This window comes from Schistocerca piceifrons, chromosome 5 (genome assembly GCF_021461385.2).
Source record: "Schistocerca piceifrons isolate TAMUIC-IGC-003096 chromosome 5, iqSchPice1.1, whole genome shotgun sequence".
Classification (NCBI taxonomy): Eukaryota; Metazoa; Arthropoda; class Insecta; order Orthoptera; family Acrididae; genus Schistocerca; species Schistocerca piceifrons.
Genome location: NC_060142.1, coordinates 58,283,389 through 58,355,477, shown reverse-complemented (window position 1 = coordinate 58,355,477; position 72,089 = coordinate 58,283,389). Strand labels below are relative to the sequence as shown.

General features: G+C 41.5%; 1 protein-coding gene across 4 annotated transcripts; it reads right to left on the bottom strand.

Annotated features, from left to right (window-relative positions):
• Positions 1-17,217: 17,217 nt before the first annotated feature.
• Positions 17,218-56,653, bottom strand: LOC124798437 (leptin receptor gene-related protein). Of its 4 annotated transcripts, XM_047261854.1 has the most exons (5): positions 56,483-56,653; positions 43,786-43,860; positions 19,141-19,339; positions 18,951-19,060; positions 17,218-18,540 (listed from the first exon to the last, which is right to left on the bottom strand). In XM_047261854.1, coding segments are annotated over exons 2-5 (351 nt in total). In that variant the 5' UTR covers positions 43,827-43,860; positions 56,483-56,653; the 3' UTR covers positions 17,218-18,539. The 4 variants fall into 4 exon arrangements, with proteins under 4 accessions (XP_047117810.1, XP_047117807.1, XP_047117809.1 ...); XM_047261851.1 differs by lacking the exon at positions 17,218-18,540 and having other exon boundaries at positions 18,599-19,060; positions 56,483-56,650; XM_047261853.1 differs by lacking the exons at positions 17,218-18,540; positions 56,483-56,653 and adding an exon at positions 56,028-56,066 and having other exon boundaries at positions 18,599-19,060.
• Positions 56,654-72,089: the final 15,436 nt, after the last annotated feature.

Sequence of the window (72,089 nt, the reverse complement as noted above, 5' to 3'; positions counted from 1 at the left end):
ATTCCCAAAATTTGCCCAGTCCAATCTCGCCACTTCCATGAATGATGATGAAATGATGAGAACAACAAAAACACCCAGTCACCTCGACACAGGTGAAAATCCCTGACCCCGCCGTGAATTGAACCCGGGACCCCAGGCTCGGAAGCGAGAATGCAACTGCGAGACCACGAGCTGCGGACTTTATTGGTGGAGCTCAGGTTAAAATTCGGCAGGTGTCCCTCCTAGTCTCTTCTGCAACTTCACTGTGAAGTTTCAAAATTGCCTGTTCTACTCCAACTATCACATCTCGGATTGTTGCTGTCCCAGGTGTTGGGGCACAGATCAAAACTCTCTCGAACTGAAACCGCAGCATCATCCAGGATCCTATCCGTGAAATTAAACACAGCACCTCAACGTGCACATTCCCCTCTTGCAACAAGGCCTCAAGACAAGTATACTCGCATATTTGGTGAGCTTAAGCTTGTTGTTTTGAGTAGTCCCAGGTGGCGATCTCAATCCAGTTGCAGGATACAGCTGAGATGCTCAAAGAGATCTTTAGATGCAGTGATGACACCATGTGCAGTTCTCACCATGTATAATACGACATTTAAATGTAGCAAACATTAGAATAGTTTGCTTGTGAAGGCATCTCAATAAAAAGGCAACAGTGCACAGCAGTCTACCTCTCTTATTACATAACATGTCAAACTCACGTTTGTTGTTGCCAGTCTCTTACCTATAGAGGTACTAGATGTGACTTTTCAGCCTTTCCCGACACATCTGTTGCAAATACACTTCTTGGGTTTGCTGCCGGATCATATTGTGCAAATACCACAAAAGTTAAAGACTTTGTTCTTATCAATGTTCTTGCAATATACCAAATAATGTAACAACTTTGTAAAGCACAGTTATCGTAAACAAAAGTACTAAATATGAGACATTGTCAATGATAAGCCTCCCATTTATTTCAAGAGTTGGATTTGTACTCTTAACTTCCAGCAGTAACTGTAGCACTTCAAGAGAAGATATTCGATCAGAAGAAGTTGGCTTATGTGCTGTAATAGTAAGATGAGCAAGCTTGAATAACAAGAAGTCTCAGCTCTCAGTCAATAAGCCTTTACTTTGCCACTTGATAGCATGGTAAAGACCAACAACAACAACTTTCAGAAATATATTTCCTAAAATGGAATTTGCTATGTTGGCATACAGTCTTTCCTTTATCATCTAAGTACAGCTGTGGAGTTACAATGAACTGACTGAAACACAGCAGAATGGAATAGTTCATGGCAAAGATTTGAATAATGAGATCAAGTGAACTTTTGATATATGATACTGCAGTGCAGCTACAGCAAAAATTATGTAGCACGTCCAAGTGTTGCCCTTGTCAAGAATAATGTTCCACTATGCTGCATTTATTCATACTCCACATTTGTAATTTGATGACAAATAAAGGAAGGACATACAGAGGCATGCAAATTAATTGCAGAAACATCATATTTTACAATGAATTAAAGATGGTTAACTGTAACCCATTTTATCCACCAAATCATTGGACTCTTGGTGGATCATTGTTGACCTGACTATGAACAACAACCATAGGTCCCTCTCAATTTCAGCTGAATGCTTGTATGTGTAGCAACAGCCTATGTTATTTCTGTGTTCTCGACATGAGAACTTTGCATTGAAATGTTCATTTCACATAAGAAATGGGCAAAAATACTTCCTACTCATGAACATACATCTATGGTTATAAGAGACATTGCCTCTAAGGAAAATCTAGGGCAGGGGTCAGCAAGTAATTTCAGATGAGGTCAGGATACTTTTGGAAATTTTTATTGATGTCCAGAAGAAAAAATTTATATTCCTTACTAAGGTTTTACTTTAATTTTCATTCACGAAATAAAATGAAATACAACAGATAGGCACATATGTATTCAAAAGTCCAGAAGAAAACCTCATATTCGTTACTAATTTTTCACTCTCAAACAAATATTAAATAAAACAGATAAGCAATTTGAATTTTAAAAAATCCAGAAAAAAATGTGTGGTCAATGCCATTTTTCCATTTTAATTTTCACTCAAAAAATACAATAGACACAATATCATGGGAGAAATTACATTTGCGATCTTGAATCAGTTTCTTAAGTTAGCTTTACACAGAAAAGCTTATGCAAATAGTGTCTTCCAGGTGGGTGGCCGTTACTCTTTGAGTGATACCTCTTCTTCAAAAAATTCATTTTTGGAAATGAAATTTCACAAACATACGTGGAGGCAAACATAGTAGCCAGATATATGGCTAATTTTTTTGAAATTTTCATATTTTTCTGAGACACATTTACTCCAAAATTCTTCAGCAGATCCAGTTTTATTCGTTTACAGGGAGATATCTTCCTGCATGTCTATTATCTCCCCCTGGAGTAAAGGCTTTGAAAGGCAGAACAACTTTGTAGCCAGACCTGCCCATTCTGCCACTGGAGAAACTTCAAAAGGCAATTTTAAGAACCACATCAGCTTCTCTCTCTCTGAAAGGGCTTGAAATTTTGCTTCAAATTGCTTCTTAAGATCTGACATAAAATTTGAAAACACTGAAATGTTTATTTCAGAATTACTTTTATATTCCACAATTGTCAGAAAGTGAAAAAATTCTTGACTTGCAATGTCTTTTTCAAAGATATCCAGCTTGTGACAGGAAGAAGACACACTTTGCATCAGATCACATATTGACATCTCGTTTAAATGTTTCAGAATGTCTTTCAAGGAAGCCACGGCTAGCGTACTGTGCTAGTTACCTACAAACTCCAAATGGTTTTTTGCTTCTTGTGAATCCAAGTTTTCTAAGAAGGATGTTATTACTTCTTTTATTTGTCAAAAGTGTGCAATCACTTTACCTTTACTTAGCCAATGAATATTGCTGTATTGCAGCAAGTCAGAATGCGCTGAATCACACTTAGAAAGAAACTCTTGAACTGTCTGTGCTTAAGAGCAGAACGAGACCTCATAAAATTAATCAACTTGTCCATTTCCTGTTTGAGAGTCACACTAAGTTTTCCACAAAGGGCTGCTAGGTGATTTATGCACTGGTAAGACAGTAGCCCAGCATTCTTATCTTTATTCTCTTTACAAGTCCTCCTCCTTTGCCGATCATCGCACCGGCCTCATCAGTTGAGAGAGATACTATTTTCTTGTAACTAATGTTTTGATTTAGTTACTAACTCATCAAAAGCCTTGAATAAATCTTCTCCAAGAGTCTTGCCTTTAAACGGCAATATTGTTAGTAATTATTCCCTTAATTATTTACTTTCAGTATCCAAAAGTCGTATGGAAATGGACATTTGTTCATCAACAACGTCGCATAATTAATCTAATGCTACAGCACAGCAAAGTGCCTTCTGCAGAAGATTGGGCAAACTACTTTTATTGTCAGCAGCCAAAATTGACAGTTCTTCTTGTATTACTTCTTCCCAACAATGAAATACCTTACACACACACACACACACACACACACACACGCACGCACGCACGCACGCACGTTGCTTCTTCTGTAGATTTTTCTTACTCGTTCATAGAGCGAAATTGGAAGGCCATGATTTTTTTGTAAGAAGCTGGAGTTTTTCTTGATGAACTTCACCACCGAGAAGAAAATATTTATGAAACTGCTGATGAGTTGTCTCATAGTGTCACTTTAAATTGCCACTTTTAACAAGAGCAACAGTTCTGTTGCACATGGGGAACACTGGAACAGCTCCACACCTATCAGGCAATGTAAAACAATATTGTTCAGTCCACTCAAACAAAAACTTCCTATTTTCACTGTCAACTTTACACTTTTCAGGCTCCATACTGATGCAAAAGAAACATTATAAACCTCGATAATAACAAAACGCTACTTACAAGATCGCAACAACTACTGATGAAGTGGCAATAAAATCTGTGTGCTTTATTCAATTCGTTTTTTACAAAAATACTGGCACCAGAACAAAGTACGTGCCCTCCCACCACAAAGGAGCTACTTCCATATCCAAGTGTATGCTGCCGCATACCATAGGACCCACACTGCGAAAGAGCCGCACTGCAAAGGAGGCTCTTCATTGTCAAAGATAATTGCCACCAAGTGAACTCATCCGAAGTTTCATAAAGTAGCTCTAAGCTATTGTTAGAGTTACGAGCACAAAAAATGGTGTTTAAATGAATATGCCTTCTCCGACTTAAAAGAGGTTTCAGAGGCTGCCATAGTCTGAGATCAATTTAGAAAATTTCCTTGTTCATTAAATAAAATTCTTGTGTAGCATTCATGTGTACAGAGCTTTTACGTGACTTTTATGTGAATACACACAACACACTGCCTCTCTTCAGCACACTCTCCTGCCCTGCACATCATAGGCACTGTGTATTTAACCTAACTATAACTAATTGCTAAGAACACCATTATTCATCATTTAATTGTACGCTACTAGAATATATATATATATATATATATATATATATATATATATAATGGAAGGAAACATTCCACGTGGGAAAAATTATATATAAAAACAAAGATGAGGTGACTTACCGAACAAAAACGCTGGCAGGTCGATAGACACACAAACAAACACAAACATACACACAAAATTCAAGCTTTCGCAACAAATTGTTGCCTCATCAGGAAAGAGGGAAGGAGAGGGGAAGACGAAAGGAAGTGGGTTTTAAAGGAGAGGGTAAGGAGTCATTCCAATCCCGGGAGCGGAAAGACTTACCTTAGGGGGAAAAAAGGACAGGTATACACTCGCACACACGCACATATCCATCCACACATACAGACACAAGCAGACATATTTAAAGACCAATATGTCTGCTTGTGTCTGTATGTGTGGATGGATATGTGCGTGTGTGCGAGTGTATACCTGTCCTTTTTTCCCCCTAAGGTAAGTCTTTCCGCTCCCGGGATTGGAATGACTCCTTACCCTCTCCTTTAAAACCCACTTCCTTTCGTCTTCCCCTCTCCTTCCCTCTTTCCTGATGAGGCAACAATTTGTTGCGAAAGCTTGAATTTTGTGTGTATGTTTGTGTTTGTTTGTGTGTCTATCGACCTGCCAGCGTTTTTGTTCGGTAAGTCACCTCATCTTTGTTTTTATATATATATATATATATATATATATATATATATATAAAAAATAGAGGGAAACATTCCACGTGGGAAAAATATATCTAAAAAGAAAGATGATGAAACTTACCAAACAAAAGCGCTGGCAGGTCGATAGACACACAAACAAACACAAACATACACACAAAATTCTAGCTTTCGCAACCAATGGTTGCCTCGTCAGGAAAGAGGGAAGGAGAAGGAAAGACAAAAGGATATGGGTTTTAAGGGAGAGGGTAAGGAGTCATTCCAATCCCGGGAGCGGAAAGACTTACCTTAGGGGGAAAAAAGGACAGGTATACACTCGCACACACACACATATCCATCCACACATACACAGACACAAGCAGACATTTGTAAAGGCAAAGAGTTTGGGCAGAGATGTCAGTCGGGGCGGATGTACAGAGGCAAAGATGAAGTTGAAAGACAGGTGAGGTATGAGCGGCGGCAAATTGAAATTAGAAATTAGCGGAGATTGAGGCCTGGCGGATAGCGAGAAGAAAGGATATGCTGAAGGGCAAGTTCCCATCTCCGGAGTTCTGACAGGTTGGTGTTAGTGGGAAGTATCCAGATAACCCGGACGGTGTAACACTGTGCCAAGATGTGCTGGCCGTGCACCAAGGCATGTTTAGCCACAGGGTGGTCCTCATTACCAACAAACACTGTCTGCCTGTGTCCATTCATGCGAATGGACAGTTTGTTGCTGGTCATTCCCACATAGAACGCTTCACAGTGTAGGCAGGTCAGTTGGTAAATCACGTGGGTGCTTTCACACGTGGCTCTGCCTTTGATCGTGTACACCTTCCGGGTTACAGGACTGGAATAGGTGGTGGTGGGAGGGTGCATGGGACAGGTTTTACACCGGGGGCGGTTACAGGGGTAGGAGCCAGAGGGTAGGGAAGGTGGTTTGGGGATTTCATAGGGATGAACTAAGAGGTTGCGAAGGTTAGGTGGACGGCGGAAAGACACTCTTGGTGGAGTGGGGAGGATTTCATGAAGGATGGATCTCATTTCAGGGCAGGATTTGAGGAAGTCGTATCCCTGCTGGAGAGCCACATTCAGAATCTGATCCAGTCCCGGAAAGTATCCTGTCACAAGTGGGGCACTTTTGGGGTTCTTCTGTGGAAGGTTCCGGGTTTGAGGAGATGAGGATGTGGCTCTGGTTATTTGCTTCTGTACCAGGTCGGGAGGGTAGTTACGGGATGCAAAAGCTGTTTTTAGGTTGTTGGTGTAATGGTTCAAGGATTCCGGACTGGAGCAGATTCGTTTGCCACGAAGACCTAGGCTGTAGGGAAGGGATCGTTTGATGTGGAATGGGTGGCAGCTGTCATAATGGAGGTACTGTTGCTTGTTGGTGGGTTTAATGTGGACGGACGTGTGAAGCTGGCCATTGGACAGGTGGAGGTCAACGTCAAGGAAAGTGGCATGGGATTTGGAGTAGGACCAGGTGAATCTGATGAAACCAAAGGAGTTGAGGTTGGAGAGGAAATTCTGGAGTTCTTCTTCACTGTGAGTCCAGATCACGAAAATGTCATCAATAAATCTGTACCAAACTATCCAAATTGAACCATGCCTGGAACAGTTCCGTCCTCCGTCACAGCGGGACCCACCTCCTCTTCCTCAAAATCACCCTCTCCTAACCTTCCAGGAATTTCTGACTTCCAGCCTTGCCTCTCAATCCTTCTTAAAAAACCTTAATCCTACTCCCAACATCACCACTGCTGAAGCCCAGGCTATCCGTGATCTGAAGGCTGACCGATCCATCGTCATTCTTCCGGCGGACAAGGGTTCCACAACTGTGGTACTTGATCGTCGGGAGTATGTGACTGAGGGACTGCGTCAGCTTTCAGACAACACTACTTACAAAGTTTGCCAAGGCAATCCCATTCCCGATGTCCAGGCTGAGCTTCAAGGAATCCTCAGAACCTTAGGCCCCCTACAAAACCTTTCACCCGACTCCATCAACCTCCTGACCCCACCAACACCCCGCACCCCTACCTTCTTCCCAAAATTCACAAACCCAATCATCCCGGCCGTCCCATTGTAGCTGGTTACCAAGCCCCCACCGAACGCATCTCTGCCTACGTAGATCAACACCTTCAACCCATTACATGCAGTCTCCCATCCTTCATCAAAGACACCAACCACTTTCTCAAACGCCTGGAATCCCTACCCAGTCTGTTACCCCCGGAAACCATCCTTGTAACCATTGATGCCACTTCCTTATACACAAATATTCCGCATGTCCAGGGCCTCGCTGCGATGGAGCACTTCCTTTCACGCCGATCACCTGCCGCCCTACCTAAAACCTCTTTCCTCATTACCTTAGCCAGCTTCATCCTGACCCACAACTTCTTCACTTTTGAAGGCCAGACATACCAACAATTAAAGGGAACAGCCATGGGTACCAGGATGGCCCCCTCGTATGCCAACCTATTCATGGGTCGCTTAGAGGAAGCCTTCCTGGTTACCCAGGCCTGCCAACCCGAAGTTTGGTACAGATTTATTGATGACATTTTCGTGATCTGGACTCACAGTGAAGAAGAACTCCAGAATTTCCTCTCCAACCTCAACTCCTTTGGTTTCATCAGATTCACCTGGTCCTACTCCAAATCCCATGCCACTTTCCTTGACGTTGACCTCCACCTGTCCAATGGCCAGCTTCACACGTCCGTCCACATTAAACCCACCAACAAGCAACAGTACCTCCATTATGACAGCTGCCACCCATTCCACATCAAACGATCCCTTCCCTACAGCCTATGTCTTCGTGGCAAACGAATCTGCTCCAGTCCGGAATCCTTGAACCATTACACCAACAACCTAAAAACAGCTTTTGCATCCCGTAACTACCCTCCCGACCTGGTACAGAAGCAAATAACCAGAGCCACATCCTCATCTCCTCAAACCCGGAACCTTCCACAGAAGAACCCCAAAAGTGCCCCACTTGTGACAGGATACTTTCCGGGACTGGATCAGATTCTGAATGTGGCTCTCCAGCAGGGATACGACTTCCTCAAATCCTGCCCTGAAATGAGATCCATCCTTCATGAAATCCTCCCCACTCCACCAAGAGTGTCTTTCCGCCGTCCACCTAACCTTCGCAACCTCTTAGTTCATCCCTATGAAATCCCCAAACCACCTTCCCTACCCTCTGGCTCCTACCCCTGTAACCGCCCCCGGTGTAAAACCTGTCCCATGCACCCTCCCACCACCACCTATTCCAGTCCTGTAACCCGGAAGGTGTACACGATCAAAGGCAGAGCCACGTGTGAAAGCACCCACGTGATTTACCAACTGACCTGCCTACACTGTGAAGCATTCTATGTGGGAATGACCAGCAACAAACTGTCCATTCGCATGAATGGACACAGGCAGACAGTGTTTGTTGGTAATGAGGACCACCCTGTGGCTAAACATGCCTTGGTGCACGGCCAGCACATCTTGGCACAGTGTTACACCGTCCGGGTTATCTGGATACTTCCCACTAACACCAACCTGTCAGAACTCCGGAGATGGGAACTTGCCCTTCAGCATATCCTTTCTTCTCGCTATCCGCCAGGCCTCAATCTCCGCTAATTTCTAATTTCAATTTGCCGCCGCTCATACCTCACCTGTCTTTCAACTTCATCTTTGCCTCTGTACATCCGCCCCGACTGACATCTCTGCCCAAACTCTTTGCCTTTACAAATGTCTGCTTGTGTCTGTGTATGTGTGGATGGATATGTGTGTGTGTGCGAGTGTATACCTGTCCTTTTTTCCCCCTAAGGTAAGTCTTTCCGCTCCCGGGTTTGGAATGACTCCTTACCCTCTCCCTTAAAACCCATATCCTTTTGTCTTTCCTTCTCCTTCCCTCTTTCCTGACGAGGCAACCATTGGTTGCGAAAGCTAGAATTTTGTGTGTATGTTTGTGTTTGTTTGTGTGTCTATCGACCTGCCAGCGCTTTTGTTTGGTAAGTTTCATCATCTTTCTTTTTTTATATATATATATATATATATATATATATATATATATATATATATATAGAAGGAAACATTCCACGTGGGAAAAATTATATATAAAAACAAAGATGAGGTGACTTACCGAACGAAAGCGCTGGCAGGTCGATAGACACACAAACAAACACAAACATACACACAAAATTCAAGCTTTTGCAACAAACTGTTGCCTCATCAGGAAAGAGGGAAGGAGAGGGGAAGACGAAAGGAAGTGGGTTTTAAGGGAGAGGGTAAGGAGTCATTCCAATCCCGGGAGTGGAAAGACTTACCTTGGGGGAAAAAAGGACAGGTATACACTCGCACACACGCACATATCCATCCACACATACAGACACAAGCAGACATATTTAAAGACCTCATCTAGATGATGCGACTTACCAAATGAAAGTGCTGGCAGGTCGACAGACACACAAACAAACACAAACATACACACAAGATTCAAGCTTTCGCAACAAACTGTTGCCTCATCAGGAAAGAGGGAAGGAGAGGGAAAGATGGAAGGAAGTAGATTTTAAAGGTGAGGGTAAGGAGTCATTCCAATCCCGGGAGCGGAAAGACTTACCTTAGGGGGAAAAAAGGACAGGTATACACTCGCGCATACACACATATCCATCCACACATACAGACACAAGCAGACATATTTTCTGCTTGTGTCTGTATGTGTGGATGGATATGTGTGTGTGTGTGTGTGTGCGCGCGCGCGAGTGTATACCTGTCCTTTTTTCCCCCTAAGGTAAGTCTTTCCGCTCCCGGGATTGGAATGACTCCTTACCCTCACCCTTAAAACCCACTTCCTTCCGTCTTTCCCTCTCCTTCCCTCTTTCCTGATGAGGCAACAGTTTGTTGCGAAAGCTTGAATTTTGTGTGTATGTTTGCGTTTGTTTGTGTTTCTATCGACCTGCCAGCGCTTTCGTTCGGTAAGTCACCTCATCTTTGTTTTATATATATATATATATTGTTCTATTGGTGGTTTTTCATTTTCATCCTTATCAGCCTCTTCTCTTTGAAGACTATGAGGCAGTATCCCTTTTTGCACTTGAAACTCTAGATCAGCATTCAGTAAGTGACGGACTGTGGTCCAAGTCTGGACTGCAGAAGATCAAAAACTGGCCTGCCAAAAAATTTTCGAGGTATAAATTATGCAGTCAGATTATTTAAAAAATATTTTTCTGTAGCTGACAATTTGTTTTTTTTTTTTTTTTTGTCAGCTACAGAAAAATATTTTTTAAATAATCTGACTGCATAATTTATACTTCGAAAATTTTTTGGCAGGCCAGTTTTTGATCTTCTGCAGTCCAGACTTGGACCACAGTCCGTCACTTACTGAATGCTGATCTAGAGTTTCAAGTGCAAAAAGGGATACTGCCTCATAGTCTTCAAAGAGAAGAGGCTGATAAGGATGAAAATGAAAAACCACCAATAGAACAATACAAGTAAGGACCTTCAGAGAGATTTATTGGCTAATGGGGTTGAAAGTGGCTCTCCAGCAGTATGCCATGGTCTTCTTGATTGTGGGCAGAGAGCATGAAAGCAAAAAAAGAAGCAGTTGCTGACATCTGCCATGAAGGAAAAACGGTTGGCATGGGACAAAATACTGGACCTTCAGTGACTGGAAATGTGTAATTTTTAGTGATAAGTCACATTTTATTGTTCAAGATCGAGAACAAAGGCTGTCAGGTGAAACACCCGTAAGGCAGTGAGAGCTGAACATCTTGAACAGACTGTAATATACGCACACACAAAAAATGTTTAGATGTCTCTTTACTGCAAGTGGCCCTGGTGCATTAGTTCCACTTTGATGGCAGGCTGAATTCAACCAAGCACATGGAAATCCTTAGGTGCAGGATTGTGCCATTCCTATAGACCTTTGCAGATGGTGGAGGAACGTTTCAACATGATGTGGCCCCATGTTACATTTCTAGAGCAGTCAAGATGTTCATGGAAGAAAACAACATTAACTGCTTCAGCTGCCTGGCAATTCACAAGACACAAATCCCACTATGTGTTGTGAAAGGTGTCTTAGTACAATGGACGGTTCAGCAAAAGAATGCATGTTAGTAAAAAGTGTGGTTCGCCACAATGAACTATGAAACATTTGCTCCAAGCCAGTAGAATCTACGCTACAACATGTTCAGAACCTCATTAAAGCAAAAGGAGGACATGTTAGTTACTAATATTCAGTAAGCTACCAACTGTATTATATACACAATAATAAATGTGAACAGTTAAAGTTTAATCATCTTGCCCCAATTAATTTGCACACTACTATACAGCAACACAGCAGCTTCTATTGAGGGAAATATGACTTTTTTGCTAAGCTACAATAAATTTATGACACTTGTGACTCTTGTGTTTCTTTAGTGTCTTATGCTTCTGTAGTCTTCAAATTCGTTAACATTCAGACACCAGTTGTACATAAATCTAGTTTTTACAGATAAATGACGCTGATGAGTTGCAGAGCTGACATATCCATATTTCAGAATAACTTGCATTTTCTTTTAGCCATATTAGTTGGGTTACTTGCCTTCTATAAATACGATTTAGTGGGAGACAGGTAGATGACATAGACAACATGTAGAAGCAACATACATGTGTACATTTACAGACAGTAAAGCAATGAGATGGTCTAGATGAGCCCTTTATCCAGACCTCCAATGATTAATGATGAAACTGGATGTGAAAAGCATTTTTCCACAAAATGTGCAATTTATTTGTTTGTTCATGCAACAAGAGTACAACATTTAAGTTAAAAAAAAAAAAATTAAACACTTGTAATTTCTATTATTTCCACAAGGTATTTGGTTGTGTCTGTCAAGGTATTCTTCTAGAGAAATACAAATATTGTGCAGTTATGATTTAACAGAGCAAAATTTTACCTTAGAAACTTAAAAAAGTCTGCGTAGTGAATCAATTAATTCAGAATCAAGAAAAATCATTAGTAGTATATAAAAAGCTAAACTCTGTCCAAACAAGCCATGAAGGTCCAATGGTACCGACCAGCCCACAGCTGTCACTGGATGTGGATATGGAGGGGCATGTGGTCAGCACACCACTCTCCTGGCCATATGTCAGTTTATGAGCCCGATTAGTAATATATAGTAGGCATTAATATGCCCTTGTATGTTACTGATAGCAGGTGTTACTGAGAGCAGCTTTTACTGGTTATGAAGGTATTTTCGTGACGATTTAAGTATTACAGCCAAATCTAAGTAATTTGATGTTCGAAAATGAAATTTTCTTGAAAAAATATACACTTATTATCTGTTAGTTACTGGGAAGTCATTCTCCTTAAACAAGAACATAGCTAACATGTTGCTTATAGCATTTTCAGTTTGCACAATGCAAACTTAAATCTGAATTTGAATATCAGGAATCCTTTTAAATGCCTTGGTCCAGTGTTTTACAAGTAATAGCAAACTTTTTAGGTGAAAAATGGAGAGACTTTAATTTGGGTTACTTTTTTCTGTGAAGAGACATAACTGCCATAATTACCTTCTATCTTACGAAGTTTGTTGTCAATGAATAATCAATCCAGGAACAACTGTTAAAATGCATCATCATCATCCTCATCCTAGTATTAAGCCTCTTTACCCGTTATGGTCTCATCAGAAGTTGTTCCATCATTTCACTGTTGAGTGTTAGTGTAGCATGGATTTTGGGATCCTCTTTGAGCTTATCCATAGTAGACATTTTCTCCAATTGTCTTGTCTGTTCCGGATATAATGTGGGAGGATTAAAATTTAAGTTCCTTCAACACATCTTTGTTTCTCTAGTGATTCTATCTGGTGTAACCAGCTGTTTGTCTCAAGATGCCTAGTCTTTCCACATCTTACCTCTATTGTCCAGGCTCCACTGATGTAGCAAGACAAAGGTCTTGCTAAGGTTTTGTAAGGACATATTCTGGTGTTCTTCCAGTCTTGGGAAGGTTTCATTACATTAGTGATGACTCCCATTGTTTTTGTGTACCTGTTGGCTTTTTCAGCAAGGTCTGTTTCTTCCAGAAAGAATAGTATACAGTCTAATTATGTGAACATGGCCACTGTTCCTAGAATTTTATTTTTCAAAATGATCTTACATTTTACTGGTTATTTTCCACCAAGGGCCACAGTCCCTCACCGTCCATTCTGTATTTCTCTCATATTATATACAAGCTGCCTACAGAACGCTACAGGCCATGCTCTGAAGATGTTACAAGAGCTAAATCTGCAAAAATAAATAAATAAATAAAGTGTCTAGCTTTGTGTTTGCTGGGTTTAATGTAACCATGTGGCATTTGTCTCCACTTGTGGATGATTTTATTCATATAAATAACAAACAAGAGTGTGAAAAGCCACAGCCCTCTCGTACTCTTGTATGTATTCTGCCCCACTCTGATATTTGCCCACTTTCTTGACACAGATTAAGTTTGTTCTGCAAATTTTGTACGTATTATCAATATGTTAGAGGGGAACATGGCCGTCTGCCAGAATCTGTAATAATTTGTTTCTATCAACTTTATGAAAAGGTTTTTTGAAGTCAAAGGCAATATGTTTTCGAAACTGAGTTCTCTATGTTTTTCTACACTGATCATTAGAAAAACAGTTGCAGCCAGAAGGACCCAGCTGATCCACTGCAAACTGTGTGGGTACATTGCACACCGTCAGCTATGCTAATGATTAATTTTGCAAGGCCTGTTGCTCTCAGCGAGCATGGGTGGAGCTGAGTTGTCATATCCGTTGGTTGATAGCATCACCTAAACATGCACTATGTCAATGTGACAAGTTTGATAGGGGGCGACATCATGGGCTGTGTGTTTCAATCGTCATATTGCGTGCAAAACGGGTCCCACAATTGTCCACTGTTGGCAATAATGCAGACAGAGCGATACACATGCATGATATGTAGGATCTGGATGTCCGACATGCACCACAAGGAGGGAGGACTGACACATTGTCCGTCACGTGCAAACAGATCCAACAGCAATGATAGGGGCTGTTCAGTGAGCTGTCCGGCCTTCTATATCGCATCTCTTAAGTGCTAGTACCATTGGCACGCAGTTGCACGACCGAGCTCACATCATGCCATCTGTCACTCTCCCTGTTCCTCGCACCCTGAAGTCTGGTGCCTGCAGCAATGGACATGAGGCCCTGAAGACTGGTAGTGGGTCATCTTTGGTGATAAATCCCACTTCTGCACTGGAGTTTATGACCACTGGATCCATGTGTGGAGGTACAGTGTAGGGTACCACAAGGAGTGGTTTGAGGCCTCCATTCACGCATCCCACGAGTAATATCTTATGACGCCAATCACCGTTAGTGTTTAGTGTTCCTAATGGACTGACAGCCGCGCGGTAGGTGGTTCTGCAAATGGTGGCTCTGGTATTTGCGAACACCAATGCCTATGCCCTATTTTAACAGGACAACATTGTCCTCATATCGCTACCACCTCCTGAGTGTGCCTTATAGCTGTGGATAGTCTGCTACAGCCAGTCGCATCACCCGGTTTCTCCCATATTGAGAATGTGTGGGCTGCCATGGAGTGTGGGCTGCCATGGAGTGTGGCCCCCCCCCCCCCAGGATTCCACCTCTACCCACCGATCTACAGACGCTCAGGTACAAACGCTCCCTGGAATAGAATATTACAGGACTACATTCCAGACCCGTACAACTCCATGCCATAACATCTGGACATTTGCATTCACAACTACTGGAGTCTGATGGCGTACTAAAACGTACATTTTGTGGCAGAGTTGCACAATAAATGTTGGTCCTTCAAAGCTGAAAATATAATCATTTCATATGTGTAGTACCGTCTACTTGCCTGCCAATAATGATCACGATCCACTTTGTCTTTCTGATGAACATTGTCTTAGCGACTTCCATGAAAAATCTTCTAGCATGATCTGCTCACCCATGATGGATCATAGTGCCTGTAGAATTTATTTTTGATGACACTGGCAAAAATTTAAACGCCATGTTCAAGAAGCTTATTTCTCCTTTTTTGAAGAGAGGAATGACAGCTGATTTAGTCCAGCTCTCAGGTACTTCATCTCCTGAGCACATCATATATAAGAAACTGTCTGTAAATTTAAATAGCTCTAGATTGATTGTTCTCCTGGGGTATTATTTTTTATTTTGTTTAATACTTCTTTCAGTTCATATTTAGAGGTTGTTTCTCTTAACTAGCTGCCTGAAGCTATTCTGAAAGTACTGCAACCATTTAGATAAAGAGATGGCATTCACGTTCACATTCTCTATTATGTCACTGTTTATATTTTTGATATGTCTGAGGGTCTGTGGTTGGGGTTTGTAAACACCATGTTCTACATGGGCCACAAATTCTTTCCAACTTGAGTTTTCTACGTGCTTCTCTTTTAATAACTGCTCTTTTCCTATGATGTCCTACATTATCTTCCTGTTTTTTTATTGATGGATATTTCACAAATGCTTCCCGTTTGTTCTTTATAGCCTTCTCAGCGACTTGTTTCCAGTCCTTTCTTCCTGTGTCATTTTACTTTTTCTGCCAATTCTCTGACTGGCAGCTTCTCTTAGAATGTATTGGAGAGTCTTCTTGAGCTTTCTTTTACAGGCCATTTTTCACTAGATCATCCTTTTAACTAAAGTATACTGGAGTTTCTCAATAGGCTTACATGGAAGGCTAGTTCTTTATTATTGTCGGTTATAGTGATCAGATTCAATTTCCAGGCCTTGAAACACATTTGCATCCAATACTACATCAGCCACTTTTTATTACAAAGGATTCAATTTATTATTATTGGCCTGAGGTTACTAGCTTCCCAGGCAAGTTTGTGGCCTGCGTTATTTTTTAACATTGTGTTCAGAATTATGAGTTGGTTATATACAGCGAAACCAATTTAACTGCAACCGTTACTACAGTATGTTGCTTCCCTCTGACGGTCTATATACTGCTCAATTTTTGTGTTACCTACACAAGCTTTAAAGTCCCTCATTACTATGATAATATTAGACCCATTGATTTTGTTAATGATCCTTCTGTAAACCCTTTCTCCCCTTCAACTGGAGCACAGACATCAATCACTGAATGAAGCCTCATGACAGTTGTAGTCACAATTGAACAATCCTTTCACTCCAGAAAGTGTAACTACCGATTGCTGATCTGAAGCACTTCTGTACCAACAACACGTCACGAGCATTTGCTCTAGTTTTCCAATCAACTCCACTGTAGAACTGTAAGTAATTTTGAGTCACATTCAAACGTCTCAATTTCTTTTTTGTTTTTGAAATTACTGCTACTGAAATCCCTTTTCTGCCAATATCTCACCTAGCTGGTCTTTCGCGTGTTTCAAATCACAATATGTACAGCATTCTGTTTTTTCCATGTGTTATCCTTTTTCATAGCGGAGTCATCAATGTGTTGTCCAATCCAATTATTTCCTGGTAGAGACATGAGAGCATGAAGTTTTCTTTCCAGTCAGTTGCTATCTGACATGAAGCAAGTCCAGTCATGGTGCTGCCACCTTATAGCTTCTGCACCAGCCTTAGGGGTTATTTCAGCTATCCTTAACAAAGGGAACTGACCTATCGGTAGCTGCCTTAACCTGAGGAACAGATGCTACCTGGTGGATTCGAGACTGCTGCTGGGTTGCATGATCCTCTTCTCCCTCAAAACCGTTTACTATTTCCATGTATAGCTGTGGCAAGTAACATTTGCAAGGTACTACCAGCTGAGCGTTAAAATTCATAAGTATAATATTAAAAAGAGACTCATTGTCCGTTATTCAGCATTAGCACACCACTGATAAATATATGGTCATTGACCATTTACATCTTTAAGGATCAGACAGAAAAAAAAGGCAAATCAGTTTGACAAGTACCTCAGTAAAGGTCTTAAGGAACTTCCTTTAAAAGTACGATACTTACCTTAAAAATGTAACCTCTATTATTTGCTGCAGTGTCAAGTTGCCTGCAACGTTCTTTCACAAACTATTTTAATTAATAACTCAAAGTCCAAAATCTTCATTTACCAACAGTATTTTCACATATTAATATCTTGCTGTAGACAGTTCCAGCTTATCTACCTCAATCAATGTGAAGAGGAGGGTTATTTTTATTGAGATCAAATATAAACATAAAAAGTGATGATAACAGATGTCTGAAGAATCAAATATTTGCGTCAGATGCTCTACAAGCTACTATAATACTGATAATATGCACTCACGAGCAAAGAAAAGCAGTTTTCTGACTCATAACAATATCATAATTTTCTTTTACAATGGCAGCAATAGATACATTTCAGAAATGGGTTGCATACAAAGAAATGGCTCCACAGTACAAATTAAATGCAGGCAAGAAAACATGCCATTATAAGCAATAAGAATGTTCACCAAACTTACTCTCATGCACTGCTAAAATTCTCTTAATTGTTACAATGTAGATTGTCTCCATATTAACAATTGCATTATTGCTCTGAATCACAGAAGCTAATCTTGCTTACGTAACAATGTCAATGTCAAAATTATAAACCTTTTAACCTTTCAGAGTGAAACAAAAATATCTGAAAAACATATGTTGTCACCCACTGTAACACATTTGTACAGCACTATTCAGAATTTTACTGAATGTTAAATCGTGCTGTGCTGACACAATGAAAATTATCCTAATCGAATACAGAGAGTTTGCGCATGCTATGGTCAGTGTACTGCATTTCATACAGAAGTTAATTGCAAATATTGTTTCTGATAATGCAGAGTTACTTTGAAATGATGAACAGCACTCAATCACTTCCTAATAAAACTCAACATTTCTGCCTGACTAAACTATTCTTGCTACAAAAATAATAAATAAAGCAGATTAACAACTGAAAATAAAATGTTCAATATATTCTAACAGTATAACTAATATTTTAAAGCTTATGTTTATATGTTAACATAAACAAGTTAGTTAATTTTATTTACACATCAGAAATCAGTAACTCTGGAGATTCAACTACAGTCACACTAAATTAACAATAATGTAGTTGCAACTGTTATCTGTCATCACTTCAGGTTTCACTAAAATAACCACCTGCAGCACATGAAAAATACAAATGCCTTTTGTGCTAATATCAGAAACACAAATGTCTTACAGAAACAGTTGTTGAAGAAATAATTATATAATTCCTGATTTTCATTTAAGCATTACAGCCTTTTTCACTGATCCAGTAACTTACAAATGTGAGTTGAAACTCTCACCTTTATAGTCCTCAAGCCATAGAAAAGCTGTATATTGAGATTCTGACATCAACTGATTTAACTTTAAAATATCATACAAACAGTGTCCCTCATATTCATATATTTATAAAATTTTAACCTTTGTCCATGGAACATTGTTGTCCCTATATTCATTAAACTTCTGATCGAAACAGAAAAATGCGTCCATCCTCAGCCGCATGCAGTGCAAATTTATGTACACAAATCTAAAAACCAACAGCAAAATTATCTGTTTAAGGAAAGAAAAAATAAAAAATTAGGAACTGATACTAAAACCAGGGAACAAATTAGATACAAAACAAAAATTTATTACATAAAATCAGGTTAAAAGCATCTTACCAAAACATAATGATGATAAATAAATGAAAAGTGTGATACAAATATACTGCCTATCGAAAAATAAAGTAACTGAAATACTTCGTCTCACATCACATAATACTGCCCTCTCATGTGCCAACTGCACATAATAGTTCTATCCACCCTTACTATCACAAGTTTACCAAATAATGTGTTTCACGTAAGATAACATGATATTTACTTCAAGATCATGTATCAAAAAAGTCAGAAAGTAATAATAACAGCCCACAGTAATCACAATATGTAGGATGTGATCAACATCAATTATGATTTCATAATCACCACATAGTATAGTCGGAGTCCTCTGCATCAAAGGTCATGAAAAACCCAACTAGAGTTGCATAGACAACAACATTCCCTGCTAACGTCAGGTAACAAGCACCCCACTGAATCTGAAACACAAAACATTTGCTTAAAACCTAAGTTGTTCTGTCAAGGACATTATGAAGTACAACTCTAACTTCAAACTTACAACTGGATCATTTGATGGCGAACGAGCTAACACGATAGGCAGAGCAAAAGATGACACCACAAACCCCATTGTAACAAATATTGCCAGCTCATAAGCACTTGTACTGCTGGCTCCAGAGTTTTCATTGTAGCGGCGAGCAATCAGAGTTGGTAGGGGTGCAAGTATATAGAAGAGGACAACAAAAAAAGGCCACCAAATCCTGAAACAAACAAAAAATATTACCATTAATATGGTTTAAGAAAAGAGTGAAATAAAAGTACAGAAACACAGCAATCTGCCAGATCTTTATCAATATAATTTTGTTTCTAGTCAAGTAGAACATTTCAAAAAGACAACTTATCATAGCTATTTCTCTTTTCAGGAGAGGACGCACAGAAACCCCAATCAATATAGTGCTCCCAGACTATTATGCCTATCAACTGTTTGGCAGAGACTGGTCCAAATCAAATCCAGCTGTGTTCACTTGCAGAGGAATGACAAGTGGCATATTGTTCAATATAGTCTAACAACAACATCTAATATTTTACTGCTTATATTTATATGTGAAATGCTTACTAAGAATGCAAATGGACACTTATTTGGTTCTTAAAAGACTGTCTGGCAATCACAACACAGACGAAACTTGATTATCAATATACTAAAATCTGCAATAAAAATCTTGCACACAGCAGACATGTCAACATGCACATTTATGACTTTTGTTAATGCTTACATCACCCAATATGAAAGACTGCTACTCACCACATGGATGAGGCACTGAGTCACAGACAGACTCAGTGAAAAGATTGCTAAACTTTAAGCTTTCAAACAACAACAACCCCCCCCCCCCCCCCACACACACACACACACACACACACACACACACACACACACACAGAGATGTGGCTGGCTGGCTGACCTATAATAAAAACATGGAAAGAGTCGGCCACTGTGAGAAGAAGAAAATGTTGGGTAACAGTTTTATACACCGATGTTAAGTGCTCAAATAATAATCAAAGTCTCAGTTCAAAAATATTTATTAGAAGACAAATGAACACACAGTGCAAGTTGTAAAACTGATGCAGATAACCATGACTGGCTTGATTACTGATTAAAAAGGATGAATCAGCCAATCTGCGATACATTAAAATAACTTACCCAATAATTTGGGCAAGAGTTCTGGAACCACACAACACCTTAAAATCTTTCCCACACTCATCTCACTGTTGTTTAAAACAGCAAACTAAACATTATCAAAAAAAATGCTACTCTCCTCAGAATATAAAATGCAATCAACTAAGATGTGTGCATAGACACTGGTATACCTCAAGCATCACACACACTAGGGTCCTCTTTCCAGATGAAGTGCCCATGTGTCAGAGGATAGTGTCCTATTCTCAGACGTGTTAACACCCCTTCTTTCCACATATGTGGCAAAATGGTGTTCGCCATGGCAAAATTGTAGAGTTCACAAGCCTTAATTTGTTATTTTGCACCTCCAGCCAAATGTGCACCCACTGACATATAGCTCTTCTCCTCGACAATGAGGTATTGCGCTCACCAACTGGGGCAGCATGGGGTAGTACACTACTTATCTAGCATACTTCTCTTGCCGTCATGTCAGCTTGCTCATTTCCCACGATGCCCACACAGCGTTGTATCAATGAGAATGACACTTCTTTCCATTGATGTTGTAGTATGTGAAGTGTGCCTTGTATGTTTTGGACCACTTTGTCTGCTGAGTATATCTGCTGAATGGTCGGCACAGCATTTACGGAATAAGGGAAGAGAAGAAAGTTATTGCAGTGATTGCATCTCATCTACTCCAGTACCTTTAGGCTTACCTAGAGCTTTGCATTTTGACTCTAAATTTGTTTGGAAGTATAAGCCAAAAGACACTATGAAGAGAAACTATCGACGAGCCAACAATATGTCCCTACTCAGATTCCCAAGTGTAAGTACTGTAAAATGTTGGTTTTTTTCATCTAAAAATTCAATAATACGCTTGTCTGAAAATAAAATCTGGTGTACAGCTTTTCTTTCACTTTGTCATATTAAAAAGCATACTTTGCTAACAACTACTAACCATGGGGGATATTACTACTAACCATGGGGGATATTAGTTCTTGCCACACAGAACTTTGCAAGCAGCTCCTTTGCTCTAATTCCAAACAGTTTTGTTGCTCTTCTGTGATTTATGTACTTTGTTCTGCTGTTGGTTCAGGCAAGAACATTTAAAATTGGTGACTGGGGGACTAATCAGGCTTTATACACATAAGACTCTTCTGCTGGCTGGTTGGAGGCGATTTTCCTGCCTCAGCACAAAGGCCCTGAAGACTCCTGTCATAAATTTAATGTCCACTCGTTGAACATCTTTCAACAGAATGCAGAACAATATGTGATAAAGCCACAGTTCAGTGACAATTGAACAAAGGCTCAGTGAAATAACAAATCTCCCCCCCCCCCCCCTCCAAATAAGCTACTATAGTCAAGTCACCATAAGAAGATCACTTACAGCTAACAGTGCCGTTGCCCACTTTCAGTTTCGATGACCAAACGGCTGCACACAAAAACAATATAAAACTGAGACAATATTGAGACAATTACCAGAGAAATTTTTATCAAATCATGTATTTAACTGGACGAGGTAACCGCACGAAGCTGCGTGCCCAGCCTACTGCAACTGTCAGGGATCTTCTTACGCCAACTCTACTATAGGTCACTTTTAACACGTTTAAGGCTTTTGGAACTCCTGCACTGATGCACTTCAGGTGAGGCAACCAGATGAGTTTCTAACTGAAGACGATGCCCAGGAACTTCCCTGATTACTATAAACTACAAGTAGTGCCTGTCTGAGTTCAGGTTGATTAGAACATGAAGTATGTAATTAAAACTCTCTGGGGAAAAATTGAAGCCTGTGGTTTTGTTTTGTTTTGTGGCGCAAAAACAACTGAGGTCATACATGCCCGTGTCAGGACCTTAGGAGTTAAAAGTGACAGTACATTAAGCCCAGGACAGATACAAACAAGGACTTCCTCTTGGAGAAAGGTCAAAAAAATACGCAATACAGACAACAGAGGTCCAAAACTAAAGATTAAATGTCTTTCGCCATATTACTATGATGGATAAAAAGTAAAATGCAGTTGACAGCCCATGCGTCGTTTGGTAAAATGGCTGATAACTCAAACGACAAACACAGATTACAACGTAAATGCTTACAAAAGGGGCATTTGGTCGGGAAATGTCGAACTGTCAAAGGCTGATGACAATGCCTACAAAGTGGTGGGGGTTACCACTTAACAAATGTTGATGGCTAAAATGACAAAGCCCAATACGCAACCTAGCTAAAATGATCTCCTCGTGGCGAGAGCAGCGAGAGGGAGTTGGCCAAGCCACTGGGAGAGATTTAATTCGCCGAACCTTGTTCCCATGAAGAGAAGACCAGTGGTGATACCATAGTGACACCACCTGCCGACAGACGGCAACACAGAGATTCATTGGAAGGAATGGCAGAGCTAGCGGGCTGAGTAGGAGCACTGCAGCCTTGGCAGCAGCATCAGCAGCCTTACTTACCATCAGACAGACATGACCAGGAACCCGCATAAACATCACAGTGGCTCCCTCAAGGGTGTGCAAGTGAAAGCTTTCAGGGGATGGACCGTATATAGCACATAGAGACTCTGAAGGGCACAGACAGAATCTGAACATATTACAATTAAAATGTCTGTATCGCCGCATGTACTGTGTGGCGTGATAGAGGGCACAGAGCTCTGCTGTAAATACTGAACAATATTCCAGAAGTCGACACCAAAAATCGTCGGTGCCAATGACAAAGGCACACCTGACACCACAGTCAGTCTGAGAGCTATCAGCATACACAAAGGTACTGCGCTAAGTTCCATGCGAATGTCGAGAAACTTACAGCGATAGATTGAATCCAGAGTAGTTTCATTAGGAAGCAAATGAAGTCCACAGTGAACAAGAGCCACCACACAAAGCCAAAGTGATGAAGGGTTCACACCCATTGGGGAGGTGGCAGGTGGTGTGAAGTTAAGCTGCCAGAGCAATAGCCAAAAGCAAACTCTAGGATGTACCAGAGGAGGACGTGCCCCATACTGTCGGTCAAAGGAGTCACTGAAAAAGGAGGCACAGGATCTGTGGCTGTGTATGGCAGAAAGCAGCACGCATTTCTGCTGAGAAGAACATCACGCCGATATGACTGCAGTAGATCGGGCAGGCCAGTGTAAAAGGTGCCAGTGGCCAAATGGACTCCACGATGGTGGATGGTATTAAGATGACATAAGATGGACGGATATGCAGATGCATAAACGAAACACCTTCAGTCTGGTTTCGAATGGACAAGGGATGGTACAAACAGAGGAGAAGGTACCAAGAAAGTTTTCTATTAAGCATGAGCCCCAGGAATTTCGTAGTTTCAGTGAACAAAGGAGCAACAGGCTCAAGATGTAAAGACAGTGCCACCAGAAATTCATACAAACTGTTTTATCAGAGGAAAAGCGAAAGCCACTGTCAATGCTTCATGAGTAGGGACAGGAAAAATTCGTTTAAACGATGACGCGACGAATAACGCGAACTTGGTGGTTTTTAAGGAAATAACGTGAATTCAGCAGTTTTTAAGGAGGTAACGCAAAATTGGAGCTTTTCAACAAAATTTCTCTGTGTCCTCTTAAGAAGTGTCTTAAATCTAACGATGTTTAATGTTGAAATCTTCTATGTTCAACTGTCACACTACTTTTTGCAGTCGTGACTTAACTAGTGGCCTTTCGACTATCAACTTTTGAAAGCGCGTACGAACGACCACTGTGTGAATTTCGATTATTTATTTCTTTTTCAGTGTATGTGCCACAGTGTGCCATTTCAAAGCAATGGCGCAATGACAATCTATCACAAACACATCGCCAATGTTTATTAAATGCGGTTAATAACACAGCAACGATATAAGGCTTGAAGAAATGCGATCATTGAGACGAGACAGTAGCCGAATGAGTAAGCCATGATGTAATGGATAGTTTCGTGGTTTACGATACAAATGGATGTTAAGTTTGTGTTCCACTGATGCTAATATATACATATTTTTTCCATCGTAGCGTTGCCGACACAGTCTAGGTCTTTTGTTATGAATGTAATGCAAGTATTTGGAAGGAGGGTGAGTGTGAACACTGCTAACACTGTCATCAATCATTAAGCTTACAACTTGATGATGCAGCCAAGACATTTTATTTATTAAGAATAGCATTGTAAAGGCAGAGATTTTTGTTTACATTAAAAGCTTTTCTTCTAACTTTCATTATTGTTATTCCATAAGAAATTTCAACCATTTAACATAAATATTTAAGTCGATGAGAAAAATTGTCGAGTGTCAAAAATTGGATTGCGTATCTGAAAAAAAGGGAAGTTCTGTATATTTTGTAATCTGCTGGATTCATCATTGATAAATTATTTTTTTCCCAGTATTTAAAAGATATTTATCACTCCACACCATTCTGGCCAAGCACAACAACAGTATACAAATGTTAAAAATTTAAATAATAGTCCCTCTTGCAGATACTTTTTGATGACACCTTTCATGCTCCTAGCAGATCTTCAGATCATTCTTGAGCTGTGGAGACCGGCTTCTGTGGTCTCCACAGCTCAAGAACGATATGCAGAAGTGGGAAACATGTCATCAATAAAATATCCGCATCATACTGTTATTTTCATTTTTACCTTTGGTGTTTGTTTTTTTTAAATTGTTTGTGTCAAAAATTTTTGTTAAAAATAATTTTTCTCTACACTTGTCTCATGTTTGGCCTGCACTATCTTAGGAATAGTTCAATTTTCAACATAGCATTGAAAAATGGTTAAATATGACAAAAATAGATAACTGACAACAGAAAAAGCTTGCCAGAAAATAACACCGGCAAACAACACCGAAAAGTGCAAAAAATAATAATTTTGGCCATAAAACAACACCGATTTTTTCCTGTCCCTATTCATGAGTAAGGACAATCGAGACATTGTTGAAGACACCACTCATGGAGACAAGTCCATGGAGAACTGCAACGGACAGGAAAGTCGTCAACAAAAACGATGCAGGAGATTCCCAGTGGGAGATAGGCCATAATACGGTTAATGATGATAGCAAAGAGGACGACGCTTACAATGGAGCTCTGAGGCAACCCGTTTTCCTGGATAAAGCTGTCTGACAAGGCACAACCCACATACGCCTTGAAAACTCAGTTTTTTTTTTTTTTTAATTTATTTATTTCTGAAGGGAACACGACAAGCGGCCTCAGAATCCCCATGTATATAGAGAACGGTGAATACCAGTTCTCCAGCAGGTGTCATAGGCTTTCTCCAAATCAAAAAACATGCTCATAGTTTGGTATTTCCACACAAAACCATTCATGGCATGGGTTGACAAAGTGACAATATGGTCAACTGCACAATGGTGCACTCTAAACCCACATTGTGCAGTGGTTAGTAAATTGCGAGACTTGAGCCACCATGAATTATACACTCCATCACCTTGCAAACACAGCTGATGAGAGAAATGGGGCAGTAGCTAGAAGGAAGGTGTTTGTCCTTACTGGGCTTAGGTATGGCTATGTCAGTAGCTTCACACCAGCGTCTGGGAAACACGCCATCTGCCCAAATGCAATTGTATGTATGAAGGAGAAAGTGTTTGCACGCAAGAGGCAGATGCTGCAACATCTGAATGTGAACATCGCCCAGCACGGAGGTGGAAGATCGAGATGAAGTGAGAGCACGATGTAGAGAAAGTGAGAGCACGATGTAGCTCTCTCATAGTATAGACACTGTAGTATTCACATTTGTGAAAGGACAACGGTATCACCTGAGCCTCCTCCACTTGTTTCTAATGGAGCAAGGTGGGGTAACAGTGGATGGAACTCAAAATCTCTGCAAAATAGTAGCCTAATGTGTTGGAGATAGCAATGGGGTCCACAATGACATCACCCGCTATGGTCAGGCCGGTAATTGGGAATTGGCTCTTGGTCCCAGAGAGCTATCAGAGATTGGTCCACACGCGACAGAAGAGGGAGTGGAACTGTTAAAAAAAATCTAGTGAATGAAATCTAGCTAGCTTTTTTGCTATTCCGAAGAATGTGATGACAATTCGCATGCAACAGTTTGTAACGAATACAATTCACCATGGTAGGATATAGTTAAAAATGCGGAGAGCATGTCCCCGCACACAAATCGTGTCACAGCAAGCCTCAGTCCACCAAGGAACCAGAAAACGGTGTGGTAGTGATGAAGTGTGAGGAATGGAACGTTCTGCAGCATTAAGGTAATATTTGTAAGGTATTCTACCCTGTCATCACAACTAGGGAAATGTTTGTTGAAGATTGCAAGGGAGGAGTAAAGCCTCCAGTCAGCCTTACAAAGCTGCCAATTGGGTTTACATGTAGGTGGAGTAGGAGTCAGCAAACAGATAGCACACTCAAAACGGTCACTCGAGTACACATCAGAGAGAACAGGCCACTCGAGACAATGGGTAAATTGGGCAGTGTAGAAAGAGATATCCAAATGGGAATAGGCGTGTGTGATGTCTGAAAGGAACATGGGTTCACCAGTGTTAAGACAAATGAAGTTGAGTTGATTGAGAAGGTCAGCCAAGAGGGCACCTCTCGGATACGTCCTGCAAGACCCCAAAGGGGATGGTGTGCATTAAAGTCACTGAGCAACAGAAAGGGGTGAAGACATTTCCCAATAAGCTGGAAGAAGTATGCCTTGGTGACACCGAATGATGGGAGGGATGTAGACTTGCGAAGAGAAAAGGTGAAGCGAGGAAAGAAAATGCGGACTGAAACAGCTTGCAGCTGAGTGTTCAGTGAGCTGATTTGGCCACGAATCTCATCCCAGATGATCAGCATGACTCCCCCATGAGATGGAATGCTGTCCTTGGGGACGAAGATCAAAGCAGGCCGGAAGAAAACGCAAGATGTCAAAGTGGTCGCAAGGATGCAATTTTGTTTCCTGGAAGTAAAAAACAAGTGATGTTGCAATTCCAAGAGCAGCTGTAAATCTTGCTTGTTGGATCTAATGCCACAAACATTCCATTGACTACAGCACACAGAACTGGAGGATCCTCTTCCATGAGATCTACAGAGGCATCAGCATTCTCTCCGGGTCAACCTATGAGTCCGGGGCAGATTGGTGAAATAGAGGTCGGCTCGGTGAGGGTATTATGCAGCGACACCGTTGAAGGATTTCGGAGTCAGCAAAGGAGAAGGCCATTTGTCTCTGTCCGATTTCTTAGAGGCTTTGTGGTTGGCATATGAAGATGACTTCATAGCCTGTTTTGATCTGTGATGGGAGCACTACTCTCATCATATGTGAGAAAAAGAGCACATGTAGGCACTAAGGTAGCAACAACTTTTTTCATTACCCAATGAACTGCAGTAATGCCCAGATCAGAGTGAGAGATTTTGATTTCTCCCTTGGTCAGACCGAGTGTAAATAATGCCACACGAAAAATTCAGCATTCAACAAGCCTTGACACAAACAGCACTGCTGTGGAGGAGTGAAGCTGCAAGATATTGTTGGGCTTGAAAATCACAACTGGTCTCCAAACACAAAGTTCCATTATGTAAACAAGAGCACGATTTCACAGAGCTTGCAACATCATCACCCTTCAGAATAATAAACGAATTAACCATTGCAAAGGACTGACCTCCATCAGTACATTATACCACGTGGAACCTAGATTCAACTGGGAGATTCTTTGAATATTTAGTCTCATTCCGTTTGCGTTTAGCAGACATAGACTGAGATGGTGACTGATTCATTGCAAGAAAATCCCCACTGGTTTCCAACGTCTCCAATGGCATGCTCCTCCCGCCTTCAGATGGGAGCTGATTGTTCTCACCTCCATAACTCCTGACAGAGGGGCCAACTGGCAATATGGGAAGGTAACAGCTCAAGCAATCATCCCTCCCTGGGCCTGGCCTGTGCCAGAGAGTGTGTGCAAACCCTACCCGTCGACCGAAGGCTATGAATTATGCATTACTCAGTCACCTACCTGAAGGGTAGGAGATGAAGAATGAAGAAAGAAAGGAAAAACAGATGATGTCAGGCTATTAAAACGTCAAAACACATTTTCAGAAGTATCCCAGAATATTCCTCACAGGAGGGGGAAAAGAATAGCAGAAGGATAGACATGCAGCACAGAAAGGGAAGATGAGCTGCAAAGGCTGCGATCCCGTGGTAGCCAAGTACAAACTCACCAAAGAATTTTGAGCCACCTGGGAGGGGGGATGGGCTGTGGTTTTAGCTCACAATTTTAGGTTCCTTAACTTTATTTGGAAGAAAGATATTGTTCCACCAGGTTGTATTTTAAAATTGTACCTTATTAAGTGTGGCTTATTCTCAAGTGCAACTCACGACTACACAGCCACAAAGCACCCCCTACACACAGATACTTATTGCAGTCACAAGTGTATCGGAAAATTTTAACTTCCAGTGGTGTAGGTGGGCTTTGTGGCTATGCTTTATGACAAGCACTTGATGATGAGCCACATTTTAAACTAGTAAGTTTAGTAGTAGTTAGTTGCAGTTCTTGGGCAATTGTATCAAGACTAGAAGACAAATAAAAGACAAAAATCATCTTCATAAAAAAACCATCAGAAAGGTTTCCTGAGTGTGGACACTATGTTGTTAATGACAATGTAACATACTACCCTGAGGAACCCCATTTTCCTGGGTATGTCAGTACATGCAATAATGCCCTTGTTTACGCTTGCAGCTGCTTTTAAACTATTTCCAGCAGAGGTCACTACCTAACAGCAGAGAGAACTTTCAATTACAATGCTAGAAGCACAAAGCATTTCAACCTTATGCAAAGAGCCTGGATCACAACAAAGGGTGAAATCCACACCCACAAACATCCGAAATCTAAAGAAATCTGGTATAAAATCAACAGATAGGAGGAGCTTAGTATTAACTTATGAAGAAATTGAAATAAAACTGGATATACAAGCTGAAGTGGGAAGTTGTCCTATTTCTCCACTTACTGTCCAATACGTAAAAAAAAAAAAGACAGGGTGAAAGAACACTCCATTCCCCTCCCTCCCCCAATTAAAGGCTGCTATACTGTAATGGAGTGTTGAATAATTTTATACATAAAATCCACACATAAGAGAGCAAAAGCATGATCTCTCCCGCTCTCTTTATTGCCCTTATACTTTGATTAAAATTACTTTGTGATTGACAGACTGCAGTAACAGGCAACAGTTTTGCCAGCAGTGACGGGGAACAGTTTTGCCAGTATTCAGCCAGCCAGACAATTCCTCCAAAACTGGCAATATAGCAAGCATGTGGCACTTGAGAAAGAACTCCAATTAGCTGCCAGATGGTCCCTACCGCTCAACTTGCTGAAATGTCGAACACAAAAAAAAATTTAATAGGGGTATAGAAATAACACATTTTGCTCCCTCTCTCATTTTAATTTTATTGTGAAAGATCAGTTGGAACACTAGTTCCGATAAGAGTTTCTGTACAATTAATTGTGACTGTTTAATGAACACGTTACAAGATTAGTAAAGCTGTGTCGGTAGACTGAAAATATATGTAATTTATCATTCTTTACATTATTATTTTTCCCCTTTGAATTCAAGTACTACTGCTATCCTGTTGCAAACCACTGGTCAACTCAATTAATTCTGAATTTAATCTTGGGAGCAAGCAGTCTACTTAAGGAGTTCAGTTTGTGAATTGCTGTATCAAACCCGAGAGTGTACTTCTTGACAGTCAGGTCAATTAAATATCTGGGTGTAACATTGCAAAGCGGTATGAAATGGTTGGTTGATTGGATTGGAGAAAGGGACCAAACTGTGCGGTCATAAGTCCCTCTGACCGTGGAATAACTAAAATCGATAAAACCTCACACTATAAGAGGGATCTACAATGGCTATAAAATGACAAATTATTGATAGAGAAGGAAGGAAGAAAAGAAGATAAGAGGGAAAGAAAGTGACTAATGACAGGGGCATGAAGGAAGAAGCACAGGTAGACAAGATAGACAATCAAGATAAAACAGACCCCATAAAGAAAGGAGTGGGAAGGCAGAGGGTGGGGGTGAACCACCAAGCCCAGTCAAAGCCAGTCCAATTGGGGCGAAGGGGGGAGCAAGACGGCCTGCCATCCCCTCCACTCACCAATAAGGTTGAAGGGCCCACACTTAAATAAAGTGATAAAAACCCCCATCATGAAGAATCTTCAAACTAGATCAGCCGGTGAGACATTGTCAGCTAACACCAGCGGCAGCCAGTCAGGAAAGCTGAAAGTCCGTCGCAGGGCGGCTAAGTCGGGACAGTCCAGTAAGAGGTGAACCACAGTCAACATTGATCCTCAACAACAGAGAGGGGGGTCCTCACGACGGAGGAGATAACCGTGAGTCAGCCGAGTACAGCCGATGCGAAGCCGGAAAAGGATGACAGAGGCTTTACAAGAGGCCTGTAAGGAGGACTGCCACATAGTTGTAGAATCCTTTATCGCCCTGAGCTTGTTTGGTGAAGAAAGAGAGTGCCATTCTGCATTCCGAAGTCCCAAAACCCGACGACATAATGCTGAGCGAAGGTCTATTTCCGGAATGCCAATAGCAAGAGATGGCCTGTTAGTAGCCAATTTAGCCAGTTGATCAGCAAGTTCATTGCCAGGGATCCCAACATGGCCTGGAGTCCAAATGAAAACCACTGAGCATCCATGTTGATCAAGGAGTCCTGGATAGCTACGACCAATGGATGACGAGGGAAGCATTGGCTGAAAGCGCGCAAACTGCTCAAGGAGTCACTACAGATAGTGAAGGACAGCCCTGAGCAGAAGAGGACATGGTCCAGTGCGTGGAAGATGGCTACCAATTCTGCAGTAAAAACACTACAGTCATCTGGCAAGGAACGAAGTTCCGTGTGTCTCGTATAGGTGTAAGCATAACCAGTGTGACCAGCAAACCATGGAGCCATCAGTATAAATCACTTCTGAACCCTGGAATGAACTGAGGAGACAGTAGAATTGGTGGCGAAGGGCCTCCGGAGGGATAGAATCCTTTGAATTGATGGAGAGATCAAGACAGAGCTGTGGCCGAGAGACGCATCACGGAGGGGTATGTGTGTGAGCGGAGAAAAAAGGCGGTAAACGGAAGTGCTGGAGCTCAGAAAAGAATGTCTGAATGCGGGCAGCCAAGGTAAGCCCACATCGTGGCCTCCACAGGAGGAGGTTGATCTCCGTGTCTGGATAAAGGAGACCATAATTAGGGTGTTTTGAGGTTCAGCGAATGCGGAGCGTGTAAGATATCAGCTGCTGTTGGCGCAAAACTCGCAGTGGTGGAATCCCCACCTCTGCGAGAAGGATAATCACGGGGCTAGTCCAGAAGGCACCAGTCACAAGTCAGACCCCACAATGGTGGATGGGTTCCAGTATCTGCAATGTCGAAGGTGACACAGAACCATAGACAGGACTCCCGTAGACTAAATGAGACTGGACCAGCACTTTGTACAATCGCTGGAGAACAGAGAGGACTTCACCCCAAGTGGTATTACACAGACATCTAAGAACATTGAGATGTAACCAGCATGTCCTCTTCAGCTGGCGAAGATGAGGGAGCCATGTCAACCGGGCATCAAAGAGCAGACTCAAGAAGCGATGGGTGTTCACCACCTTGAGGGATTGGCCATCAAGGAACAGGTCTGGATGGGGATGGGCTGTACGGCGATGGCAGAAACGCATGACGCACAACTTTGCCACCGAAAACTGAAAGCCATGGGGGAGGGTCCAAGATTGCACCCGGTAGATTGCCCCCTGTGGACAGCGTTCTGCAGCGCCCATGACGGAAGTAGTGACGTAGATACAAAAGAGGGGGACAGTGTCGGCCCCGCAGTCACCACCAGTCCATTAATGGGACAAGAAAGAGAGGGACGCTCAGCACAGAACACTGTGGAACACCATATTCTTGCCTACGGGAAGTGCTGTAGGAGGAACCAACTTGGACCCGGAAAGAGCAACAAGAAAGAAAGTTACGGATAAAAACGGGCAGAGCACCACATAAGGCCGCAGTCATGAAGGATGGTGAGGATGTGGTTGCGCCAGGTGGTGTTGTAGGCTTCATGCAGGTCAAAGAAGACTGCAATGAGGTGTTGCCGATGGGCAAAAGCCGACCGGATAGCAGACTCCTGATGGACTAAGTTATCCACCATAGAGGGACCACGGCGGAAACCACCTAGAGTCGATGACAAAAGGTCACAGCATTCAAGGATCAGAAACAGCTGCCGACTCACCAGGCATTCTAGGAGCTTGCGGAGGGTGTTGGTAAGGCTAATTGGACGGTAGCAATCCAACTTAAGAGGTGGCTCCCCAGGCTTCAAAACCGGAATAACAATGCTTTCCTGCCACTGGGTAGGAAATACCCCCCACTCCACAGACAGTTGAAAAGGGTCAATATACAACGGTGGCCAGCCACCGACAAGTGTTGGAGCATTTGGTTATGTATCCAATCGAGTCAGGTTGCCGTGTCAGAACAAAGGGCGTGAGCGCTGGTGAATTCCCACTCACTAAATGGGGCATTATAAGGCTCCAAGCAGCGAGAAACGAAAGACAAATGCAGTCGTTCCGACCACTCTTTAAGGAGGACGAACATGGGCAGATATTGAGTTGATGCAGACGCTTGGGCAAAGTGTTGAGCAAAATGCTCTGTGGCAAAGTCCGTATGGGTAAGGACACCACCATGCACAGGAATTCCTACAACGCCAGTAGGACGACGACAGCCAAAACTTCACTTGAGTTTTGCCCAGACTTGTGAAGAGGGGGTGTACGGTCCTATGGCAGCCCATATTGTTCCCAGAAAACCCATTTCTGAAATTTGATTAGGTAATGGACCAGGGCGCGGAATCGTTTAAAGACCATAAGGAGAGCAGTAAAAGGGTGCTGCTTGAAGAATTGAAGTGCACGACGCCGGTCTTTTATGACCGCAGCAATTTCTGGAGTCCACCAAGGGACCATCTTCGGATGGGGGGAACCCGAGAAAGAATGGATGACTGAAACAGCTGCGTCAAGAATGGTGGCAGTCAAAGTCTGTGTAGACTCATCAATACTACTGTGTGGTAGTACAGGGGGGATGGTAGCAGAGGAGAAGGCACCTCAATCAGCTTTAGAGAAGGCCCACCTGGGAGGGTGATGGAGCGAGATACAATGAAGGAAGGTCAAAACAATCAGGTAATGATCGCTGTCACATAAGTCATCGTGGACACCCCACTGAATGGAGGGAAGAAGGCTAGGACTGCAGACAGAGAGGTCAATGGTAGAGAAAGTGTTGTGTGCCACACTAAAGTGTGTGGGAGCACCGGTGTTTAGGAGACAGAGGTCAAGCCCTGCCAGAATTGCTTGAACTGTCCTGCCCCAGGCAGTAGTCGTGTGACTACCCCAAAGAAGGTTGGGGCCATTAAAGTCCCCTGGAAGCAGGAAGGGAGAAGGGAGTTGTTGAAAAATGGTGGTTAGGGCAAGGGATGTGGGCAACCTGTCAGGTGGGAGGTGGAGATTACAGATTGTGACTGGAGTGGCCAGATGGACCCTGACAGCAACTGCTTCCAGAGTGCTATGGAAGAAGAACCCATTTACTAACAATGTCCTTGTGAACCAACCTGAAAACACCACCAGAAGCCCACAAGGGGCCAATCGGTTTTGAAAGAAAGTGCGGAACCCACAAAGGGTGGGTGAGTAAGAATTGACAAAATGGGTCTCCTGGAGAGCAATACAAGCAGCAGAGTAGGAGGAAAGAAGGGGGCAGCAACTCCGGGAGGTGACACAAATAGCCATTACAACTCCACTGGAGGAGTCTCTAGCTAGATTCCAAATGGGAAGTGAACGGACAGGAGCCAGTCATGCTGCAAAGTCACCATCCGTCATCAATAAGGATGGGGTAATGTCCATATAGGTGGGGACAAACTCTGTTGGCTCATTGGCTGGAGGAGGGGAAGGCGACACCTCAAGGGGTACCGGAGGGGTCATTTCGTTGTTCATATGTTTCTGCTCCTTCTCTTGTGAAGGAAGAGAAGAGCAGACTGCAGCAAAGTCAGGTACAGCATTACACCTGGCAATCTTGGCGCCCACCAGCCGTGGATCACGCAGCTGATGCAGGGCTGCAGATCTCCGTTCAGGGGAGTGCTGGGAAGAGAAGTCCCAGGAGGGAGATCCAGTACCAGCAGCTGCCGAAGAATGGGAGTGCTTCTCCGGTGGGGGAGGGGAAGCAGCACCCGAAGGGGTGGGTATGGGTACTGATGGGGAGGGGGAGGGGGAGTGGGAGAGTGAGGGTGAGGAAGAAAGTGCGGGGCGAATTGGGCGGGGCTTGGAAGAGGAGGGGGAATGGACGTAACTGGAGCAAAAGTAGAAGTTAGACGCACGGGATGGAGCTGGTCAAATTTTTGACAAGCCTTGGTGTAGGTAAGTTGATCTAAAGTCTTGTACTCTTGAATCCATTGTTCTTTCATATACACCCGGTACGCTGGTGAGCGTGAAGGATGCTGTGCATTACAATTGATGCACACTGGCGGGGGAGTGCAGGCACTCCCCTCATGGAGTGAGTGTCCAGAGGCACCACAGAGGGGATCATTGGTGCAACGGGAAGACGTGTCCAAACCGTAAGGATTTAAAGCACCTCATTGGTGGTGGAATGTAAGGTTTTACATCACACCGATGCACCATGACCTTTATCTTCTCTGGGAGGGTATCCACTCGAAGGCCAAGATAAAGGCACCTGTATCAGTGTGATTGTTTTTAGGACCTTGCTGTACATGACGGATAAATCTGACTCCTCGCTGCTCCGGGTTTGCACAGAGCTCCTTGTCAGTTTGGAGAAGAAGATACCGGTGGAAAATTATACCCTGTACCGAGTTCAAAGATTGGTGGGATGTCACTGAGACGGTCATGAGCACGCAGGGCTGCAGATTGGGCAGCAGAAGATGTCTTTATGAGCAAAGAACCGGACCGCATTTTACTCATGGATTCCACTTCGCCATACTTATCTTCAATTGTCTTCCCAAAAAGCAAAGGCTTGGTCATGGCAAAACTCTCACCATCTGTCCAGGTACAAACCAGGTACCGAGGGAAAGGTTTCAACCCAAGGTGGTGAGCTTGACCCTCTTCCCAGGGGGTGGCCAGGGAGGGGAAGGCCGAAAGATCGAGTGTCATGTCTCCTATCACTCTTAGAGACGGCCACAGAATGGCCAGGATGTTGAAGCCTTTTGTCACTTCATGTGCACGGCATCCACCCTAGTACCACCCACTCCGACCAGGGGCTCACCCCGTGGGCGCCACCCAGCCACAGAAAGGGCCGTCTGGCATGGCGGCCATTGCCTGGGGGTTCTGATGCTGTAAAGTGATGAGCATCGACTCCTTGGCATACACAAGGTGTTAACAGCTCAGGTACTAGCAGTGTGATGCCTGTGTTGTCAGGGGGCTCAGCCAAGTGGGTACTTAACAGCCCTACCACATGGACTGGCTACTGTGGTGGTGACCTAGCAAGAAGGGGGATAGGGTGCAAGGGGAAAGGGAGGGGAGGGGGAGAGGAGCCTGCACCATGGAAACTAGGTGGGGAGTTCATCCTCAAATGGCTCACACTGAACAGAAAATGTTGCAAATGAAGGTCAAACCCCAAGGGGACCAAAAAAGCCAAAAAGGGGATGGAAACAGCAAGGTAAACAATAGCACATACCAAAACCAAGCCAGGAGGATAGTCAGGTCGATATAAAGAAGTCCACCATGAGGGAAAGGAGGGGGCAGGGAGAAAGGAATGAGGACAGGGAAGGAGAGGAACAGGGACAGTAATGCACTCTGGAAAAAGGAAGGAGCCTGCTATAGTTCAGGGCCCTGTGCGCACCACACACGTACCCACAAAAGGACTGTGGGCCCCCTGGGAGGATATGAAATGGAATGAGCATGTAAGGATTGTAGTAGGGAAGGCAGATAGCTGATTTCAGTTTATTGGGAGAAGTTTAGGAAAGTGTGGTTAATTTGTAAATGAGACCACACATAGAACACTAGGGCGACCCATTCCTGAGCACTACTTGAGTGTGTGGGACAAGTAAAGCAATTCAGAGGTGGGCTGCTAGGTTTGTTATTTGTAGATTCAATAAACACACAAGAATTATGGAGTTTCTTTGGGAGCTCAAATGGGAATCCCTACAGGGCAGGCAACATTCTTTTTAACGAACACTACTGATAAAATTTACAGAACCGGCATTTGAAACTGACTGCAGAATCTTCCTGCTGCCGCTAATGTAGGAGCGTGAAGACGAGAAATTAGGGCCCATATGGAGGCATATGGACAGCCTTTTTCCCTCACTCTATTTGCAACTGGAAAAAGACAAGAAACGACTAGTAATGGTACAAGATACTATCTGCCACACACCATACAGCGGCTTGCCGCATATGTACAATCAATAAAGGAGACTGAATTATGAACTGTTCCATAAGGGTCTTAGTCACCTTGCACACACTTGGGTAAGACAGTTGTATTCAGATCTCGGCAATGTACTGTGGTTACTATATGTTGAATTATAAGACTGGAAGTGTTAATCATGATATCTTCATAGTTGCAGTGAAGAAAGTGTACCTTCTGGGTGCATCCGGCAGTTTGCAGAGCACTCATATACTTTTCCAATGCCTTGAGGACTGCGTTTTGGTTACTTTTGCTTACAAGTAGGAGTCAATCAAAATGCAATGAACTGGAAGCAAATTAAGCAAAAGCGAATTAATATAGGAAAAAATAGCATTTTCACTCTTCCAGAGAAATGTCAGCTGCAAGGATATTTTGATTTGATCGTTTCACTGTCTGCTGCATGTACTAGAACTAAAAAATTTACTCTTTATCATGTTCTATGTTAGAAGTGATATCTGATATCCTGGAGACTGTCAGACTTTTATTGTTTTGTGATTGCAGTTTACACAGGTGACAAAATTCTAATTAGGCAAGTGGGAGACGACATTTGACAACTTTTCTCAGAGAGGCAGCTGTGGAAGTTGAGAATGAAACTGTCTTGGTCACTTTAATTTCTTTCTTTTAAAATTGCATTCCTGCTCCAAGTAGGGCGATTGCCTGAGCAGTTTACACAGAGGTCTTCTATTGAGCACAATGACCCTGCTTCATGGGTGTCACTTCTGCCTTTCCCATGTGCTGCCTAACCATGACACCCTAGTGTTGTGTCATCAAATCTTCTGACATTTATAGCAAAGCATTGGACTGAGTGCATGAAGTCTTGACTTCAGTCATATAAATCTGGCCTCGATGTGCTCTGGAAGGATAGTCAAACTGAAAGTTAGGGTGAAAATGGCAGTCTTCTGCAGCTCACCATTAATTCACCTCGCTGTGTTCCAAACTTCTGTTATAACTTCCTTTTCCCAGTGTTTTTGTGTTTCAGCAGAGTCCATGTCCTTGATATCTCTAAATCTTACAATACCCATACTGAAGTATAAAATGTTTTACTTTTCTCTACTGCTATAACATATTGACTGAAGTCCTTAAGAGTTCAGAAGTGTGGTCACTTGGCAAGACAGCAATTTCGACCAAAGCCTTTCTATTGTGAAGTCTATTCAGCCTAACTTTTTGATAATCAAACAATGGAAAATCCAGGATGGAATATAATAATATTCTAAGTAAAGTTGCCACTCACCATATAGCAGAGATGCTCACACACACACACACACACACACACACACACACACACACACGCACACGCACACGCACACGCACACGCACACGCACACGCACACACACACGCACACACACACACACACACACACACACCTGTGAATCAGCACCTCCGCTAACTTTTTGATAATGTAGAAGAGGGATACTTTCAAGTAATACCCCTCTTCTCTTTACCACAATAAAAACATTCTGGCACTGTTTTACCCTGTTACAATTGTCAGTGTTCGACTTACTTAATGAAATAACAAAGGGACTATACCGTCAAGCTAGCTTTGTTTTGGGGGTGTTAGTGGTCTCTAACAACACAACCCACTGTGTAGAAATTGTTTATGTTTCCAATGTTCCACGATGTTGCCACAAACAGATAGGGATCTATACAGTCCACACAAGCAGAGCCCTGCTAGCCTGGGTACGCCTTATACAACAAGGTCTATACATCCTTGCAATCTGGGTAGTTAAGACCCTCGGTAATAGAAGACTAGCAGCGTTTAACAGCTGAATGAACCTTTGGGGAAGGGGGGGGGGGGATATATAGGACAGTCAGCAGTTAGACTTCCAGCATGGAAAGAGAAATGGCTCTCCAAACACTCACAGCCCAGTGTTTGCCAATCACATGCTCACAAAATAGTTTTAAGCCATTTGATGGTTTCACTCTTTCCATACACCTGAGGATGCCACTCAGAATGAGATCTATGGGAACATTCAGTCTGAATGACAAAACCTTGCATCTTCCCTACTTAAGATCTTCATTCTTCTTTCTTCCTCCTCTGTTTTCGCTTCTCTTTCATCTCTGACTCTTTAACTGACCTCTTTAGCACCTGAGAATCCCCGGGTTTTCCAAATTCATATAATTCCAAACTCCTCTAATAATCGTGTATACCTTCTTTAATAATTCAAAGCTCACCTGTTGCATCCTCTTGATCTATGAACAACTCTTTCACCTACTTACAAATTCTCAGATTTTAATGAAGGTTGCCCCCAAGTTTCCCCAAGTGAAATTTGCAAATATTTCTGATTTCCAGACAAGTTTTAGCATTTTTCCCTGACAAATTTTGAGATCCCAAGGGTAAGTTAAAACATAAGTTGACAATCTGTCTTTGCTCTATTGTTTGTTGTACTGTAACTGCAAACAAGGAAATATCTTAAAAAAAACTTGCAAGCAGATGGTGTTTCCTGACATGAGCAAAAATCTTAAGTGCTAACATCAACATCATTTGTGACAGATGGAGAAAGCAAGCCAATGGTTTGTGTATTTTATTAATACCACTGATGTTATTTTATTCAATAAAACAAAAAACATTTGGTGACACAAATACGCATTTCCTTGGAGTCGCAAGGCGGATTTAAAATACCTTCACTGATTTCAGAAGTAACCTCAGAAAAAAGTCGGCCTCTTGAAAGAAGTGTATAAGACAGGGAAGAAGTGTGTAAACTAACACTGTAGGTGACCGCCAATAAAATGTTGGTTCTATTATGCTTGTTATTGTCAGTTATAGCCCACTGCATTATACCTACCATTTTACAGGTATTGTGAGATTTTTCTTTTGAGAAATACATGAGTACATAGCATACAAACTGTCAGCAACTGACAATTTTCTTCTTCTTATCATCCATACTTTCTAACACATAAAACACTTTTGAAGTGCCAAATGTACTAGCAAAATAAAATGTCTATAAAACGCCACACTGTACAACATACTTGCAGTGAGACAGTCGTAATTCCTGAAATCCATATCCATTGCCCATGGCCTCTGGCCTAACACACACACACACACACACACACACACACACAGTCTCCGGCCAGATGGGAGCGACTACATCCGAAGAGCAGAGTCTACATGTTAGTGCAAAGTGAATGGCTTCTGATCAGCAGGCCCATACCATACAGATTCCTGCTGAAATGGCCTGCGGTTTTGGCCCGTCGCAAAAAATCCACTTGTGTGGCCAGCTATTCATGAGACACAGAAAGCACGTTGATGAAATGAGACCATGGTGGTCAATTCATGCAACAGATAACTTGTTCAAAAACTCCGAGAACCAATAAGAATAATAAGGATAGGTAGCAACTCACTGTACAGATGATTGCTGAGCCACACACAGGCACATAGAAAAGACTATCACACTCTCACAACTAAACTTCCAGACATAGCTCTTGTTAGAAAACAAGAGCACGCACACATATTCACACAATCATTCAGATAAGCCCCATGCACACATGACCATCATCTGCAGTTGCTGCATCTACAGTCTCTGAGAATCAGATCCAAACAAACCAGTCCTCATAACTCCCTGCCTCTCATCGGCAGCTGCTAGGCTAGTAGCAAGAAGTGGTGGCAGCACTGACTGCAAGCTGAGGTGGTAGGAAGAGGAGAAGCAGTAGGCATGATAGAGAAGGAAAACGGTCCCTTCTAAAGACCACATCAGTAGTACGGTAAAGCCTGATGAAGTGATGGAGAAGTGAAACAAAAGAATAATGAATACTGTAAACACAAAGACAAATCAGTTTCTTATTCCTACTAGTTCTATACGCATGGAAAAAGTTTATACAACTCAAGACTTTACTTTTTAACTATTTTCTAATACACTACCTTTTCAAGCACTGGAGTTGGGAAATATATGACAACATTACTTACTACTTAACTCTACAGCCCGTGAAGGGCCTTGGCCTGCATCACAATATCCTGCCATTCTATCTGCTCCATGGCTTTCCATATCCATCCTCTGACACCCAGCTTTTTCATGTCTTCTTCAACTCCTTCCACCCACCTCTTTCTGGGGCATCCCCTCTGCCGTCTGCCTCCAGCCTTGCCATCAAAAATCCTCTTACACGCTCTGTCTTCTTCCATTCTGACCACGTGCCCTGCCCATCGCAGTCTTCTTATTTTAGTGGTAGTGACAACGTCAGGTTCTTCAAAAAGGTGTTTTAGTTCTGCATTCGTACAAATGCGCCAACCTTCTTTATCATATATTGGGCCATATATTTTACTTAGCACCTTTCTTTCCCATATGCTACGGATCCTTTCCTCATTTACAGTCACGGTCCACGTTTCGGCACCATACATACAAACTGGTCTTTTAATTCTTTTGTAAATGAGGATTTTGAATTTTTGTGATAGAAGTGAACTCCCAAGCATGGGTAATGCAGCAAAGTAGCACCTGTTACCTGCTGCTATTCTGGCTTTCACCTCACTGCCAATGTCATTTGTCTCCATGATAGTCGACCCAAGGGACTTGAAGTTTCTCACCCTTTCAAACTTCGTCGGCTATCCTGAGATTTGGTAGGTTTTGTTGGTTGGTCACTGCCATATACTTGGTCTTTTTGACATTGACTGTCAGGCCAAGTTCCCTTGCACCTTTCTCCAGTTGTTGATAGGCTTCACCTAGCACAGCAGAGTTTCGTGCGAGTAATGCCACATCGTCTGCATAGGCTAGGTACTGCAGTGAACGATTTAAGAAGGTTCCTCCTTTATTTAACTCTGTCTGACTTATGACTTTTTATAAGCAAAGGTTGAATAGCAGTGAGGAGATATCGTCACCCTGTTTAAGTCCCTTCTTCACTTCCACTTCTCTGGAGATTTCGCCCTGTATTTTTACTTTACAGTTGGTTTCACTGAGGGTCATCATAGAAAGTTTAATGAGCTTCTTAGGTATTCCAGCCTCTTCCATTACATTCCGCAATGCCACTCTTGAGATGCTATCACAGGCTTGTTTAAAGTCAATATAAAGCTTTTGTATGTTAATTTGATGTTTATAACATTTTTAAAGTAGTATGCACAATGTGAATATCTGGTCAGTTGTTGACCTATTTCTTCTAAAGCCACTCTGATAGTCTCCAACTCTCTCTTCCACATATGGAATAAGCCTGCTGGTTAGAATCTTGGAGAAAACTTTATACGTGGTATTTAGTAGGGAGATTCCTCGATAGTTCTGGCAGTTTAATTTATCTCCTTTTTATGTATAGGGCACATTATAGCTGTTTTCTACTCATTTGGCATGCTCTCCTCTTGCCAGATATCCAGTATTATTTTATGAATTGTTTTCAACAGTGTTTCCCCCCACCATATTTGAGAAGTTCGGCCTGGATCTGAGCTTCTCCGGGCGCCTTATTGTTTTTTAAGGTCTTAATGGTTTGCATCACTTCCCCCAGTGTATGTTCTGGTGTTAAAACCTCTGGTCCATAGTAAGTTAGTTCCACCAGTTCCTCCCTTCTACTTCTGGGTTCAGTAACTCTTTGAAGTATTCTGCCCACCTGTCAAGTATTTTATTACTCTCCCCTATCAAATCCCCTTCTTTGTTCCTACACATATTTGTTCTGGCTTGGAACGCGGTCTTTCCTTCTTTAATATTTTGGTACATTTCACGACTCTTTCTTTTCCCCTACCTGTTCAATTTCTTCTAGTTTTTTTCTTTTCTAGTGCTCTTTTCTTCTGTCTGCAGACCCTCTTCACTACACGGCACTTTTACTTATATTCATTCAGATTAACTCAAGTTCTTCTCTGCAATAATTTCATTTGTGCTATATTATGTTCCTCAATTCTTCTCATACATTCTCCGTCAAACCAATCTTCCTTCCTTTGAGCCCATTGATGTCCTACAACCTCTCCAGCTGCCTCGAGGATTGCAGTCTTACATCATTTCCACATTACTTCTATATGTTCATTTGATGTGTCGGTCTCATTCTCAATCCCCTCTTCTATTTTTGTCTGATATGCTCTCCGCATTTGTTCTAACTTCAGTTTCTTAATGTCAAACCTCTTTTTTTGTGGCCTTTCTTTTTACTCAATAGTGAGATCCTTTGTCTATATTTAATAATCACTAGATAGTGATCTGAATTGCAGTCAGCTCCACGTTGGTTCCTAACATCCATTATGTCCGATCCGTGTCTCCGATCAATCAATATATGGTCTATCTGATTTCTGGTTCACCCATCAGGTGAAATCAATGTTTTTTGTGCATTTTTTGTGTGGGAAACATGTACTGCCGACAGTCATGTTTTTGCTTATAGCAAAATCTACAGCCCGAAGTGCATTGTAGTTTGATATTTCATGGAGGCTATGTCTTCCTATAGTTGGCTGAAAGGCCTCTTCTTTTCCTATTTTTGCATTCAGGTCTCCTATTAATATCTTGACATCCTGTTCGGGAGCCTGATCATGCAGTTGTTCTACCTTGCTATAAAACTCGTCCTTTTGTTGTTCATCTGCCTACTCTGTGGCTGCATGTACAGTCATCATTGTAATGTTGAAAAATTTTCCCCTTAATCTTAATATGGACATCCATTCAATGATTGGTTCAAAGCACATCACCGCATGTTTCAGTTCTTTGGCGACCACAAAACCTGTTCCAAAAGTATTCATCCTCCCGCCACTATAGAAGATAGTAAAATTTCCTGCATCCATTATGTCACTCCCCTTCCATCTAATTCCCTGGAGAGCCAATATTTTTATACTGTAGTTGTTTACTTGCGTTAACAGCCGACGTAGGGCTCCAGCTTGGTATAGGCTCCGCACATTCCATGTTCGTATGTACATATCTCATATCCTTTTTTTTTTTGTTTGCTGGGGTCGTCATCGAAATATCTGTCCGGCTTATTCCTTTGCTAGCATTCGCAACAATTGATGTTTTACAGGGGGAGATTGTTAATCTTCTGCCCAACTGTTTGGCGGGTTGGCCCTTACAGCTCGCAGGGCAGCTGGCTCCATGTTCAGGGGAGCATCCTTAGCCTTTGTAGATCCCTCTACTAACTGCAAGGCAACTGGTGATTTGTATCGAGTTTACTCCCTTAGGGAGACTGGCTTCACCACGCCTCCCTGCCCTATGCTGTAGGATGTTAAGAATGATAAGGGAAAGGGCTAGGCTTAGGATAGGATATGACAACATTAGATGCCGTAGAAACTTAGCACATGCTCTACTGAGACAAAAAAAGAAAAATAATGAATCAGCATACTTACTTGTAGGACGGCAGAGCACATCCTAGAATAACCAAGGTCATACCAATTGACCCTGCGAAGGCCAATGAAACCAACCTAGAAAAGACAAGTACAATATAAAACATATACAATGAATATTAATATAATGTACAACTCCAACTTTCAAACACAGAAAAACTTTTTTTCCTTCCTATGAAAAAGGCTAAAAATCTGCTGCTTTATTTACAAGCTGGCAACTGTCTATTCAAATATTCGTACATCACAGAATATTAGAGGAGGAACATTATTTTCTTACACGATATCGCCTCCTCAGAGAGCTTAAATTTTATTAAATCACATTTACTTCTTTCAGAATTATTTAAAAAAATGTACAGAGAGGGGTCACATGTAATACACACTACTTCTCTGAGAAAAGTATATTTAGCAGCAAAATTGCTCACTGCACATTACAAACTAAATATGAATTCTCATTAACTGTAGTTACAGGTGTTACAGCAAATCTGGAACAAAGTTCTCTTTTCACTTCATTTTCAGTGACATGATTTCAAATCTCTTGAAAATAAACTGTCAACTCATGAAAATAGTGCATTGGTTCAGAAGTTGAATCTAGAGCATTGTATTTTACAGTGAATAATCATACTGACCGTGCTATCTAAACACACCTCCCAGCCTACCTGAAACCTTACACCTGACAGCAGCCCCTCCAATTTCCCAGATCTTTCAAAATCATTTGCCACCCAATAACTGGAATTTCAGGACCTCACTGAAAAGTTAGATGAACGCTAAAAACATAAAAAGATCCTCTAGTGTTCAAAATATGAAGCAATATTAATTACACATGTCCCTGGTTGTAATTATTTTGCCACCAGAGAGATGTTATATCCTTATCCTTCTGTGTCCTCTCAGCAGAAGTTTTCTAACAGTTATGTAAATTTAAATGAACTTAATATCATTCATTAATGGACACAGTAAACCACCATGTTAAGAGCAAAATCCAATCCCCGATATCCACACTTAATATCTCATTTTCACTACCTCCCCCCCCCACCCCCTCCAAACACACACACACACACACACACACACACACACACACACACACACACACACACACCACTTCAACGCTGCAAACAATTAACATATGTGACCAATAGCGTCAAGAAAACACACTGAAAGCAGGCTTAATTGAGAACGAAAAAAATACTTAAGGTTCCAAAAAAATTACAGTGCACATCCTTTAGCCTACAAAAATAGTTAAAAAAATGTGCAGCCTACCTAGTGGATATTAATACATTACACAAAGAAGTAATTAGCAAGCCAGTCTGCCAAACCCAGAGGATTCAGTCTCGCCATTAGCTAACTTAATGGCAGGGCCTCATATTATATAACACCTAGCCTCTTATTGTTCTTATGTGGCCACATGGTGAAAGCTCTCAATATGATTATTTGAACTGACAAACATTTCTTCAGCGTCATTCTCAGACATTTCTGCTTAAACTCAACAGGTACCTCAACATTAGCATGATGAAATGCAGCACGACAGTACATTGTGAAAGCTATCATTTTGTTAACCCAAATCCTAGAAAGTAGCTATCAGCCTCCACAGAGGAAGGGTATCATTAGTTTTACTGTAAAGGCGGGTGTGGAGGAGGTAGGTGTGCTGTGAAATAAAACAAAAAGGTAACCAAAATGAAGGCAGTTTATTCAAAAGTGCATATCTTTGCATTTCTGTGAAATCAAAATTTGCTGCTAATTAACAACATCTCATTATCAACTACAAGACAGAACCACTGATCCACAGTGGCCCTCCTGAGGTTGTTCAGCAAGTGAGGGTTGTTCCTGCGATGAGACGCAAGTTTCAATAGACGCCAAGCATGCCAGATTGGGTTCAGGGCATCACATAAAGCAAGCTGTTCCATTTGGCTGATTGCCACCTCTTGGAAGAAAAGAGTGTTTCATAAGGTAGGCATGCTGTACTCTTGCATTATCATCTTGAAGAATGAATGCATCAATGAAACATTGCCAGTAGAGCAGGGTAATGGGATGGGGGATACTATCCCAATACTACATAACAGTCAAATTACACTGTACAATGATGAGGTGTCCAACATCCAACCATGATACTGGACCAAATATGAAATATGCACCTCCCATGTGAACCCACGGGATTGTGTGCCTAAGATTTGTATTAGTACCTGGTCACCTCCATACCTATGATGATCATCAGGTGTCAGATAAAGTCTCCCTTCATCGGCGAATAGAATGCGATGCCACTGACCCTATAGAGTTGGACAACACGGTGGAGTATCCTCACCTAACACTACACAGCTGTCAAAGTACCTTGTATAGTGATAAAAGGCGCTTAACATCCGTACATAATACTGGCCCAAATACAACACATTGTTAATATAGCAAAACCTTGTATCTCGAAAATACAGATTTTACAGGAAACTAAAATAACTTTCTAATACATACAGTTTTTAACTGATACTAGCCATACTACTTTACAGTATGGCTAGTATCAATTAAAAACTGTATGTATTAGGATGTTATTTTAGCTTCCTGTAAAATCTGTATTTATGAGATACAAGGTTTTGCTATTAACAATGTGTTGTATTTGGGTCAGTATTATGCATAAATGTTTTAAGTGCCTCTTATCATTATACAAGGTACTTTGACAGCTGTGTGAGATGATGAGTCATAAACTAAAGTAACAATATCTGCTGCTCATATTATTCGGCAATTTTATGGTATTTTGAAAGTTTTCGGTACACAACAAGACACGAGTTTTGGCACTCAAATAGATTTTAACTGAGCATGAAACGAATTTAAAGCCTTTTCACACAAAAATAAAAGTTATAGAGAAGTTATTTATCTTTTTCTCGCAATTTGTTTGATATTATTTCTAAAGAATACCTTCTTAAAAAGGATGATAGTCTCTTGCAATAACTGGTTTTATAGAGATCTGTGCAGAAATTCCAACTGGTACTGTGTATGGATTTTCTAGATACACGGTGATATACTGGGGCATCATGAAAGTAATTTCCAATCCTCTTCAAAACCCAGTTTATATTCAGTAGCCACAGAATGGATTATATCTGAGCTGATATGTCTAATGCATGAATCTGCTACTTTATTCCTCAGACAAATTTATTTATAGTACAAAACTTCAGGTGCCATGCAATGCCACCTCAGACACCTCTGGGCAGATGAAAGTCATGTTTGAGAATTTGGCACCATTACACAGAGATGTCTTCGAAAAGGTCATGTCATACGCAATTCATTTTACACTGGACACTGTTTGCCACATCTTGGTTCCTTTATCACATCAATGTATACTGCCTGACAAAACAAGTAAAATGCCAAGAAGACATGGTCAGATGTCAATGTAACTTCCCACATGTACACAGCATCAGGCAAGTAAATGATTAGAATTGCAATTCCTTGTGACCAGTAGAACGGCCACTGGAGGGCATTTGTGTTGTTCGTGTTTAGTGTTGTCAGCAGGCTTGGTAGGGAGATGCTACATACTAGTGAGAGAAAATGTTATCTATATCTGGCAGAGTTTGAAACGGACGTTGTTTTGGGTCTCCATGTGGTCGGCTTATCAAATCATGCAATATCCAGATTTGTGGGCATTCGGATGTGACAGTGGCCTGATGTTGGATTGTATGTGAACACGAAGGCAGGAATACTCATCGACAAGGCTCAAGTCAACCACACTTGACCACGACAAAGAAGGATAGCCATATTGTGCACCAAGCACACTGTAATGTCTTCACATCTGCACCTGTCTTGTGGGAAGAAGTAATGGACTCCCTCCTACTTTCTATGATATTTGCATCTTGGTTGAAGACTAACAGCAGCTAGACTAGAGAATTACCATCTTGTGTGTTGGCTGCATTTAACGCCACAACACAAATGGCTGCAATTGGAGTGGTACTGTGACTGGCAACCCTGGACCATTGATGAATGGCACCACACTGTGTTCAACAATGAATCATGGTTTTTCGCAACTCTGGATGACCATTGTCTGTGAGTGCGGCGTGACCCAAAAACAGGTCCCATTCTTCCAACGTTTTGTAGAGGCACAGTGCTGTCACTCCTGGCATCATAGTATTGGAAGCTAGGGAGCTGTCTTCAGTTCATGGCTGATGTTCACTGAGGAAACACTGACGCCACAACAGAACATTACAGATGTGTTGCATCCTCATGTTTCACTTATGAAACAGTATCATGGTTCCATTTTTGAAAAGGACAAAGCTTGTCACACATGGTATGTGTTGCTATGAACTATCTGTATGATGTTGAGGTACTCCCATGGCCAGCAAGATCTCCAGTTCTGTCACCTACATAAGATGTGGGATCAGCTCGGATGTCAATTTGGTCCCAGTGCCAGTATCTAGGATATTGAGAACCAGTTACAATAGTTGTAGGCCAGCTTACTCCACTAGAGGATACAACAACTCTAAATGCCCTTTGAAGTGAAACACTGGATGCACCCCAGCCAGAGAGGGTACAAATCATTCTGGCAAGTGGGTTTGTATTGCAAGTTGTTTGTAAATTTGAATCTATTTTGTACTCACTGAAATAACAACATGTACCCTTTCAACCTGTGAACTTTTATTTCGTTTCCTCCTCCCCTTGCAGATGTTTCACTTTTTTGTCAGACCGTGTAATCAGCTGGGGAACAAAAGATTATTACATTGCCACGATAATGAAAGAAGCCCCATAAATTTCCAAGCAAAAACATTCTTCTGAGGTACAAGGTTTCACACCTTCAGATTTGAATCTTAAAAGATACGAGGTCTTGATACTTTGCTAGAGACTAGTTACGCATACCTGCACTCGGCCACAGGAATTTTGTCTTGTGCAAGACACATTTCTTAGTGTGTAGAAACATTTAACTCAAAACTGACAATTACTGAGTTATGAGGTTTCAATGATGATAAACACCTCCCAACTGAACCCATGGGACTGTACGCCTAAAATGTGTTTCAACCACCTCACTTTTCTATGACTATCAGGTAGCAGATAAAACCTCCCTTAACCAGTGAAGAGAATGTGATGCCACTGACCCTTCCACACCTAATAATGAACATCTACAGGCTTGATAGCACAAGCTCTTTTGCATTCTCATTAGATTAGCTGAGCCACAATTTGTAGGTACTTATGGTCACCTAGTGGTGTTCATTCCAAGCAAACAACTACACAGGTTACTTTTGTTATGAATCCACAACAGCAGTTGAATGGTTGTATTAAATTGCATGGCTCAAGGCATGTTGACAAACTGGCAGTGTACACAAGACATATTCAGGGTGAGAACTATGGAAATCATGAGGGTGCTGGTACAAAACTATCCCCCCCCCCCTCTCTCTCTCTCTCTCTCTCTCTCTCTCTCTCTCTCTCTCTCTGAGGATGTGCTTAAGTGACCATAACATTGTCAGATAGAAAGTTCAGTTAAAATTGATACAAATGTGTGTGTACAAAGTGGAGTAAGCTTTACTGCACTGTAAGGTAAACACACATTTAAAGTGTCTGCAGCTTCTATGTTACGTGCTGCTGTTGGTAATGGTTTGCATGATGAATGATACAAAGTAAAGACAACGAATTGTGAGTTGGATATGGTAGCCATTCACAGTGATCATTTGTAATTTCCTATACTTTGTAAAAGAAGTTAGCTGGTATTGGTTTACTCACAGCAATTTAAACTCAGCTATTAGATCCCAAACCCAGCCACAACACCAGAAATTGTGATGTATTCTGAAGAAGCTGCCAATTATTTGTGTCAGTCAAGATTACAAATTTAATCTCTGCTCATTTCACTTGCAGCAATTAAAGTCGTGCCATTAGGGCCCAACCTACACACTAAACACTGAAATCACTATGTATTTGGAAAAAACAGCCAAATATTTGTGACAACCAAGACTGTTAGATTATCAATCACCTTTCTTTTCAGAACACTTAGCATGTACAACTCATATAATGTGTTTTACTTTTTGTGTAGTAGTGAAGGATTGTTCAATCAAGCGTTTAGTTGCATGCAAATCAAGGGCAATTAATAGAGTCTTTTCGGTAGCAGGGAAACTGTACATTTATCAATAATATCAGAGACTAATAGATTTATACGTATTTGTGTTCTCGTTGACCAAAAATCACACCCCATTGTTGCTTGAGATAAGAAGTTGTCTATATTATAACATTTTTGACACACTCTGGCTCATTAACAACTTACTTTCACTTAGATGTAAATTATGAAGTACATATATCACTGCTTACTAAATGTGCAGTGAGTAGTTTTGATAAGAGAAATACTGGCAGCAATTCAGTGAACATCATGATGTCAGATATGTTTAGAAAATTGTGGTGTGAACATGATCAGTATTGTGATTTGACAAAACCTGTAAAGCACAACTTACAATACTGGTAGCCACCTATACAGCCTACATCACCCAGAACATCAGTAGATGTGTGTTGGAAGTGCATGTTTTTACAAAAGAGAAAGGACTATGGGAGAACTCTCCAGAGTGTAAAGGTGACCGTTCTGCTCTCTTTCCATGCTAGAGGTATAGCCCCATATCCTTTTCCCCAATGTCTGAATTACTTACAAACAGGGTCAGCTAACGGCTTGTGATGTGTTTACTCTTTAAAACATCAGCCAGAGAATTCTGCTAGGGCTTGCAAGCTACTGATGTTAACTGGATTAGCCTCATTTTGACTCAGGGTCTGGACCTGGCAGAAACATTCCCTTTGCCGTTAAATAAAAATAATACACTTAAGTAAATTGCCAAGCTTCCTCACACAGACTACACTCCCCTCCAATAATATGAAATAGTGTAACATATTCTCGGATGTCTTCTAGTGATGAAGAATACAAAGCTGCTGTGAAATCAATCATTAAGGCTTAGCGCTGTGCACACAGTACATGCAGCGTTCAGCGAAACCAAACAATGCTCCGGAAAGCACTGTGTGTAGCTAATGTTGACTGTGTTCAGAAGGCTGCAATGGGGAATTTGATTCTGCTACAGTTGTTATACACCTCGCTACAGTTGTAATACGCCTGATAGCCAACTTGACAACAATACTTCGAAGAAGCCAGTAAGGAAGTCTGTACATCTCACAAGCGCAGCTTTCTGTCTGTCTTCATTTGATCCACTGTATAGCAGTATGCTAATTATTACACAAGAGAGAACGGTTAACAAATGAATGAAGCCTGTGCTCCATAATCAAGTGTCTGGTGTTACACTTTTCTAAAAAGATGATAGTAATTGCAATATTACTGTCCCACCGTAATCAGCCACACAATGTTACAACTGAATGAATGAGAGGTTTTGCAGCACCATGAGAAATCACTTCTAGAGGCCTATGATAATTCTGTAATGAATAAAAACTGCATACTATAGATTCCGAAGGGGTTTGGAGGGGGGAGGGGGGGATGCAGTGCTCCCTCTTGCGGAATTTCGAGTTCCATGCCTTCAAAATGGGTAAACTTGCAATGAGGAACTGACAATTCCCAGGGATATTCCAGATTAGGGCATATATCGAAATCCCATACAGCATCATTGTTGTCAAATTATTTATTCACGAAAATTGACAAGTTTAAATTTATGTTCTCATAGTACCTAGCCTCCCTGGTTAATCAATGTTGGCAGTTACATTGTTTTGATGGCCCAGTTCTAACTTTAGTAACAGTAAATTACGCCAACACAATTTAAGGATCACCTTCATTATGGAACAGTACAGGATGCATTAAGTATATTGTCAACCACATCTTGAATATCCCTCAATGTTGTATGAATCGGAAGTTGGTGATATTTGCTCTTATGGAAAAGTAAGGTAGCTGGGAAATATGAAAGCAGTTGTGCTATGCTGCAAGCACCTCATTACTATTACGTTCATAATATGGTTAAACTGTTAAGTCTTCTACTGACATTGATTTATCTGTTGCTCCTTCTCCATAGTCATGTGAGTTTTTGTTTATTTTCTAGTCTGTGTTCTATATTTGAGGACAAGTTGAGTTTTCATGCCGTTTTTTTCTCTGTCTGGAGAACAATTTAAGTCATATTTAATCAGTGTTTTAATTACATACATCACAGCAGAACTATTAAAAGGCACATACAATAGGGGTGATTTCACAGTTTACACCTACTAGCAGTATCAGAGCAGCAGCAGCAGCAGTACATCTAGCCTAGATTGAAAGGCATATTTGTTAAGAGTTAGGTACAATTATTCAGAGTTGAGATTCTGTTATGAAGGGTGATTAATACCTGAAAATCAACTGGCACAACTTCAATGTAAATGTGTGAGCAAACTTTATATCTGTACTTCAGTAGGCCTAAACAAAGAGTAACCAGCAAACTGAACCTGACAAGTTCCCAGAACTCCAAAACATAAACACAGTTTGCTTGACAGTTTACTGGAGGGTTTTCTTCTCACAGCAACTTGCTAAACACTCAAAGAAAGAGAGTAAGTACGGCAGCACAGTGATAATTTTATAGAAAGTGAGATCAAAACTTTTGTAAAGCAGAGAATGAAGGTAGGGACTGCGAGAGGCGTAGACGAGGGGGATAGTAGCAGTAGAGAGACAGATTATACTTTCATCAAAAATAACTTTGTGGCTGATGTTTAAGTGAGTCGAATTGTAGGAGCCAGGCATCTGTCAATCACAGCTTTATGTCTGGCTCCATGTGCTCACTGTGTTGCCTATTGTTAAGCAGGCTGTAAGACATGTAGTGTAATCTCCCTAATCATAACATAGTACAGGAGGGCATACTTATGTATATCAACAATATATGCAGTAACTGGCTATGTTAACAATGCAGGAATACACATGTGGCAACAACCGCTGCACACCACCATAAGTTCTGTTCTGACTGCTACTTTAGCTGAATGTTGCCTTGGCCTGTACATTGTCTGTTTAATGTTGAATTTCCCTCTGTATTGAATCATTTATAAATCGCATAGAAAAGTCACTCTGCTTTTAAACAGTTTTTTAGTAGCACATGAATATGAAAATGTGGGACGAAAAGTGTTAATAATAATTTCAAGTCTAGCTGTATCAGAATGCTTCTAACCTAAATTGACAAACCCTCAGAATCCAAATGATAAGTACTACAAGTCATCTTGGTGTGACATCCTCTGAAAGTGACCTGTATCTTTCGAAGAAGAGAGGGGTGTTACACTGCAGGTACTGTTGTGGTGTAACACACCTCTTCTTCTAAATAAATAGATCACGTTCACAAGATGTCACAGTAAGGTGATCTGTAGTATTTATGATATGGATTTATCAGCTGATTAAGAACAGAAGCACTCTGGTACATCTGCACTTGCAATTTTTATTTACACTCTTCATCACACAGTTTCATAATCAGATGCCACTAAATAACTGTTCAAAAGTAAAGCAACTTTCCTATGAGAATTTATACTGAATATGCTACAGAGATAGATTCACACAATAAAACAACAGTATGTCAGGCCCAGACAATGGTCAGTGGAACAGAGGTCCAATAACAATCATAACAGAAATCACACTGGCACGCGCATGTATCAGCATGTGGCATTTACCGACAACTCTGTTCCCACCAAAAACATCGGTCAATCAGGAAGTTACTTTAATCAAAGTATAGCATGAGGTATGTAAGCTCAAATATACAACCTTTGTTATGCAATCCAAGTAATTCCAGGTGTGAAATTTTGGTTATGAAATCCATGTCACACTAGGTGCAAAATTTTTGTATGCAATCCAAGTCATTCAAGGGGCAAAGAAAGACAAGCCTGTTGAACTGCTGATAGGTTGCTTGTATGGCATAGAACAAGTGCAGTGTTGCTAACACAGGGCACAAACCTCTGTTTCCCAGATGGCGTAGGAATAGGAGGAGGAGGAGGAGGAGGAGGAAGAGACAGACTGTGTGGAGAAGTTCAACACTGGGCAACCCCCTGACGCAGGAATATATCAGTGTTACAGCTGTCACTGGATTTATCAGGATAGCTCAGAAAATACACAGTAAGAATCAAGCAAAGAAATTTCACACCACATGAGCTATTATCAGCAACATATAGGAAGTTTTCAGATCTTTAAATAAGATAAAAAAAATTACTGAAGAAAGAACACCAGACCGAGTGTAGAGCAAGAGCAATATGATTATAGTTGGCATTTCACCAAATACAGTGTGTATGCTTTTGTTCAATTCTGAATTTGGTACAATTGCCTCCATTCTTGAGTACTTAAAGTGGGTAGCACGGACAGCAGGCCAACTTGGAGCAGGTGAGGCATCACAGGACATTTAAATTTCCACTGTCCATACTTTCTCAAATAAATTCATAAAACTTACTCAGCATGACCAGGAAGGATTCAGGATTCACACTCATAGCTGTGGAAGTTCAAAAACGTAACAAAATAATTTTTTTACATGTGAAATTTCATCATTTTTTCACTTACTATTGGCTGCATTTGTTGCTAAATTACACTTTTCTTCATAAGTGAGAGAGATTCTTCGATGAATTTTGCACAGCATATAAACCATACTTACAGGTGTATGAAAACTCAATAATTTTCCACATCTATTAAAAAGTGTGGTAAAAATTGAGAAAATTACCTATAAAATTTGAGTTTTTTTCTAAACACAAAGTTTAAAATGTAACAGCTAATTCAATTTTTCATAAATTAAATAAAATCTAGAGTTTCATACATCTGTAAGCATGGTTTGTATGCTGTGCAAAATTCACCAAAGAATCTCTCCTACTTTTGAAGAAAAGTGTACCTACAGCAACAAATGCAGACAATAGTAAGTTAAAAAATGATGAAATTTCACATGCAAAAAAATTATTTTGTTATTTCTTTGAACTTCCTCTGCTATGAGTGTGAATCCTGAACCCTTCCTGGACATTCTGATTAAGTTTTATGAATTTATTTGTAAAATTATAGCCAGTGGAAATTTAAATGTCCTGTGGTGCCTCTCCTGCTCCAAGTCAGCCTGTTGGACATCCTAGCCCCCTTAAACACACCTGCTAGTCCCTCTTCGTGTAATTGCAAATTATTTAACACACATTCCTGTCATCATTCCTACACAAAACACATTACATAATGACACAGCTCTCACTCTACACACTTACCAGAAAATGGGTTAATGGAACACATTTGTAACACCTTTTGCTAATGGTAAATATTAAATTGAAGAACTTAACAAAGCAGTTCTGATACCAGGCATGTAAATTTACTATAACACAACTGAAATAGGCCTAATGTATAACCAACAACATGAAAAACTGTAAGAATTAACAATCTGCTCAGAAAAGTAGTTGACAAATTTAAAAATTACAGTAAGATCCCAAAGTCAGGATTCTGTTTTTTACTATAAACTACATAGGCCTATTGAAATTCATTCCACTTGCAACTAATATGGAAAGATTTTTCTTGGATGATTCTGCAGAAGGAATCATTACTCTTTTTAAAGAGTAACTTTTAACTATAGGAGCAATACACATGCAATCAAAGAAAGTCCATTGCTTCTCTCCGATGAATACTGGCTAACCAAACTTTTTCAGTAGGTTTTCAAGAATAAGAGCCAGTTCTTTTATTCCAGCAGGCTCTGAGATCAAACACAGGTGACCTTACACTATGTCACACTTTGAACCCTCCCCCCGTTTCAATCTGATTTGAATTCAACACATTCGGTGAACACACCAACATAACCTGCGAAGGTATTTAAATGATTTAAGCAATATTTTTCGTGTGCAAACACAATCTTCTGAATGAATTCAGATTTACTTTCTTTGCCAACAACTACATCTATTTTACAATTATGTGTCGTGTGTGCCTATGCAAGCTTAGTCCCAGGTATCCACTTTACTAAAAAGAACAGACTGGTATTGGAAAGCAAACGAAATAACATTACCGGCATTCATTTCTAAATCCCTGTGTTACAGAAGTTTACATTCATAGAAAATCGATTTAGACTTCGAGCTTCACTAGAGTACGAGACAAATGGGAAAAGGTACCCTGTTAACCACATAACTGTCTCTAATTAAAGCAATTCATGGTAATTCACTGGATACCTTAAACAATGATTATTTGACTTTATTCGTATATTGAAATTAAATAGACTATTTACTGCCATTATAAGCACGTTCTCTAAGTTATTATCAAGCTAACCTGAATGCAACATTAACCATCTGCTTTCAGCAAAATACTAACGGCAAGAATTTGTACACAAAACAAAACTAGTACAAGCATATAAAATGTCAATAGTAAAATTGGCAGTACTTACGCTGTGTATCCATGGCAGCGTCACGAAACAATGAAACAGTAAAACGAATTAGTTACTGTCACACTTAAACTAAGCAGTGAAAAAGAAAACACAAAAGCACTGTATTAGGTAAAACGTCATTATAAATGGAGATAAACAACAACAAATGAATTAAACACTAACCCACATGATGAACACACTTATCACGAAAATTTAATAGTTCTGTAGACTCGACTAGCATCAAACTTAAATTATTGTCACGTAATGATCAGCTCATTCTGATGCTTATGTTCAATTTCACCAGCACGTACGGAAGGATCACAGGTATGTTATGTCTGACTTATACTTTACGTAATAAGAAAGTAACCAGATCACGGATTTTCCGCTCGTTGGCTTAAAATCAACTCTTCTTAATGCTAGCACCAACAAATTAAGATTTATTTTCATTTATAATTTCTATTATTATTGGTACTCACCTTTAATCCCCGCCATCTTCAAGTAGTGACAAGTGACAAACTGCTAAGAGTCATGCGACGAATCCACTACCACTCCTCTATAACCTGTCAAGCCTTGTGGTGTCATGGGCATTAACAGGTAGGCCTAATCCTGCAATTACGTAAACAGGTGTGGTTTCGCTGGAGTAACTTCCAGTACCGATGTAACCACGATCGAGCTATAAAAATACTATTTACTCACTAATATATATTTAGCCGCTGATAGAGCTATGTATATATAACCTTTGTGAAATTGCGCGGGAGATTGAAATATGGTACAGGGTATTCCGGTCGGTCAGATCTCATGAACTTATGTACAGTAATGAAATACTATGGGAAGCCGTTAAGTTGTTGGTGTATTATGTTTACAGTGTCACTTAAGAAACTGACCTTGTTATCCGGCGCCGAGACAGGCATTGTATGATTTCAAATGTATGAAATTGCATCGTGCAGCATCTTTAGTTCTTTAAAGGCAACTAACCGAATCAATTTGACACATTACACAATACCAATCTTACATTCGAGCAACTCCCCCAAGCCAGGGCTGGCTTATGTTCATACCAACGAGAATGTATACAAAGGTTCTTCAGGTAAATGAACCAGGACCACCTTGCGAAAGTACATAGACGACTCTCACCAAAGTACATCTACATTTGCTTTTGCAGGAATCCAGCCAGATACACTCAATTGCAAACAAGTTAAAGCACCCCACGTGAGCGCCTTTTTAATGGACATGCCCTTATTGAATTAGGATGAAGTGAATGATGTGAAATGCCCCTTGGGAATTTAAATGTTAATATGAAGTCCAGTAGTCAAATAAATCATGCAGGTGAGAAGTTCCAATCCTAGTTCAGCCATATAATTTAAGTTTTTTGTGGTTTCCTCAAACCATTTAAGGCAAATGGCAGGATGGTTCCTTCCACAAGAACACAACCAATTTCCTCACCATCATTATGCAGTCCGAACTTGTGTTACATCTCCAATGACATCATCAACAGGACACTAAACTTAAATGTTCGTTCCTTCCTCCCTTAAATAAATTCTTCTTCTTTTCCTTCAGCATTTGTCCTGTGTGCCTGCGGGATCCACTACATGGATCCATTGTCTCCATTTTGCTCTATCTCAGGCTGCATCTGGGTGGATGTTCACGCATTTAAGGTCTTTATGAATTGTATCAGCCCAACATTGCTTAGGTCGTCCTTTGGGTCTACTGCTGACAACTTCAAGTATGTAACCCGCCTTGGCAATAGAGTCATCATCAGCCTGTAAAACATGCCCAAACCATTGAAGACGACTCTCATGCATCTTGTCTTGGATCAGTGCAACACCACACCAAACTGTTTGCTAATGTTGTCATTAGAAACGTGATCTAACTTAATGAGGCCCGCTGTTCATCTTAGCATCTTCGTTTCCATTACACACAGGCGGCGCTCTGCCTCAACTGTAGTCGGCCAGCACTCACAACCATACAAGGTGACTGGTCAGATGACAGTGTGATGGATTTTTGATTTTAAATTATTTTTCATCCTGCGGTCACAAGTGACTCTGGTTGTTGTTCGCCATTTCATCCAAGCTGTCTGAGTTCTGGTGTTGACCACTTCAATGAGTCGGCCGTCAATGGTGATCGTGGAACCAAGATGCTTAAACTTACTGACATGAGTCAGACTTCACCATTAATCATGATGGTTCCCATTTCATGTCTGTCTGATGTCATGTACTTGGTTTTCTTCAAATTAATGCGCAAGCCATGTTGCATCAATCGGTCACTCCATTCTTGAGTTAGGCTCTGCAGATCCAGCTTGTTTTCTGGTGCCACCATCACGTCATCAGCATAAAGTAAGCTCCATGGTAATGGCTGGTGCAGATCAGCTGTCACAGTGTCCAATATGAGAATGAACAGAAGTGGTGATAATGCAGAACCTTGATGGACGCCAACTGTGATGGGGAAGTCCTTGGATAATCCTGAGGTTGTACGGACATAACTTCCCTGCTGTGCATAAATTAACTGCACCCAGTTGATAAGCTGCTCCAGCACATCATGCTGCCAAAGTGCTAGCCAGATAAGACTGTGTGGCACCCAATCAAAGACCTTTTCAAGATACAGGAATGCTAGATGCAGTGGCTTGGCTTTCTCATGATGTTTGTTGACTAAGATGCAGCATGAATCACATCAGTTGTGCCACAGTTCTGTGTGATCTCACGGATCCTTTGGTCCAGAACACGCTCAAAGATTTTCATGGCATGGCAGAGAAGTCAAATTGGACAGTAGTTGGCACACCCAGCAGGATTTCCCTTCTTCTTAATGATAGGCAGGATGACACTCTGCTGCCAATCAGTTCTTGTTTGTCCCTCGTCATTGATCTTGTTGAAGAGTTCCATTAACCATTCAGCTGCCTTCCAGTGATGGGAACACCATAACTCTGCTGGAACGTCATCTGGGCTGGTGGCTTTCCCAGTGTTATATGAACAAAAATTTGCCATATGCCATCAAAATTTTCAGTGAGTCACAAACAAAATTTCAGACGTTGAAAGAAGTACTAAATTTGTTCTGTGGGCCTCTCAGTGGTTAAGATAGACCATCTTATTACATTACATATCAGCAAATTATTTGCGTAAAAGCAGTAACAAAAACGAATGTACTGCAGTTTGGAATATAAAAATATTAATAAATTTCAGCACATAAGTGCAGAAAGAGATATTAAGCCAACATTCATGGATGTCAGTGTTGCAAATTCAGTTGTGACATCCAGCTCAATAAACTTGAAACCAGTAGACATCAGTAGTGGTGTGTGGTTACTTCAATATGGTAAAGGTGGTGGGGTTAATTTGACTAATTTTTTTCTTCCTACAAAATTTTACTCAAAAAAGGTGTTCTTTTCTAAATTTTTATTCATGAATGAGGAGGAAAACATATATAAAGCCATATGCAGTTTCATTTTTACATTAATGTCCCATTTCTCACAGATTTCACAGAAATGTAAGTGGGAGACTGAATTTTTTAAGGGGGAACCACTGGCAAAACATGTTATGTATTGGTACAGATATGTAGATGATATTCTTTGTATGTGGAAAGGTTCCAGTAAACAACTCCACAAATTTGTGGAAAATATAAAGGTCAGCATGGAGTTGGGCAGTTGGGGGTGGGGGGGGGGGGGGCAACATAAATTTCCTGGATATTAGCTTAAAGTTAGAAGACAGTAACCATAAATTTGAATTTATAAAAAAGACTCCATTCATCCCGGCTTTGTCCCGACATCCTACAACCTGTAGACATGCAGCATTGCACCATGTAATCCATTGTTTCCTTTCGATACCTATGTCCCAAGAAGACTTTGACCAGGAACTTAACACAAGAAGAACAATAACCACAAATAATGAATTTAACCCCAACATCATTGATAAAATTTTGGGTAAAAAGATAAAAAAAAAAAGTAAATGTTGTGTGACTAGGGCCTCCTGTTGGGTAGACCGTTCGCCAGGTGCAAATCTTTCGATTTGGCGCCACTTTGATGACTTTCACGTTGATGGGGATGAAATGATGAGTATTAGGACAACACATCATCCAGTCCCTGAGTGGAGAAAATCTCTGACCCCGCCGGGAATCAAACCTGGGCCATTAGGATTGACAGTCTGTCACGCTGACCACTCAGCTACCGGGGGTGGACCTAATGATTAGGACAACACAACACCCACCCAGTCCCTGTGCAGAGAAAATCTCCGACCCAACCGGGAATTGAACCCGGGCCCTTAGAATTGACATAATGTCATGCTGACACTCAGCTACCGGGGGTAGATGGTAAAAAGATGAAGAAGCAAGCCAGGTCCCTACTGTCCCCAATGAAAAACATAGACAAACTGAAAAAGAAATGGTTCAGTTTACCTTTTATAAGGAAAACATCAAATAGGATAAGTAACATTTTGAAGGCAAAAGATTTCTCTGTGTTTTTCTATGTGCCTCAGACAATAGGTAGTTGCTTGTTCAATGCAAAAGACAAACAACTAGCCATCACAAAAAGCAGAGTTTATAAAAACACATGCTGTGAGTGTCAGTCTTGCTGGGAGGTCAATCTGCACCAAGCTTAAAGAACATTACAGAAGCTGGAGATTGAAGAAGCCTTTGTGGAACATAGCATGAACAATAACCACAAATACATAACAGATGCACAAGTCTTACACATGGAGGGAAAGGGGACTAAACTCAACCAATTACAAATTTTAGAAATTAAAAGACAGACTAGTACACCCCACACTTATTATTAAATGAACAAACCCAATTCAATTATTCACCTCTTTTAGCTGAGATCACAACCCCAGGATAGAAGCAAAACATTGGGCCCAAGTCCATCATAATTAAAAAGTTCTTGGCTGATGCATAACTTTAGTCCGGTCATGTCAGTGTGATTGCTGAATTGTGTAATTATATATGGAAATGGAAGTCCCATGCCTCTTGACAGACTGTAGGGGAACAATGCGGGAGACCCGCACCGCCGTATTTGGCAAGGTCCTAATGGAGGTGGTTTGGCATTGCCTTCCTCCGACCATGATGGGGATGAATGATGATGATGATGAAGATGACACAACAACACCCAGTTATCTCGGGACGGGTGAAAATCCCTGACCCCGCTGGGAATTGAACCCAGGACCACGTACTCGGGAAGTGAGGCCATGAGCGGCACACGTAATTATGTATGTAACTTGTTAAAAATGGTGTAATTTTACATTAAGCAATGGATCGACACCTTAAGAAGTTCAGATGGTTACCTTTGCCTTGTCATCATGTTTATCTATACATTATCATCTTTGGGAATGTACTTGAAAATGGGCTTATAACCTGAAATCTAGGTTATGCAGTAACATTAATAATGAAATTGTGAAACAAGGCAAAAAATGGTGTTTGTTTAGTTAATTTACAATGTTTCACCAAGAATCCACAGTTGATTCAATTAAAATGAATTTGACCATACTTTTGGGCCATTTAACACCAGGGTTAACTGTACGATATGTCATGGTTAACTGGACTTCTCAGTAAAATAAATGAATTACAAGACCCTAAACATAATAGTTATTGCAACAGCATTTGTATAAATACAAAAATAAACATTCATGAATACAAAAATTTTCAAAACGGGAGTGCATTGTTCCATGCACGGCTTATATTTCATGGAGTATCAAAAGTAATAAACACTGAATTTAACTCAAACTAACAAAATTGTGTACAATCAGTGTTTAAAACTTTAAGAGAATTTGTTAGATGCAAATGTAACTGACAGCACCCATATGAACTCAAACAGAACATTCAACTTAAGTTAGTTTCATGATCTATGGTTCATTTGCTCACTAAATGATAATTATGTGGAATGAGTCATTTTACATACACATCACGACTTAATTTTTAAATGTCAGTGCATGCTGAATACCTATAAGGTTATCTTAAAAAGACTACAGATGATAGTTAGTAACTCCTACTCTCTACCATGTACACACTTACAATAATGGAATTATTCTACATAATAGGAGTTCTCAAGGAGAAACGTTTTTAGTTTGTTTTCAAATTTTACTTTGCTGTCTCTCAAACATTTTATGCCACTGTCTAACATCAAAATTTTTTGTTGCAGCATTGTGCACCCCTTTTTGTGCTAAAGACAATCTTAATGTGAAGTAATGTATGTCATTTTTTCTCCTGGTATTGAAATTGTGTACGTCATTGGCCCTTTTTGAACTGAAGTGCATTATTCACAACAAACTACATGAGGGAATACAGTAAAACTTCATTTATACGTTTTTCTCACTTTTACTTCTTTTTTATAAAAAAAGGGGAGGGGGGGGGGAACGGAGAAATGTCCTCAGTGGCCACAAGTTATGTTGCAGTGCTTCACAGTGGGTTGCCGGGAAGTGGATTGGTAAGGCCGATCTTAAAGTTAGGCTTTGGTCAAATTTTGTTTGATTAAGTCTAGCGCCTCGTCTTAGATTTGATCAAAGGAAGCGTTCGTTTTATGTTTACTGCATGGAGAAATCAACCGCTTGGAGTGCTAGCATCGCTGCAGGTCTGACATGTTTATCATTATGACTCCCAAATTTACATGATCCGTCTCATATATAACGAAATTGATAGAAATATTAGAGGCAGATGAAGCACTGTGTAGCTTACGACATCCCAAATATAAAAACAGACTAAAAAGTGAGAGCTATAAAAAAATTGCGGATGCTATTAGCCTTGAAGTACGGCCAGGATATAGCCCCCCCCCCCCCCCCAGAATATAAAGGAGAAAATCTACAACTTCTGTGGAAATAAAATTTTTCATGACCACAGTACATATTAAATTTATGTGCGTTCACATATTTCTCATTCAGTGCGTTATAAATAGCTTCCATTTTTTCCGGTATTATTTTCGTCAATGTGCGCTGCAGCATTAGAGCGGTATACCGGTACTGTAAACTAGAGTAACTAGAAATCGCATTATTTTGCGGATGTAGCATTCCTGAGGAGTGTGTTCAGCTTCATAATATAAGGAGCCACTTTCTTGAGCACATCCTGAAATGTACACTCGTCCATTCCCAAAGGGATTTTCATGCGGCTTTACGTCCTCACCTTGCATTCCCGTAGCAAATTTTGTTGTATATCTTTCGCTTCTCGCCGTGAAGTCCACGGCTTCACCCAATTATGTTTTCTTTTGTTCTGCTTCTGTTGCAAATGCAACCAGGTATAATTTTACTTACGGCATCGGTGGCGTAGTGTGTTGATGTTGGCAACGGTCATTCATTGCTGGGAATTCATTTCACCCATGTCAAATATTTTTACCTCCATGATTTCACCACGAATCTGTTCTTGCTCTATGGTTGACAGATTCTTGTATGTACCCTTGCCCTCTCAGTAGATTAGTTATACTCGTAAAATGAACATTTCATAACAAAACATTTGCATTATATGAACATGGTGTTGCCAACATCAGCACGCGACATCGCCGATGCCCTAAGTAAACTTGAACTGTAGATAATATTATTAAGTCGTCGTCGTCGGCTATTATGTAGGTACTTTGGCGAAATATTTGATGACAGTGTAATACCCCCTTTTGCGCAACGACAGAGATCATTGTCAAAGAAAATTTGATAGTATAATACCGGCCTAAGCTCCATCTATTATCATGTTACCGCCGTTGCCAACTAGAAAATCACTTTGTTGCGAGCATCCGAATCCAACTAACACTTAATTTTTAATGTGTCAGACTTGATATTGTTTTATAGATTGACAGATACACAACAACAGTATAAACTGCAATAATAGTGTCGTCACAAAAACCAGATGTTATACAGGGACTGTACAGTATTGGAAAGTACAGTATAAAGTATGAAGCTTACTATTACGGCAGTGCTGATAGCCATAGGGAAGATTGGTTGTTGGTGTAGCACTCATTTGATTTCTCGAAATTACATGATTCTCTCAAACTGGGAACTAGGGCACAACTGGATATTAATTGTTGCATGTCACTAGGGAATCCCAAAACACATCAAACCTCATATTGTAATGGCTAAGGTACCGTATTACTGTATTTCTAATTATTTTGAGAACCAGTAACATAGGTGGAAGAAAACAGAAAAGCGTTACTGTCGCTGAGAAGCTACGAACTTTGAGTTGTGAAGGAAAGCAGTAATCGAAAGCGAGTGAATATTGCCAAGGAATTAGGCAAAATTCTGTAGTAGCAAAGGCAAAGGAAATTGAAGATAGTGCAAGTGTATTCGGAATTTCTAATAATAAGCGGACACGCATTCAGCGCGGCAAATATGAGGACGTGGAAGATTGATTGTTGCAGTGGTTCAGGCATCATACATTCTTTGTTAGCGACCCAATGCCTTGTAGAAAAGGAAATGAATTTGCTGTTCAACTCGGTGTGGAAAATGTCAGTGCTTCATCAGGTTGGCTGCACAAATTTAACGTAAGACATGGCATCAGCTGTCAGAATGTATGTGGCGAAAGCAAAAGTGTCGATACCGAGACAGTGCGAGATTGGACAAGCCGTCAGAATGTATGTGGCGAAAGCAAAAGTGTCGATACCGAGACAGTGCGAGATTGGACATCCCAATATGCTCCGAAAAATAGTTTTAATGTGGATGAGATGGGCTTGTTTTACAATGTAATGCCTGACCGCACAATTGCATTCAAAGGTTAGAACTGCCACGTAGGAAAATGAAGTAAACAACGTGTAGCAGTGCTGGTATGTGCTAACAGTGTTGGGAGTGAGAAGCTGCCCCCACTTACGATCGGAAAATTTGCCAAGTACCGTTGTTTTAAGAACATTGTCACGTTTCTCATAAAATACACTAATACGGTAACAATAAATCGTAGATTACGACAAAAGTTTTCGAAAGTTGGTTTCGAAGTGTCGGTGCGAAAATGGTTGCAGCAGGCCGGGAGATTTTATTGTTCGTAGACAGGTGTGCAGCACATCCTCCCCTTAAGTCCTATTTGAGAAATGTGACCGTGGAATTCTTCCCAGCGAATTGCACGAGTGAGCTCCTGTACCTTGCAGTAATACATAATTTCAAGTTGCATTGTCGCAAAATGCTCGTGCAGCATGCCACCAGGTGTGTAAACATTGAAAAAAAAAGAAGAAATGAAAATAAACATTTTACAAGTAAGATTTTTACTTCTCATTTATTTCACGTTGTGCTACTGGAGCCAAAGAACACTTCGAGAAATTATTAATGAATTTGTTTCTTCAGATACGCATTGCAATGCACTATTGCAGCTTCAGGGCAGTTTCAGACGATACCATTCGGAAATGTTGCCGAAAAACCGGATTTGGAAATGGAAGTCCATGATCACGGTGGACGTGATCATACTGACGATATTTCACCAAATGATGAAGAATGGAATAGACTTGAAGAGCAAGCATCATTTGAGGATTACGTGAACGTTGATGAAAACTTCGTCACTACAGAGCCCATGACTATTGCTGAGATAGTTCAATGTGCATCCCGTGACCGAGACGAGGAAGAAACTGACGATGAGGATGATACAGAAGAGCGTCAGCATTCCTCCGTGACTTTTAACGATGCAGTAAATGCGCTAGAAATAATTAAGCAATTTGTGACACGCCACAATGTTTCTGACGAAATAATGACAGTTATCCCGTTTTGCGGGTGGGTACAGTGTACGCTATTGCCGCTTAAAAAAAAAAAAACAAGCAAAAATTACCCTTTTTTTTTTAAACGAAAAGACGTTTACTTCTATGTAGAGGTTTACATTTTTCTTTATATCTTTGTTAAGTATGGTACCTAGTCACCCTATATAACATTTTGTAGAATGTAACATTTTATTTGCTCAGTTTTTCATTTGTGTTTACCAATTAATTTGATGTTATGGTGGTATATATCATGTATACGTTTTTCACACTTATCCATTTTTTTCTGTAGTCCGTTGAAAAAAATAAACGAAGTTTTAGTTTAAATATACTATGAAGCAGTAGACAGAATGCCCAACTCCTTAAACATATGTGTACAAGATGATCATTGGTGTTCACTACATACATGTTTTTGAGCAATTAAGACTTTCTTTCTTAAAGATGAGCTACCTCAGAACATTATTCCATATGACATTATTGAATGAAAATGTGTCTCTCCCCGAGGTTGGCAATGATTTGAAGTGTAAATGTGGCTGAAGTAAGTTTTTTTAGGAGTTCCAAAATGTCTTTTATCCAGTTTAAATTCTCTTGTATTGGAGGGCAGTGTGGAGGGTAAAAATCATAGAGGGAGACCAAGAGATGAATGCACTAAGTAGATTCAGAAGGATGTAGGCTGCAGTAGGTACTGGGAGATGATGAAGCTTGCACAGGATAGAATAGCATGGAGAGCTGCATCAAACCAGTCTCAGGACTAAAGACCACAACAACAACAAATATGAACACCTAAGAATTTTGAGGTTTCCACCCTATTTGTTATCTTTGTCACCGTGTGTACACTAGTCACTGGTGCAGTACCCCAAGATGTGAAGAATTAAATGTGTTGTGCCTTTCTCAAATTGATGGTGAGACCATTTGCAGAAAACGCGTAGCTGACACTTTTAAGAACATTAGTTACTATTTCTTCTGTTTCTGTATGTATACTTGGATTAATTGCAATATTAGTGTCTCCCGTAAAAAGAAGTAATTCTCGTTGTTGTATATTAGACAGAAGATCATTTACAAGACTGAGCCTTGTCGGACCCCATACATGATTTCTCCCCAGTCAGAATAATGTCTCCGAACTACGTTGGTTGAATTACCGAGTACAACTTTCTGTGGTCTTTTTGTTAGATGTGACATTATTTGCTGGTTGGCTGTAACATCAATCCCATTAAACTTTAAATTACCCAGGAGAACATTGTGATTCACACAGTCAAATGCCTTAGATAAGCTGAATAAAATGTCAACCAGCACTATTTTATTACTGTAGACTGGGGTTACTTTGGGACTGGGGTAACATTGGGACTGACAGCTATTTTTCAGTTTTAAATCGCTCTCCGCCATGTAAGAGACCAATCGTCGTATTTTTCATGGCCGACTGGAACGTTAGCGTGTGCTGCCATCTTGCGGCCGTATTCGAAAACTTTCTCCCTGCCATCGATGGAACAGGGCATTGCTGTTTTCTTGGCGCCTTTTTCTACGATCTGTGGTGTTGTGCTAACGACAAAAATTGTCGTTTGAAGAGTGTTTACAGGTATGTAAATTTCTTTGTTAATGTCATAACACAGTTTTAGAGCAGTCAAATCATAATTATTTACGAATGCTTCTACATGACCCACAAATTTGTGAAAAATCATACATTAGTGGGGTTACTTCAGGACTGTCCCAAAGTTGCATTTAAGTAGACTCATTACATGAAATGAATTACTTTACAATTTTAATTAATATTGCAAAACCCATTCTCATTGACATTTAAATAAAAACAAAAAATACAGCAGTTCTCACTGTCCCAAAGTAGCCCCCCAATCATTAGTAGTGCATTTCACATATGAAACTGCAGATGTCCCAAAGTTAGCCTGATGATAAATTCTCTTTCAGGTTTCCAGAATGGGGAGAACATACAAACGTCCCATTGGGGCATGAGCATGCAGGAATTATATGGAAGACACTTTGAAGAAAGCTCTCTATGCCATCACATATAAAACGCTGTCAATTCGGAAGGCATCTCAGAAATATGGCATTACAAAGAATACCCTTCACCTAAAAGTCAGCATAAGCACAGCAGATTTGTTGGTTGTATGACTGTTTTCTCAACAGAGGAGGAAGAAAGTTTCGTCCATCACATCATGGCGATGTCAAATTTCGGCTTTCCAGTCAGTGTATTCGACTTGAGGTGCATTGTAAAGTCGTATCTAGACCGGATTGGAAGACAAGAACCAAGATTCAAAGACAATTTTCCAGGTAAAGAATGGGCACAGGGCTTTGTACTCAGAGACAAGCAGGTATTATCTCAAAGTACTGCAAAGAACATCTCCTATCCTCACACTGCCATTGATGAAGACGTCATTAACCAGTTTTTCGATCACTTAGAAGGAGAACTTGCTGGTGTTTCACCCAACAGGTTTTGGAACTATGATGAAACAAATTTGTTAGACGACCCAGGCAAGGACAAGGTCATTACAAAAAGGGTGACAAAGTATCCTGAAAGAGTTCAAAACTCTTCTAAAGCATGTACCTCAATTATGGTTTGCGGGAATGCTGCCGGAAATTTGGCACCCCTGTACGTCAATTATAAGGCAGAAAAATTATGGATGACATGGACCACCAGAAGCTCCTTACAATAGGTCCAAATCTGGTCGGTTCGATGGCCATACTTTTGAAGATTGGTTTATGTACCTCATGTTGCCCATTTTGCAGCGCCAAGATGGCGTGAAGGTGCTAATTGGAGACAACTTAAGCTCCTATATCAATATACAAGTGCTGCATCTTTGCGAACAACATAATATAAAGTTCATTACTTTGCCCCCAAATGCAACTCATCTCCTGCAGCCTCTCGATGTGGCCTATTTTTGGCCAATGAAGGTCCATTGGAGGAAGATTCTTCCCAGCTGGAAAGCATCCTCTGCTGGAAGTCGCTGCACATCGGTGCCAAGGGATCAGTTTCCTCACCTTCTAAAAAATTTGTGGGACGGCCTTCTTAGCTTTGGCTCTCGCATCAACTTGCAGAGTGGTTTTCGTAAGTCTGGATTGTATCCTGCCAACAGGGAACAAGTCCTCAAGAGATTGCCATCACAAGGGATGACAGTGGAAGAAACTGCAGCTCTAGGAGACACTTTCTTGGAGAAAATTGAGAAGCACAGAGAAGAGCTTACCAAACCCCTTTAGACAAAAAGGCAAAAGAAACTGACAGTTCCACTAGCCAAAGTATCTCTGCAGAAGAGGTAGAAGAATCTGTACCATCTACATTGAAGGCAAGCCAGCCCAAACTGAGAGGACGAGGTAGGCAAGAAGAAGTGACAGATAACTCCGACTCTGATGAAGAAGATGTGATGTCCCTCCAACTTACAGATGACAGCCTAGGATCAGAAGATTTCAGTGATGTATTCACTGGTACCATCGCTATCCACGAAGGAAGCAGAATACCGGTACCTGAGGCATCTCACCTAGAAATCGAATATTTAAGTGAAGGACAGTTTGTAATTGTGAATTTTCAGGGGGGGGCTCTATCCAGGAAAAACAACTGAAATTGTAAGCGACTGTGAAATTTGTTGTGACGTAACAAGACTGTTACGCCACTTGAGGTAGCCGGTAGGATAGGCACGCGTACACACACGCCGACGGGCGTCAAGGTACTGGAACAGGCTACGTAATTAATGCTATGAAGAAAAGTACGTAGCGGGATTAATACTTATCTTTAATCAATCATTGTGGTACATCGCTCTTGACTGTACACAGGAGACTTTAATTACAATCACTGTAAGGCTAATGGCGCCTTGCTAGTTGGTAGCCATTAACTTAGCTGAAGGCTATTCTGTCTCTCGGCTAATGAGAGAGAAAGGCTTCGTACATCTAGTCGCTAGCTAGGTCGTCCGTACAACTGGGCGAGTCCTTGTTCGTATCACGAGACCTGCCTTGTGGTGGCGCTAGGTCTGCGATCACACAGTGGCGACACGCGGGTCCGACATGTACTAAATGGACCGCGGCCGATTTAATCTACCACCTAGCAAGTGTGGTGTCTGGCGGTGACACCACATTCCTCCCCCGCAAATCGGCGAACGGTCGTGAGATAAGGCTTCCGCCCGCCGTGGGGAGGACCCCATGTTGACGTATGCGATGAGGTGGGGAGCCTAACAACAGGCGAGGCTGTGCCACCCGCACCCGGCCATTCGGTCCGAGGGGAGCTAGGAAACGCCTGAAAACCTAGTCCAGGGTGCACGTCAACATGCGGTGTATGCGCCCGTAAAGAAACAGGAGGGGCTGAAGGGTCGACCTCCATTGCGTCGGGGTAGCCGACGCGCGATGACGTCACGTGGTCCGGAGCGGGCGGGAGTTCCATGGCGGAGGACAGCTGGTCACGGGAAGCGATCGGCGGCGCGTGACCCTGGGAGGTGCTTGGCGGCTGTAGCGAAGCGTCGAATGCGGGCGGCGCCGGCCGGAGAACAGGCGGCGGCGGCGGCGCCTGCTGCGGCGGCGCGTCGCCATGGGGCAAAATGGAAGGCAGCGTCGGTAACACCTGGGGATGAGGCGAGCCAGTAGATGGGTCCCCAGGGCGCTGACCGGACGGCACCGTCGCTGAAAGCAGACGGGGAGCGGCAGAACCCGTGCGACGACAGAGGCGCAGCTGATTGAGATGCCGACGCACCTCACCAGAGGCCCCAAAACCAAATACATCGCGCGGCTGAGGCAGCGAAGAATGCGCCCTGCGAGCCAACGCCGTGAACCTCGATAGTTGCGATAAAATACAACGTCGCCTGGAGCAAAAGCAGGAGTCTGCCGCTGCACAGGAACCGGATGCAGCGGATGCAGCAAAGACATCAAGGTGCGATGAGGACGACCGTGGAGCAACTCAGCCAGCGATCGACCATCTCGAGGCTGAGAGCGATACGAAGACAAAAAGAGCAACAATGCGCCCTCCCGAGAATGCGACTCTTTCAATTTCAACATCTGTGACTTGAAAGTCCGGACCAATCGTTCAGCGGCACCGTTTGACTGAGGCGAAAACGGCGCGGATGTCAGATGTTGAATACCATTGGCCTGGCAGAATGACTGAAATTCTGCGGACATGAACTGTGGGCCATTGTCGGAAACAATAGTCTGCGGAAGACCTTCAATGCAAAAGATAGCAGACAACGCTGGGATGGTGGCGGAGGACGTCGTGGAAGACATCCGGACAACAAAAGGAAAATTACTGAAGGCGTCGACCAGAACCAACCATCGAGCATTCCAGAATGGACCAGCAAAATCAATGTGCAAGCGTTGCCAAGGGGAAGTGGCTTTTGGCCATGCAAAGACTTTCCGCGGCGGTGCGGATTGTTGTTCGGCACACGCCAAGCAAGAAGAACACATATTCGTAATCGCAGCATCGATTCCGAACCAAGTACAGTGCTGACGAGCAAGTTGTTTCGTTCGCACTATACCCCAATGTCCTTGGTGAAGAAGCCGTAAAACAGAGGACTGTAACGAACGTGGGACCATGACTCTGGACTGATCATTATCAGAACGCAACAACAAAACACCACGTCGAACAAAAAGTCTCTCCCTGTGAGCAAAAAATCGGCGAACCAACGGATCCGCGATCCGAGACTTTGACAAAGGCCATTGCGTAGCAACAAAACGCAAAACAGTAGCAAGGACAGGGTCAGCAGCTGTGGCTGTAGCTACACGACGAAAATCGATCGGAAACGATTCGACCACTTCATCGGTTTCCGAATCAATGAACATGCAAGCAAGTTCAGAAGAATCGAATGCTTTATCCTCAGCACAACAGGCAAACGGGACAACGCATCGGCGTTTCCGTGCTTAGCAGTGGACCGATACAAGATATCGTAGCGGTACTGCGAGAAAAAAATAGACCAGCGAATGAATTTCTGCGCTGTACGCGGAGGTACAGGCTTGTTCGGATGAAAAAGCGATGTCAAAGGTTTGTGGTCTGTGATGATGGTAAAGTGACGACCATACAAGAAATCATGGAACTTAGTAACACCAAACACGAGAGCCAAAGCTTCTTTCTCTATCTGGGAATAATTTCTTTGCGCAGACGAGAGCAATTTGGACGCAAAGGCAATAGGGCGATCATGCGAGCCAACTTTGTGCGCAAGCACAGCACTGATCCCGAAATCCGATGCATCTACCATCAACAAAAGGGGTTTCTGGGGATCGAAAGGCGTGAGGCAAGTATAAGAAAGCAACGCCGATTTCAACTGGCGAAAGGCGCGTTCGCATTCCGTCGTCCAGACGAACGGAACACCTTTACGGCGTAAGCGATGAAGCGGAGCGGAAATGGAAGAGGCATTGCGCACAAATTGATGATAATAGTTAATTTTACCCAACACACTCTGTAGCTGTTTCACATTGCGAGGGGAAGGTAAATCTTGTATGGCACGGAGGTGCTCTGGACTCGGATGTATGCCTTGGGCATTGATGACATGGCC

Bases quoted from the DNA above. Each gene is read 5' to 3' on its own strand.
- LOC124798437 (XM_047261850.1), bottom strand. From the start codon at position 43,889: ATGTTTTATATTGTACTTGTCTTTTCTAGGTTGGTTTCATTGGCCTTC. The intron at 19,340-43,785 runs GTAAGTATGCTG...TGTTTGTTTCAG, and splicing joins TGTGCTCTGCCGTCCTACAA to GATTTGGTGGCCTTTTTTTG. The intron at 19,061-19,140 runs GTAAGTTTGAAG...TTTGTGTTTCAG, and splicing joins CGCCATCAAATGATCCAGTT to ATTCAGTGGGGTGCTTGTTA.